The sequence below is a fragment of the Marmota flaviventris genome, chromosome X (genome assembly GCF_047511675.1).
Source record: "Marmota flaviventris isolate mMarFla1 chromosome X, mMarFla1.hap1, whole genome shotgun sequence".
NCBI lineage: Eukaryota > Metazoa > Chordata > Mammalia > Rodentia > Sciuridae > Marmota > Marmota flaviventris.
In genome coordinates, this window is record NC_092518.1 from 116,959,579 (window position 1) to 117,031,667 (window position 72,089).

The following is a 72,089-nucleotide window of genomic DNA, read 5'->3' on the forward strand; positions in this document are numbered from 1 at the left end:
CCTAAGGGACTTTGGTGTGAAAGTGTGATGGATCTTAGGGGTTCAAGGAAATCCACCCTTCCTGTTCCCTCATCTGTGGGGCAGCCTGGCTCAGTGCACATTGCTGAGTGTGAGCAATATGAGAGGTCATGGTCCTCGGCAAATTGAAACATTTAGGATGGTGGTGGTGGGGGGTTCTTATGTCCCATTTACCCCAAGGATGCTGGGTTTGTGTGTTGGTGAAGGCTGTGCTGGGTCAGCCTTAGACTGTGAAGATGGCCATGGAGGTAGGTGGCTCTGCACCCTCTCTTGATGTTGGGCAGGTGAGTCAGGTGAGGGAGTTGTGAGAAGGAGCTGCTCTTGCTTTTGCTGAGTGGTTGGAACCTGGATGTGCTGTGTCCCTCATCTGATTCATATTCCAGATCTTTCTTCTGTGGCTTCCTGGGCTGCCTGGGTGCTGCCTGTGACATGCATTTCCCTGTGTCTGTCACAGGAGAGCCTGGCTCAGGTTCTGGTTTTAACTGTTGTCCCCTCTTCCTCTTTCCCCAGTTCTCATACAGTCCAAATGTTTTTGCTATCAGCTCCTTGTTCATTCCTCTCATCCAGGTACTAAACAGGCATAACTCTGTTTAGCTTTCAAGGTCATAGGAGATCAGTCATGTCCAGAATGGTATGGCCATCTTTGTACATTCCTGATTGTAAAATTACCACAAGGCTTTGTTTTGCATCTTTTGCAAATAGAGAAAGAACTTACACATTTTCTAAAGGAAATGCTCTAAGAGAAAGCTAGGGATAGGCCTCTTGTCTCTTTCAACAGAGATAGTTATTTTTTTTTTCCTTATTTTACTTTGCATTCGCCTTTACAATGTGCTAGTTTGAGACATAAGATTTTCCTTTCTTCCCTAACTGATGACTCCTGAACCTTGGCCAAAGTCATTCATGTACAGTTAGCTGTACAAAGAAGGACCTCCAGGACAAGTAACAAGTAAGACATATTGCTCCTCCTCTAACCTGCTTATGCTTATACTCTTTTTTTTTTAAAAAAAGTTTTAGTTATAGATGGACACAATACCTTTATTTTACTTTATTTATTTATATGTGGTGCTGAGGATCGAACCTAGTGCCTCACACACTCTAGGCAAGTGGTCTATCACTAAGCCATAACCCCAGCCTGTGCTTTTACTCTTACTCATGTCCCCATGAAGAGTTTTGTATGATCAATTAGATTGAGGTACAAGCATTAGACTCAGTGACAGATGGTTTATGTTGATACATTGGTGTTAATGCTTTTGAAGTGTGGGCTTTACTGTTTCTCTAAGATCCTGAGTCCTTGAGTGTTCTGGATGAGCTGCAGTTTGATCTCCCCCAGGTTATAAAGATTTGAACTTTGATATTTTTTACTATTGTTTATTTATTTTTTGCAGTGCTGATGATGGAACCCAGGGCCCTCTCACATACCTGGCAAGCACTTTATCATAAGTTACATCCCCAATCCTGATCTTTGACTTTTTAAAAAATATTTTAGTTATTTTTTTATTTATATGCAGTGCTGAGAATCAAACCCAGTGCCTCAGACATGTGAGGCAAGTGCTGCACCACTGAGCCACAACTCCAGCCCTGACTTTTTTCACCAGGGCTTAAACCCAGGGGCACTTAACACTGAACCACATCCCCAACCCTTTTTATTTTATTATTTTACTTTGAGACAGGGTCTTGCTAAGTTGTTTGGGGCCTCACTACATTGCTGAGGCTGGCTTTGAACTCATGATCTTCATGCCTCAACCTCCTGAGCCACCGGGATTATAGGCCTGTGCCACCATGCCTGGCTATGTTAAGGAACTTAGATGTGTAGGCCTCTTAGAGTTCCATTGAGTTCTTCTGTATAATGTGCAGTATCTCCTAAATCCCTTTGGGTTTTGATATTCTCCTCAGCCCATTGTATTCACTCCAAAACCACAATCTATAGATTACTCACTGCTGTAGCTCTTGTCAATTTACACTTTAGATTTGGATTTGCCTTCTGAACATTCCTTGTGTCTTGTTATTCATATGCTGACCTGTGCTGCTTTTGATTTTCCTGAGAAAGAAATAGCAGTGTCTGTGTTTATCAGTGTCCCCATCTATCCAATGTTGCTGGCTTCACAGAATGCTGGAAAGGCCTATTGTAGAATCCAGTCTACTGTGAGCTTGGAAACTATAGCTGGTTTTTTTAGGGTGCTAACCCACAGGGTGTGCAGTGTCGTTTTAGGTAAGAACAGACACCTGTGTTTTTCTCTAGAGTACAGAAGAAATGGTTGTGGGAACTGGAGGTCATAGTCAAGCACTGAACCTCCTGTGCTTTCAAATGAGTCCTCCCTGCTCAAATGTTTTTAGATTTTGGAGTTCAAGGGGAAAGATACTATTAAGGACACTGAGCAAATGTATATTATGGCTTCTATAATATTTTTTTGATTCTGCAGTTGGTGTTTGATGTTTTGTATTTGTGGTGTTTTCATTTAACATTTTGTCCATGGGTTTCTGAATCTCAAATAATCATATCAGTTCTGCAGAAACTATGAACTCCAGGTGTAAGATCTCAACTCAATTAGTGGCCACAAGACATTAATTATTTTATTGTATTTTATTTTAGTACCGGGGACTGAACTCAGGGGCACTTGACCACTGAGCTCCATCTCTAGCCCTATTTTGTATTTTATTTAGAGACAGGGTCTCATTGAGTTACTTAGGGCCTCACAGTTGCTGAGGCTGGCTTTGAACTCACAATTCTCCTGTCTCAGCCTCCCAAACTGCTGGGATTACAGGCGTGCACCACCGTGTCCAGCTAAGACATTAGTTATTTATTGCTATGAATAAATTTTCCTTTGGGGCTGTGAATTTGGGATTAGTTTTATTTTGAAGCTTAGTTTCTTTACTTTGTTTGCAATATCTGCATTTGTGCTTACTCTTACACAAGTGATCTTGTAATATTATGTACTGGGGCATGTCACATGTATATGTACTGTGTAAGTGTCCTATATGTGGAAGGCAGCAGTTTCAGGCCAATTGGACTGTCCCATAGGGACCTCTTCAGTGAAACATTTCCCCATCCTTCTGGTTGTTCTGTAACTGAGTCCTCTGGCCAGAGCTATTTGGTTTTACCCTCCCACATTGCCATAATTGAACCAATGAGTTTTTCTCCTACTAATTTTTAATTTTGAAGATAGAGACCAAGACAGGATGATTGTCTAATAAGTCTCCTTAATGTCATTATTTTTGCAGATAATGTATTTAACAGCCTATCTGTTGAGTTTTACTGAGAAGTTATCATTTCTTTGCATAGAAATGTGTCTGTGGATTTGTTCCTGGATTTTGCACAATACTGTGTTTTCTCAATAAAATTTGTTTGTTGAAAAAATTCCTACATGAATGTTTGATTATTGAGAATGAATAAAAACTTTATCAAGCAGGGCATAGTAGTGCACACCTGCAGTCCCCAAAACTTGGGATGCTGAGGCAGGAGGATTATAAGTTTGAGGCTAGCCTTTGCAACTTAGGGAGATCCTGTCTTAAAATAAAAGAATAAATCATAAAAAGGGCTACAAATATGGTTCAGTGGTAAAGCACCCCTGGGTTCAATTCCCACTACTGCAATAAATAAATAAATAGTATTGTATTATCTAATACCATCATATGAGAAGTGATTTTTTGCCCTTTACATGAGGACACTTATTTGGATATTGAGGGGTGGCATAATAATCTAATTCTGCTAAAGATGAGTCAGACATGGAGGGACTAGCAAGAGTCCAGCAGAAGGGTCAGTTCAGAAGTCTTAACACCAAAACTGGAAACAGTGATCAGAAAGTTGATTTCTGGTCCAGCCTGCATTATATTCTTGTTTCTTGAGTCTTAGAAATTTTCATTATACCACACTACCTGCCATTGAATGGATTTAATGAAGAGTTAAGATTCTTCTTGTCATCATCTGTTCCTTAAAAATATCAATACTTAGTGTATGTGGAGGCACATGCTTGTAGTCCCAGCTAATCTGAAGACTGAGGCAGGTGGATTACAGGTTTGAGTCTAGCCTGGGTAACTTAACGAGACCTGTATCTCAAAATAAAAAAAAAAATAAAATAAAAAGACTGGGGTATAGCTCAGTGTTAAAGCACCACTGGGTTCAATCCCAGTACAAAAAACAAGTGTGTGTGTGTGTGTGTGTGTGTGTGAATACTTTTCTGACTATGTAAAATTTCCAATTAACTACAATTACATATCTATTGGACAGCTGAACATTGCTTAAACATTACGTAAATTAGCAGTTTTATTTGGTAACTAGGTGCTGGAGCCTCCATCCCCTCAAAATTTCAAGATATGTGTTATTGTCCTAAGGAACTTTTAGTTTTATAGTCATTAGAATATCTCCTCAGGGCAAAAGATAATAAGACTTTTATGGTCAGTCCTGTCTGTAGATTTGCCATGTTGGATGGTTGGGCTTAGGTCTGTCCCTGGGGTTTCATAGACATCTTGTCTGCAGAGGTCTTTGAATCTATACTTGCCATTCATTCTAGAGGTTCTTTCCGAGACATCTCAAGTCCTACTTCAGAGTTCAAAGATCTTTCTCTCTTGGTTCCTCATTGCGGCTGGAACTTTATTTCTATCCTCATTGTGACCTTCTGGGTATTAAGGAATGAGTCACCCATCAAGTCACTTCCACTTCCCTATGATTACCCATGCCCACATGGTATTCTACCCACATAGTGGGTGCCCCTTTCCTCAGGAATTCTTGGGAATGCTGGTCCAGGTAGTAGCTCCATTTCAGCAACGATATAGCCACTTGTGGGCATAGATGGCCTTTTCACACTTGTGATGGTGGTCTAATAATGAATCCTTGTCATTGTTCAGCTGAGGCTTGCAATGCTGAACTCTACTATTATTGCTGTTTTCCCTGTCTCCAGTCACACAAATCATTGAATACTGATGAAATGCCTAGGGGTTATGATAACTTCTAGCTTCAGTTTTTGAGAATCATACAAATGACTGAGTCTCCTATTCAGTTAAAGGGCCCCAGCTGCTTGCCCTATAAATAAACTTTTAAAAGAGTTGTAATTAGACCAAGCTGAATCCTTTTTGACATCAAGACAGGCTCAGGTAGCTTGAGTAGTGGCCAAACTTAGCAGGCATTATCCTCAGAGAGAAAACCCAATAAGGAGATTCAGAGCTTGACCAGTCAAGGGTCAACAAACACCTGACCACACTCCCAATATAGGAAGGGTGTGTAGTCCTTGTTATGTATGACGTATATCTCAACCATTGTGAGAACCTGTCCCCTGACTTGGTATAGTCAATAGAAACATTTGGGTTTCTGAGGCTCTTGAGAGTAGAGAGAAAAGAAGTCAGTATCCTGGGAAACCACCCAGAAATCAGCAAAAGATTGTTATAAGGTGTATTTTTCCTCAAGGTCCTGGCTGAGATGCCATAAACAGTTCAGGTCAGCCAACATAATGACCCTCAGAGCCTAACAGTAGTTCCTATTGGCTATGTGAATGTTACCTCGAACAAAATGAACCAGACAAAGTAGAGGGCAACATGAAGAGACCGGGTCACTCAGCAATTGGCAGAGAATCAAGAGTCTTGCCCTTTGCAGAGAGACATTTCTCCATCTAGTTCAGAAAAAGATAAATAGTTACTGAGTTTTGTCTCTGTGTTATAATTTGCCCAAGAGGTATCCTCTAAAAGATCCTATTAATGCAGGGATATCAGGGATATTCAGAGGTAAAATGATTAGATCATGGGAGCTGTAACCTCATTGGTCCATCCTGGTTTGAATGGACTGGTTGGGTGGTAACTGAGGCAGGTGGGGCATGGCTGGAGGAGGGAGATCTTTGGGGGCATGCTCTTGAAGGGTGCATCTTCTTTGTGCTTCATTGTGGTTCGTTCTCTCTCTCTTTTTCTCTCTCCCCCATCAGCAGAGCAGCTTTCCTCCACCACAATTTCCCCATGATGTGCTTCTTTACCTTGGGCCCAGAGTGATGGACTGGCCATATATGGATTGAGGCCTCTGAAACTGTGAGCCAAAAATAAACTTTCCTTCCTTTAAGTTGTTCTTGTCAGGTATTTTGGTCATAGTGTTGCAAAACGGACTAAATCACTTTGGTTGGAATATTCCATAAAAGATGTTCTCCCTAGGAGATTTTGACAGTAAGGATCCTCAAGGATTATGTGTTTCCTTGCTGAGAGTATTTTTGCATGCTATTAAATATCTCAAGGATGCATGAAAGTATGAATCTTCATTGAAGGCCTTTGCCTTTACCTTGAGTTTTGATCTGTTTTTGTCTGCCTTAATTAAAGGACCTAATTTTCTTTGTGGTCTCAATAAGTTAGTCAGAAAGCTTCTAAGCTCGGCATGGTGACAGATACCTGTAATCCCAGCAATTTAGGAGGCTAAGGCAGGAGGATTGCAAGTTCATAGGCCAGACTCAGCAACTTAGCAAGATCCTGTCAGAAAATAAAAATAAATAAAAAGGACTCACTAGGAATGTAGCACAGTGGTAGAGTAACCCTGGGTTTAGTCCCCAGTACCATATGCACTACACAAACAAACAAAAAAAAGGAGAAGGAAAAGGAGGTAAAAGGAGGAGGGAAAGAAGATGAAGAGGAGGAAGAGCTTCTAACAAAGGCTGAGGCAGTGTGTATGGGTTTGGAGCACTACATAGTAGCACAGTTTCAAGCACAGTAACTGTTCAGTGTGATGTTGTCATGAGGGTTCTTCTATTTTCTCTACTTTCCATCTCCCAGTCTTTCCTCTTCCTCTTTGTTTAGAACAGTTACTTTATTGTGAACTAGACGAAAGGCAGTTGTTTTTTTTTTTTAATAAAGACAGAATATTTTGCTTTTCCAAATGGTCCCCAGGAAGGAAGCCATGATCCCCCTAACTAACTTAACATGGTGGGAAGATGGGAAAATTGTATTCTGAGATATTGAGGAAAGCACAACATTTTAGAGTGGGGAATTGGGAATAAGAATTAAGAGTATGCATCTGTGGGAAAGAGATAGAACACTAGTGTATTAGTCATCTGTGTGTCACTGTGACCAAAATATCTGACAAGAAAAACTTAGAAGAGGAAAAGTTTACTTTGGCTCATGTTTCATAGGTTTAGTCCATGGTGGGCCAACTCTATTGTTCTGGGCTTAAGGTGAGGCAGAACATCATGGCAGAAGGGTGTGGTGGAAGAGATCTTAAATATTCTTTTGAGACAGGGTCTTAATAAGTTGCCAAGGCTGGCCTCGAACTCTCTATCCTCCTGCTTCAGTCTCCCAAGTAGCTGGGATTAGAGGCATGTACCACCCAGCTCTAAAGATTTTTACTGCTCTAATAAAATAATGTATGGGTCTTAACATCATAATTGGAAATTTGAGATTTTAGGCTCAGCACCCTTTCCAGAAGTGTTCAGAAGCTTCCTGTTGAATTGCTGTCTTGTTCACAACAGGGACTGGGATGACCAGGTGAGGGAGAGGGGTGAGGTTTAGAGAGAGATTGATAAAGAATCACCAGTGATGAGAACAGGACCAAAGTCAGAGCAGGGCAGGGCTGAATGTGTTTTTTTGATACCATGAAATGTAGGGGTGGAGTAAAGTTAATGTTATTACTAAGCATTTTCTCTGGCCATGGCGGCAATTTATATAGTGTGTAAATCTCATAAGATTGCAACCCTTTCCACCACTGTGACAAATGTAATATGCTTCATGTTGACCTCATGTAAGATGTTATCAGATTGATATTGTTCCTACTTGAGGCCTCATGCCTTGAAGCTGGAATTGTGAGGCGTCCTAGATGATTTTCCCTAGGCTAAAAATACTTTTTTTTTTGGTATCAGGGATTGAATTCAGCAGCACTCAACCACTGGGCTACATCCCCAGATGTATTTTGTATTTTATTTAGAGACAGGGTCTCTCTGAGTTGCTTAGCACCTTGCTTTTGCTGAGCTGGTTTTGAACTTGCAATCCTCCTGTCTCAGCTTCCTGAGCTGCTGGGATTACAGGTGTGTGCCACTGTGCCCAGCATTAAAAATGCTTTCTAATAGAAAACTTCACCTAATCTTTAATCTAGCTCCCCTTCTTCTAAACTTCACATGGATTGCTGATCTCCATTTTAATAAGATAATATTATACAAAACATCACATTTAAAACAGCACAGTGACTGGTGCATACCTGTATTTGTGCCAGTTGTAGGCAAATAAAACCGGCTGAAGATTTCTCTTCAGTGCTAGGGTCACTGTGAAACAACTCTGGCAGGGATTTCGGTGAGTAATCTGCTATTGAATGGAAGGATTGATGACTTCCAGTGTCTTGTAGTCTTATTTCAAATATCAGGTTCAAGCTCCTTATTGCAGGGTCCCATGAGGCTGCTGCAAGAGATGAATAAGTTCAGTTTTTTAAATTTCTATTTTTACATCATATACATACTTTAACAATTATGCTTTTTTCCTCCCATAAAAGAAACAAGAACATATTTCAATTGGCTTTTACATGAAAGGGAGAGATCAGCACTGGGGAAATAAGGATTCCTGGCCCCTAAGTCTAAGTAAGTGCAAAAGGAAACCTGGAAGATGTGAATTGACTCTGCGCAGTAGCCACACCTCCTTGAAGCAAAGGTAGCATGGGAAAATGGCAAAAAGACAACTGGACAGAGAATCAGCAGGACACTTAAGTTAGGTAAAATGCAATGGCAAATGCAAAGCAAAGGTGAAATGGCATCCCAAGCATGACAATGAGAACAAAGTCTGTAGTCAGTGCCAAGGGTGGGACAGGGAATGTGGAAGGAGTTTTATAACACAAAATCACTGATTTTTTAGAACTCTTTTACAAATCACTATCTAGATGCAGCCCTCCTTTCAGAAGCATTTAACTTCATTTTGAATCACTATGTCGATGTATACGATTTTGCAATGTCAAAATCACCACCCTGCCTTAAGAGTTGCAATTTATCTAATATTTCAAAAATGGTTGAAACAACTATCTTGATAGATATTATCAGAAAAACCAGTTAGGCCAGGCATGATGGGGTATGCCTATAATTCCATCTACTTGGGAGGCTGAGGCAGGATGATTGCAAGTTTGAGGCCAGCTTCAGCAACTTAGGGATACCCTATCTCAAAATAAAATTTTAAAAAAGGGCCGAAGAAGCCAGGTATGGTGGCGCATACCTGTAATCCCAGCGGCTCAGAGGCTGAGACAGGAAAATGGTGAGTTCAAAGCCAGCCTCAGCAATGGCAAGGCACTAAGCAACTCAGCAAGACCCTGTCTCTAAATAAAATACAAAATAGGGCTGGAGATGTGGCTTAGTGGCAGAGTGCCCCTGGGTTCAATCCCTGGTTACCACCCCCCTCAAATAAAAGGGCTGAGGATATAGCTCAGTAGTAAAGTACCCTTAGGTTCAGTCTCTAGTACCAAAAAAAAAAAAAAAAAAAAAAAAAGAAAGAAAGAAAAAAAAGGAAAAAGAAAACCCATTATCAAGTTTATTAGCAATAAAAGACTTAACTTCTCTTTCTTCCCAGGAGCTCACCAATAGCAAGATCAGTGAAAATGTTGTTTGTTTTAAAGCTTTTTTAGGCAGTAATGGGGATGGAACTGAGGGTCTCACACATACTAAGCAAGTACTGTATAGTACCACTGAGCTACATCCCCAACCCTTTAAGCATTTTTTTCAGCCTTCAATCTAACTTTCAGGCACTTTTTGTGGGGTACTGGGGATTGAACCCAGGGGCACTTTACCATTGACCTACATCCCAAGCCCTTTTTATTTCTTATTTTAAGACTGGGTTTTGCCAAGTTGTTGAATCTGGCCATGAATTTAAGATCCTTCTGCCTTAGCCTCATCAGTTGCTGGGGTTATAGGTGTGCATAAGATGTTTGTGTCTCTTCATGCATACACCAAAAAAAAAAAAAAAAAAAAAAAAGCCATGTGAGGAAGAAGATACCCAGCAAGCACCAAGAACACAATTATGTCAAGCCTTTCATCCTCCAGAACCATAAGAAATGAATATTTGTTGGTTAAGCCATTGAGTTGATGGTATTTTTATAACAACACAAAGTGATTAAAAAAATACACCTTCAAGAGCATATTCAGGTTCCTTTCAGTAGAGATTCTTATACATTTGCTAGAATTATTGGTTTAGTTTATTCTGACTCTGCTTAGTTAAACATTACAACATTCTTGTATTGTAGATTTTAATTTTGGAAATTGCTTTTTCTCATTTTGCTCATCATGATCTTATTCAAAATTACAATATTCCCTTCAAGTTACTTCCACCTATAAAGTTGTTTGCAGCTCAAGATCACACTTTGATTGATTGGGTGATCCAAGGTCGACGTATTTAGAGGAAAGAAAATATCTGTGTGTGTGGTTTTCTGGGGACCAAACCAAAGATATTGCACATGTTAAAGGTGTTCTATCACTGAGCTATATCACCAAGCCCAGAAAATGCCTTTTATTTGATCATCCTCACTGGCTAGTGATTTAGTCAAAGGGTTGTGTGGGAATTATCCAGAATAAAAGTGTCCTAACTTCCTCTTTACTGAGTAATGAAACATTGTAATGAAAATGCATGTTGTGGGGCTGGTTGAGGCTCAGCGATAGAGTGCTCGCCTCACACGTGTCAGACCCTGGGTTCTATCCTCAGCACCACATAAAAATAAACAAGTGAAATATAGGTGTTGTGTCCAACTACAACTAAAACATAAAATATAAAAAAAAAGAAAATGCATGATGTAGGAACATAGTTTTTGTTGTATTTAATATAGATAGTTTCACTCAGTTGTATGTGATATTTATGCAAGGGCCATGTTGATCTTTTGTGTATCATTCCAATTTTTGTAAATGTGCTGCTGAAGCAAGCACAAGAACATAGTTTTGAAAGACCCATTCTAAAAAATGATTTTCTTGTGAGCCCTACTTCTTTATTAACTTTATATTTCACAGATGACAGTGTTCACTTGCACACTTTTGGGCAACATTTTTTTTTTTTTGTACTGGAGTTTGAACCTAGGGTCATGTAACCACTGAGCCATATCCCCAGCCCTTTTAATTTCTTAAATTTTGAGACAGGGTCTCACTAAGTTGCTTGGGGCCACCCTCAATGGCTGAGGCTGGCTTTAAGCTCTGGATCCTCTTGCCTCAGCCTCTGGAGCCACTAGGATTAGAGGAGAGTGCCACCACACCTGGCAGGCAGCTTCTTTTTTCAAAGGACCATTGATTTTAAGTTACTTAGTCTCATCTTCATTTGCATGTAAAAAGCCAAAGAGGTGCTCTTTGTTTCTTTTTCTCCTGGGCTGGTATCTTTTGTCTGTCTGAGTAGTTTCTCACAATGACTTCCTAAAGATGTCAGTTTCATCCCCTTTTGTACTACTGACTTAACACACAGTAGTACAAAAAATGGTCACAGGGACCATTTCTGGGCAAATGGCTCAACACTTGGTAAACACTGAGAATTTAGAGAATACTGATGATCTGATATAATCAGGTTCTTAGGAAGAGGACTCAGTAAATATTTATAGAATACCTCTCTTACCCAGAGGACTCTGCTAAGCACTGCTAGAGATAACAATTTACGGAGAGATACTAGATGAAAATAAGACCCCTGTCCTTCAGGGAAGCATAACAAGTAGAAAATGCATAGGATATGGCAACAGGTGACCTAAACTCCTGTCTTAAATCTGCCACTAGTAATCCCTGCAATCCTTAGGAAGTAATGTCATACTTTTCATTTTCTTTATTCCTTCTTTTGTCTTTTTTTTTTGTGGCACTGGGGATTAAAACCAGAGCCTCATGCAAAAAGTCTACCACTGAGCTACAACCCAAGCTTCTTAATTTCTTTATATGTAAAAGAGAAATGTAAATAAAACCTACTTCAAAAGGTTAAAATGTACCTAATAAGAATAAAGCAAGATAATTGTGGGTAAGGACTTGCTAACAAACCAGAAAACTGTTTTAAAAATGTAAGGAAATGTTGTTCCGGATCTAGTGAGGGGCCCTACAAGGACCAAACTGCTTTACTCTTGGAGGCGGCTGACAAGTTTAGTGAGGACAGCTCTAACTCTCCGGGACTCAGGAAGGCCCACGGCAAGGTGCTTGTAGCAGAGTGTACAGGTGTCCCCGCCTATGTGAGCTTTACGTGGTCCCTTGTAGAAAGGGCTACCTGTCGCTGGGAAGCCAGCAGAAACAACGTGGATTCGCAACACTGCAAATTGGGGACAGGAAACCTTGGCACCAGAAGTCAGTAGGCTACTTCGCTTCAAGGTGACTGACGGTTTGCGGGGCTATTGTAGACTTGCAGTAGACCTGGAGACTCGGTGGCATTAATCCCAGTGCAAAATTGGAGCTGGAAGCAGGATCCTTCGGGATGGCAAGGACTCGCGGGACAGTTCCTGAGTTGGCTAGGAAGACACTTCACAGGTAGAGGTGGGAAGATGACTGGGCGTGGCTGTCAACGCAGCTACCGGAAGCGCATATTTCCTTTTCCGGTTGGGGTTCGGACCACAGACCCGAGACCCAAGAAATAGGAAGTTGGGGTGCGGTGTTGGGGAGGTGGAGAGACCGGGTGGGTGTCTGCTTTTTCAAGGCCCCTGCTCCCCAGAGGCCTTGGAGCTTCTCTCGCCAGGCGTTTTCTTTACCTGGCCTCCCTGAGTGGCGCGCGAGTGGAGTTCCGCTCTATAGAGCGGCGGGGAGGCGTGGAGACTTTATAGTGGAACTGAGGAAAAGGAAAGTGGTCGCCACCCAAGCCCAGAGTTGACTGGAGGTAACGGAGAAACTAATCTACCCTTTGGATTCGGTTGGCGAGCCCCCGAGAGACAGCGGTCGCTCCTGCCTTTTGCAGCCTTTGGGGTTGCTGCATGGCGGCGAGTGGGGGCGGGGATGGGACTCGGCGTCATTCAGTACGCGGTGGCTTCGTTGCCAGGCGGCAGATCCGCGGGAGAGCGGGCGGGACTTGTCATCTGCACGGCCACTTTTAATCTCCAGAAGCAACCTCTTTATACCCAATGTACAAATATAACCCAGAGATGCTGGTGAAACACACTCAGACTACTCACATGCAGAGTGCCTACCGGCATCCCTGTGGCCTATCCAGAAGGTGCAGCAAATTGGTGGTGGGGACTGGGACAGTTGTGTCCACCACTGTACCTAGCGAAATTTCCCGATTTCCACTAGCTTATGAACATAACGCTAGAGAAGGGGCCATTTCAGCCCTAAAGACACTGGATTCTGTTGACACAAAAATCTAGGAAGTGTCCCTGTACCTCCTGAGCCTGCCTGGACAGCAAGGAACCAACCATTTCTTTGAATACCCATGACATTCTGAAAAGAATTTTTTCACTGTCACTGCTGATCAGATTGTCAATTCTATCCTCAGACTTGAGGATAGGGAAAGTCATTTCCTGAGGAACTGCAAAGTCAGGAGAAAGGTTACTCTTACTCAGATCCTCCCTGTCTATAAGAACCTTAATGCGTTCATCCTTCCTTCCCTCCCTTCCTTCCAGGTCTCCCTTCTTTCCCCCTCTTTCTCTCCCTTCCATCCTCCCTCCCTCTCTCTCTTCCTACCCCCCTTTCTGTCTCTTTCTGTCTTCTACCTGGCATTTGGATATATTGTAAACAAAGGCCAGATGTAAGTTTTTTTTTTCCAGTTAAAGTAAGCACAAGAAATAAAAGACGGTACAAATCTCCACATACCCTTTGTAAATCTTCCAAAGAAGTGCAGCTGTCCCCAAATTTAATCTGGTTGCTTAGTGGGAGAACATTTGCTGAGCAGAATAAGGTTACTTTTTTCCTAATCATACCTCCAATCTCTGTTTTTCTTTCAGTATTAATACAGTGGAATGAGAATAGCAAATGGTCCATGAAGTAAAGGCTTCAGTCTTCACAAAAAGATGAAGCAGCATAGAAGTTATTTTTGTACTGACTAGAGCCAAAAGACTGGGATGATCTGTTAAAATTTGGAAAAGCTCAAATATGCTCTAATTGAGAAGGTGTAACAGGAAGCACACAGATTAAGTATTGGATAATTTCAAAGCTGCTTTTGGCCCAAGGGTGCCTGTTTTCTTACCCACCAACCTTTCTCAAATGGAAAGAAAAAATTAAAAAGAACAACCAAAAAGCAGGAATGGGGGAGGAAGACATTGACATTTTTCTTCTATGAACTGTGCTTAGTTTCAAAGTTGAGTAACAAAGAAAAAAAACATACCTCTTAAAGTAACCTGTGATCATGAATGTTCTAATACTTGGCAGTTGATTTTAAAGGAGAAGGAGGGTAGGGACTTTTCATTTTTCTCTGATAATAGCGAATATGTGTCATGTGGCTTTCTTTTTGACATGTACTTTTTTTCTGCTCTCCCTCAAGTGCTCTTAGGAAGAAGATCTGTACATTGGTTTTGTATCAAGCCTGATGGGGCCTCAGTTGTCAGAGATGGCACCAGGGAACTGTTAGTGCCACACACAGGAATAAAACTGTTTCTAGAGCAAATGATGATGAGTGAGCTGAATATAGATGCGTGCTTGAACCCCCACATGGGGGCTATGTTCTGGGAGACTGAAGAAGCTGTGCAAGAAGGCTCCAGTCAGAGGGAGAAATACAGCCCACAAATAGAAAGCCTTCATCCTGAGAGTGCCCGCCAGCACTTCAGGAGCTTTTGTTATCTTGAAGCACCTGGGCCACTAGAAGCTGTTAACCAACTTCAGAAATTATGCAATCAGTGGCTGAGGCCAGAGACCCATTCAAAAGAGCAGATCCTGGAACTGCTGGTGCTAGAACAGTTCCTGACCATTCTTCCCAGGGACATCCAGAACTGGGTGCAGAAGCATCATCCACAGAATGTTAGACAGGCTGTGGTCCTGGTAGAACGCTTTCAGAGAGAACCTGGTGGAACAAAGAATGAGGTGAGAAGAAAGATTCCTTATATGTGCATTAAAATAGGATAAAGGTGGATATGTGTGGGTGGGCGTTATCAGGGAATGAGATGGATGAAGTCACACTTCTCTTGCGTGGAACTGAAGTCACAGTCATGCAGCAATAGTCAATAGGTTTCAGAGTTCCTGGCAGAGTCTTTTCTGGCCTTAGAGGGGAAAATGCACTTTTCCTTCTTTAGGGCCAGGATGAATTGGGGGATGGTGAGCCTAGTTTGGCATGGCCAAGGAGATAAGACTCAAGTGCTTAGAAATCAAAATAAAAGACAAGAAATAGTTGGGAAAGGGGAAACATTCCAAAAAGTGGATAGCACTTATAGAAATCAAAGGAGAGAAAGGGTAGCAAACAAAAATCAAAATCAAGTAACTCTGGGGAGATATCAAATTGAGGGAAGAAATGGAAAGCAAAAAAGGAAACAAAAATGGAAAGAAGAAAATGCCAATAGAGAAGTGGAGGGAATTGGGATGATGAGGGGGCAGTGTCTTCTACTGGGAACACATACCTCTGTGCTGGGAAAAAGAATCCTCTCTTAGTGGGACCACGTGTGTTTGACCTGCTTGAGAGTGGAGAACCAAGATATGTCTTTGGGAGATGACAGCACACTTCCTATACATAGCAATGTACCTTGAGGGATATAGGTAGGGCAGAGTGTATTTTTGGTATCTTACTGCAACCAAATCATGTGGAGGGAGGTTGGAGCCAATCTCTTCCCTCGTTTTCCCTATCATCTGATCTCCTTTCACCATGAAATCCTTCCTTGTCTATAGGAAGATTGAAAGATCTGGCTGACAAGATAAATACTTGTTAATTCAACTCTTTATCTTTGGGAAAAAAATTTGAAGATTGAAATCCACTAAGGCAGGGATCCAAGTCAAAAAAGCAAGCCAATGAAGGCAGTGTGAGAACAGCCACCCCACCTAACCCCGCTAATGGCTTGAACTGTGTCTGGGTACACAGGGTAGGGACTCTTGGCATGAAGGAGGGGAAACTGGAAGTAGGTACAGCTTTTTTCATTTTATCTTAATTTTCTTAGATTCTGTGTATACTTCTTCATAAGAGCATAGCAACACATTTTCTCTTCATCCTCTGTATTACTTCCTTTAATATCACACACTCCCCAAATCTGTGCTCTCTCTATTCTAGTGCCTCCCTCCTCCTGTACCACCAAACTCAAAGTGAGTTCTGTGCTAATAAGGATGGGGATTATTTCTAGGTCACAGCCCATGAGCTGGGAAAGGAGACAGTGCTCTTGGGAGGAACAGCAGTGGCCCCAGGCTTCAGGTGGAAGCCAGCAGAGCCCCAAGCAATGGGTGTGTTCCAGAAAGAATTTTGCAATATATACCAGGTACTTCAAGAACTGCTGGGCTGGCATACTCACAAAGAAACCCAGCCTGTATATAAAAGAGGTGAGGTGCTTCAAAATAATTATTTTCTTCTGGGAGCTGTGATAGTAATTGGTTTAGCTAGAATTTGTGGGAATTTTCCAGGTGCCCAGCTGTGCCTTGCCAGTTATGATGTTTCCCAGGTGGGAGTGCAAAAGGTGGGTGAAGGTGGGAATTGGCCTGAGGTGCAGAAATTTCCAAACCACAGAGCTCTCATATTCACACCACAGTCTATACTCTTTAGAAATCTGAGAAGAAAGAAGATGATGAAACAGGGACAAGTGGGACCATTATACCCTTATAAGTTGCAGGAGAAATTGGGATCTAAAATGGGCTGTCAAGGGTTAGAATGTGAAGAAAATGACACACCAAGAAAGAAATAAAAATCTCCAACGTTTCCTACTGTACACCAGGGGACCTGAGTACTTTGTATTCAAATGCCTCTAATTCTTGCTCAGTTAGGTGAACAATTTGTTTTATAAGATTTAATCTAGGGCTGGGGTTGTGGCTTAGCAGTAGAGTACTTGCCTAGCATGTGTGAGGTGCTGGGTTCCATCCTCAGCACCACATAAAAATAAATAAAAAATAAAGGTATTGTGTCCAACTACAACTAAAAAATATTTTAAAAGATTTAATCTACTTACTAGATTACCTTTTATTAATTTATCCCATGAAATCTGGAGAAATAGTGATCTGAGGAACTGGTTCTATGAAGGGTGGATATCTGATTGCTATTTCCCATGAGATGACAACTCTGGACATCACAATGCTTCTCACAGTGATCCATCTTTCTTGAAAGTGTCCCAACATTCTGTATTTTAGAATCAGCTCATGATGTTTGTGAACAGGAAAGAGAGAAATTTTCTCTGGCTCTTTTCCACCCACAGCTGTGCATACTCCACAGATTTTAGCCCTTTCTGAGCAGAAAAGCACCAAAGACTGGAAGATGGCATCAGAGCTCATCTGGCCTGAGTCCCAGGTGAGCTGTACTTTCCAGCTTTCTCAGGCAGACTCATCTCACTTTTTCCTGCTGCCTACAACCCATTAACCTAAGGTATTCCCAGCAGGTATTCTGCAGTGTGTTAGCCCCAAATGTTCTCCAGGTAACTGGGCTTGGCACAATGGGAATGGGAATTGGGTATCTCCCAGGCTGTTTACGGATCTGCTTGGCTCCTTCCTTTCTGCCATCTCACTCCCACCACCCCCTAAATCTTGTACTGCTAACTTCTTCAGCACCTGCCCTACCATGTAATTCAGAGGTGGGTAGTAGGACAGCTTCTCCAGTGGCAAGTATTCAACCAAAACCTGTTCTCTTCTTTATAGAGTTTGTTGACATTTGAAGATGTGGCTGTGTATTTTTCCGAGGAAGAATGGCAATTATTGGACCCTTCTCAGAAGACCCTCTACAATGATGTCATGCAGGATAACTATGAGACTGTCATCTCTCTAGGTAAAGATTTTTTTCCCTTTGTACACAAGTTGAAAAATATGTCCTCAGTTTTTGGAAACTGCATCCCTGTGAGAGAGCCCCTGTGTTCCAGCACCTTATTGTTTGAATTTGATGGTGTGGGAGAAAAGCACTTCCGTATTCTTTTTTTGTTCTTTAGTTGTAGATGGACACAGTAAGTTTACTTTATTTTTGTGTGGTGCTGAGGATAGAACCCAGTGCCTCATGTGTGCCATTGAGCACTCTACCACTGAACCACAACCCCCAGCCCAAGGCACTTCCATATTCTAAGTAGAATTATCGATCTGTTAATGATGCCCTTACCCCATAAACCATATCATTCCCTTCTTAGTAATGGGCATCACTATTTATTCAACTGCTCAGGCCAGAAACCTCTCGGTCACACCTTTTTAAAAGTTTTTTTTATAGTTATAGATGAATAGAATGCCTTTATTTTATTTGTTTATTTTTTATGTGGTGCTGACAGTCGAACCCAGTGCCTCATGCATGCTAGGCAAGCACTCTGCCACTGAGCCACAACCCCAGTCCCTCTTAGTCATTCTTTATTCTAGTCTTTCTGTTATATTCTACAGCCAATCAAGCAGCAAGTCCTCTTTGCTCTGTCTTCAAATGTATCCTGAATCCAACCATGTCTCACACTCTTCCACTCTTACCACCCTAGTTGGAGCCACTGTCACCTCTAACCAAGTCTACCTTCAATAACACTAGATTCCTATTCCCCGCATCATTTGCCTCTGTCTCCCTTAGGTTAAGTTCCTAGTTTCCTCATTGCATTTCTACCCACATCCATAGTAGAATGTAAAGATGATATTGGATCCAAAATTCTGCCCACTTAAACATTTGAAATAAAAAAGTTATAAAAAAAAGAGTTATTCACTCTTCCTGAAAATAGTCAGGAATTAAGGTGGCAGTTCATGACCTCAAGGTTTTATTCTCAGAATATTATTGTATTTTAAAGTGATCTATTTAAAGCAAGAAGAACCATAGATCCAAATTCTCCAAGAGTACAAGGAAAGTCTTGGAGCATTTCCTACAGGTAAGTATATTCATCAGAAGAAGAGAAATATTCTTTGGTAGGAACTTTATAGGGGTTTAATATCTTAAGATTCTGCTCTTATATTTTTCATTGAAATTTTTATTGTAGTCATTTTAGATTCACATGCAGGTTTAAAATATAATATAAAAGAGAATCAGTGTACACATTACTCAGTGTCTGCAATGATAACTTTTGCAAAAGTATATCACAATCAGACTATTGCTACTGATGTGACCTACTGATCTTAAGCAGATTTCCCAAATTTTACTCGAATTGTTGTATGTGTCTATTATTTCTGTACAGTTTTATCACGTGTAGATTTATGTATTCACCACTATAGTCTTGACCATACTGGATAGTTCCCTTACCATAAACATCCCTCCTATTGCCCTTGCATAATCACATATACTTCCATCCCATTCCCCACTAATCCATTCCAACTGTTAATCTGCGAACATTCCTAACATTTTGGCCATTTGAAAAATCTTATATGAATGGAATCATCATGAAGTATGTGGTTTTGGGGGATTAGATTTTTTCATTTACAATAATTCCCTAGAAATTTGTCTAAGTTATTAACATGTCTCAATGGCTCATTTCTCTTTAACCACTGAGTAGCATTCCACACAACTATCTTATATAGGTTTTTCTGCAGAGTGTTCATTTATCTAGGACACATGCTTCAAGGGTAGAATCACTGTTTCATATGGTAATTGCATGTTTAAATTTATAAGAAACTGCCAAACTGTTTTCCTCAGTGTCTGTACCATTTTACATTTCTACCAACAATATATGAGTAATCCAGTTTCTCTCTACATCCTTGCCAGTGTTTAGTCTCAATATTTTTTTAAAATTTTAGTCATTCTGATATATGTAGTGGTATCTCACAGTGGTTTTGATTTGTGTTTCCCTAATGGCTGATGATGTTTGTTTGATATCTTCTCATGTGCTTATTTGTCATCTGTTTATGTACTCTTCAGTGCAATGTCTTTTGGCCATATTTTAGATGGGTTGTTTATTAACTGTTGACTTTGGGGAGTTCTTTATGTAGTGTAGATTCTAAAGTTTGTCAGATCAATGATTTGCAATTATTTTATCTCAATCTATATATTGTCTTTATCCTCTCCCATGGGTTTCCACTCAGTAAAATTTTTAATTTTGATGAGGACCAATTTTTCCTATTATAGATTGTTTTTGGTATCAAGTCTAGAATTCTGACTAGCTTATCCCTAGATCCCCATGATTTCCTCCTAAAACTTTAATAATGTTATATTTTACATTTAACTCCATGATCTATTTTTGAGTTAGTTCTTCTTGGTTTTTTTTTTGGTACTGGGGATTGAACCCAGAGGTGCTTAACCACTGAGCCACATCACCAGCCCTTTTATATTTTATTTAGAGACAGGGTCTCTCTGAGTTACTTAGGGCCTCATTAAGTTGCTAAGGCTGGCTGTGAACTCTCGATCCTCCTGCCTCAGCCTCCCTAGACACTGGGATTACAGATGTGTGCACCACCACATCTGGCCTTGAGTTAGTTTTGTATGAAGTGTGAGCTTTAGGTTGAGGCTCATTTTTATTTTTCTTCTTGCCAATGGAGGTCTAATTACTTCAGCATCATTTGTCGAAAATGCTGTCCTTCCTCCATTGAATTGCCTGGCATGTTTATGTTCATTTTGTTCCACTGAGCTCTGTATCTGTCCTTCTGCAAATATTGCACTCTCTTGATTACTGTAGCTGTATTGTAAGCCTTAATATCTATCCGGCAAAGTGATTTGTCCTACTTACTTCTTCATCAAGATTCTCTTACCTATTGTAGGACCTTTGCCTTTACATGCAAATTACAGAGTAAGTTGAACTGTGTCTGAAGTAAATTGTGTTTTGCCAGAAATTACATTAAATGTAATATTAGTTTGAAAGGGATTGTCATGTTTATTGTGTTGATTCTCCCAATCCATGAACACAGTATATCTCTATTTATTTAAGTCTTTGATTTCTTTCCTCACTTTTTTATAATTTTCAGTGTATAGATATTCTACATGTTAAGTGCATGCATAAGTTTTTCATTTTCATGGAACAATTCCTTTTATTTTCTTGCTTATTGCATTAGCTTTAACTTCTGGTACTATGTTGAATTAGAATGGCAAGAGAAACATCTTTGACTTGTTTCCAATTTAGCATGAAAACATTCAGTCTTTCACCATTACCTAAGATATTAGCACTGTTTTTTTGTTGTTGATATTCTTTATCAAGTTGATATAATTCCTAATTTTACCACTGTTTTCATCATGAATGGATGTGGCATTTTGTCAGATGCTTTTTCTGTGTCAGTTGATAGGTACATATGATCTTTCTTCTTTAGTTTGTTGAAATGGTGGATTATGTGGATTGATTTTCATATGTTGAACCAGATTTGCATACCTGCAATAAATCCGGCTTTGTCATGGTATATAAATCTCATAACTTAACTGCAATCTCATTGACTTACTGCATTCAGTTAGTCAATATTTGCTGACAATTTTTGTGTTTAAGTTCATGGGAAATGCGACTCTATAGTTTCCTTTTTTACTACTGTCTTTGTATGTTTATAGTATCAATGTGATACTCGTCTTATAAAATGAGTTGGGTAGTATTTCCTCCTTTTTTGGAAGAGATCACATAAAATAGTTAATTCTTTGAGTGTTTGGTAGAATCCTCCAGTGACACCATTTGTACTTGGAGATTTTTTGAGGGGAGGACTTTTAAATTGTGAGCTCCATTTTTCTTTAATGGTCAGAGTACCATTCGGGATCTATTTCATATTGTTTGAATCCTGGTATTTGTAGTTTTTTAGGAATTAGTCCATTATAACTAACTTAAAATTCATGAATGTAAAATTCATAGAATTCCCTTACCTTCTTATTTACAGAGTATGTAGTAATACACTATTTCATTCAAGATATTGGTGATTTGTGTCTTCTCTTTCTTTTTGTCAGTCTTGATAGAGGTTTACCAGCTTTTTTTTTTTTTTTTTTTAAGAATGGGCTTGCTTTTTGTTTTATTTTGGTTTCTGTCCTTTATTATTTTCCCTTTCATCCTGCTTTGAGTTTATCTTACTTTTAGTTCTTTGAGGTAGGAACTTAGATTATTGATTTGAGATACTTTTTTTTGTACCCAGGAGTACTTTACCACTGAGTTACAATCCCAACCTTTTTTATTCTGAGACAGGGTCTTACTAAGTTGCCCAGACTGGCCTCAAATTTGCAGTCTTCCTGCCTCATCCTTTCGAGTAACTGGGATCACAGGCATGTACCACTGTGCTTGGCCACCTTTCCTTTTTTCTATTATGAGCACTTACGGATACAACTTTCTTCTAATCATTTCTTTAACTAAAATTAATATATTTTGATATATTTTAATTTCATTTTTATTTAACTTTCAGTATTCAAAAATTTCCTTTGAGACTTTCTCTTTGGACCATGGATTGTTTAGAAGTGTATTTCATTTCCATATGTTTTAAATTTTCCTATTGCTTTTCTAGTTTGATGACATTTTTGTCATGTTTCCCTTTCTTATAGGTTGTGATTTTTTTTGTTCTTGGCCTGATGTGTGATTATTTATTGTATACAGATAATTTTGTGTGTTAGGATAGAAGAGTCTGGTTCCTATTTAAATATTTTATTTTAGCAGGCAGTCACTGGGTTTTACTTTAGCACACAGGTTCTTTCTTACTTTTATGAGGTATTTCCACCATGCGACCAGTGCACTGTTTTCATTAATGAGGTTCTTGGCATAAAAGTTAGCTAGCGAGATTGAAATAAAACACACAGACTCAGTTACCTTTTTCTATGACCAGGTCCGAGACGGCTCCCCTCTCTGGTTCCCACCTCGAACCACCCGGTAGGGCAGCAAGGATTACTCAGGGCTAGCAGGAGAGAGAGAGATGGAGCACGCCAGGGAGTAGCCTTTTATTGGGGAACAAGAAATTCAGGGGAGAATTCCATCCAATGAAGGTTGAGGGGGGCCGCACTCCAAGGTCAGGGTCAGTGATTGGCCCCCAGGGTCAGTGGTCAGTCACACCCCCACACGGACGGGCTCTCTCATCAGGAGAGGGCCAGGAAAGCTCCGACACAGATTAGCCAGAGCGCCTCAGACCCAAACCGGGAGTTGCCCAGTCACGTGTGAGAATGGCTTCCCACATATTCTCCCTTTCTTTTCTTAAAAATGGGGCGGCAGTTCACTCTTTGGAGTTTCTGTATTCTTGTTCCGAAGACTCGCCATCCTATAATTACAACACAAAAGAGAATTAACAGCAAGGAGAATAATCCAATAATGTACCAGGCTGAGTGTTTAAGAATATTACCAGGGTTGAATCCATTCAACTCCTTCAATATTTGGTTAGCCAAAGAAGAAGGATCTGAAAAATCAGCTCTATTATTTTGAATGTCTTGGATATGGTGATGAAGTTCCAGAATATCCAAGCTATTATTACTATTTTGCCAAATACCTAACAAATTGTTTTTAACCTTCTCCCAATCCCAGAGAGAAGCATTGTACTTGGCAGCTGTAACACACACATATTTATAATTTGCATGGCATTTAAGCCTTTCTTTAAATTTTAAGGCTGAAAGTTCATTACCTATGTCTATAACAGTCACCTCTAAGGCGTTTAATTTAGTCTCAATCCTTTCATCAATATTTACTTGATTACGCAGAGCCTTGGAAGCATTTTGAGCTAAATTATTAAGAAATTTTGCATGCTGAATATTCTGAGACAATGTCAGACGCAGACACAGTGGAGGCAATAAAAGAGACTAGCGCCAAAACACCAATGATTATAACTCCAATAGCACGTTTAGGTCTTGCTAGCTGGGCATGAATTTGCTGCAAGACTTGTAAACCAGTATCAGCATACCATGGCTCTGAAATATTAGCAGGTAATAAAACGAAAGAGGGCTGATGAAGTATCAGCACTCCTTTTCCTCCATTATACCTAGTAATACAATTGGTTAGGTTACATTTATTACAAGTAACAATATATCGGTCATCTATCCATTTAACTTTTACATTCCCAATAATTAAAACATAAGGAGATTGGACACAGGCTCGTAAGCCATAGCAAGATCCCTCTTTACAGTTCTTGCCAACAAATTTTGGTAAAGGCTCGTCTGTAAAATGTAAGAATTCTGAGGCAGCAATTAAACGCCAAACATCCTTTTGAACACCACCTTCACTATAAGTCAAAATATTACTAACAAATCCTGCAGGTGTCATAGCAGAATTTCTTTGTAATTGTCTCTTATCAATTTTTGGAGACCAGTCTAAAATATACCCACTATCTTTAGACACCTTATGTTGTACAGGAAAGGTATTTACACAATCCATCCATCTAGGAAAGGTGCCAATCTCAATTGTAGAACTATTTGGACAGTGGGGTATCCGTGGGGGTTTTGCAGAAATGACTGGCTTGTTATGGGAAAGTCCCATCTTAATTACTGATCTAGTATAAGGTTTTAAGTCCCCATAAATAGAATTATTTGTCAGTCTATGTCTACCAATCGCTGTCTTTTCTTCGAATGATACTTTCAGACAGCCAGCATGTTTATCATGGGACCAACACAAAGGTAATTGGGCACTGTAGCCAGAATAATTAAATCTAGTCACACGATTGGGAGTAATATGAGTATCTGTAAATCCTCCCATCATGAATGAGTCATTAGTAAATACTGGAATGGATTCTCCAGTCCACACAGCTGGGTGTACCAGGGGTGGATCTGGGAAATATGTCCAGTAAGTGTCTACTTGATTCCCCTTTACCTGACAGCCCAGCAGGGCAATTACTGTTGCTACCATCATCACTGGGGTCCTGTTCTCTCCTAGGTGTCGAAGTATTCAGGAAGCCTGGGTTGTTAGCTTCTTCACATCTTCTCATGAAATCAGCTTTTCGGCTGGGTCAATCTGGTCTTTCTTCATCTTTTTCCGATATCTCTTCCTTTTGGATAGGGGCTCCTCCAGGTCGATCCTCAGTCGCTTGAATCTGGGTTCTATCTCTTCCATGTCTGATTGCGCATTCAGGCACCCAAATAGGACGAAAAGCACCTTCTGGGAAAATACAAGCATGACCTGTCCCCCACATAATCACTGGATCTGGGCCTTTCCACTGACCGGTCTGTAAATCTTTCCACAAAACTCTGCCTAAAGGGCCTGTTACTGAGGGAGACATTTGTCTCTCAGCAGCAGTGTGACCTTCAGCGTCACAGTTTAAAAAATTTAAAACAAACAAAGCATGATTAAGGCTATTTTGGGGAGTCATAACCCTATTCCCCCCCTTTAATTTTTGTAATTGAAGCTTAATAGATAAATGAACTCATTCCACAATGGCTTGACCTTGGGGGTTATAAGGAATTCCTGTTTTATGATCAATTTGAAACTCTTGGCAAAATTGTTGAAAAGAAGAGCTTACGTAAGCTGGAGCATTATCTGTTTTAATCTGCATAGGGCACCCTAACACAGAAAAAGCTGCTAGGCAATGAGAAATTACATTCTGAGTATTTTCCTTAGTACGTGCTGTGGCAAAAATAAATCTAGAATAAGTATCCACTATGACATGCACATAACATTGCTTACCAAATTGAGGAATATGAGTTACATCCATTTGCCATATTTGATTTGGTTTTAATCCATGGGGATTTACCCCTGATGGTAAAGATGGAGTGTGAATAACACACTTAGGGCATTGGCTTACAATCTGACGAGCTTGTTCTCTAGTAATATTAAATTGTTTACGTAAGCTAGAAGCATTTTGATTATGTAAGGAATGGGAAGCTAGTGCACAGTCATATGAAGACATCTGTTGACAAAAAGTTACTAATTTATCAATTTTGTCATTACCTGAAACTAAGGGTCCTGGAAGATTAGTATGAGCTCGTATGTGTCCTATGAAACATGGGTACTTTCGCATTAGCACTGCCTTCTGTAAATTATGAAATAATTTAAATAACTCTTGTGATGAAGTATACCCAATAACTGAAGTTTCAATATTTTTAGTAACTCTGACTGCATATAAGCTGTCAGAATAAATATTAATAGGCTCATTTGAAAAGTAATTTAAGGCACAAATCAGAGCTTGAAGCTCTGCTCTTTGGGCAGAAGTATAAGAAGTTTGTATTACCTCTGTGTGAACACGACTATAAAAACCTGCTTTACCTGAGCTCGAACCATCAGTGAACACTGATAAAGCTTCATCTATAGGATGTGCACGTACAATCTTTGGAAAAATAAGTGACGTTAATGATGCAAATTGTATAATCTTATCACGAGGGTAATGGCTATCTATCTGGCCAGGAAAATCAGCAAAGGCTATCTGCCATAAGCTAGAAGTTTGAAAAAGCCAATTAGTCTGTTGAACAGAAAATGGAATGATTATGATATCAGGCTCAGATCCAATTAATTGTAAAATCCTAGTTCTACCTTTAATTACTAATTGAGCTATGGAATCATGAAAAGGAATTAATGTTTTTTGAGGGGAGTGGGATAAATAAATCCACTCAATAACTCCTAATAGCTTTTGAAAATCATTAAGGGTTTGTACGGAAACTATTTGTTCCGCTCCGGTAAAATTAAAGATGGCGGCCCCCATGGTCGGTGCGATGACGTCACATTGCGTGACCATCACCTACTTCCTCATTCTCGGCCGGGGGAGGGGCCGACCGGAAGTTTGTGTTTCGGCCAGGCGGGAAATGATGACAAGAAGGCGGGCTCATCCGCGCCATCTTGATCTGCCACGTGGGATTGAGTCCTGCAATATCTATTATCACCAGTAGATGGAGCCCTGAACTTAAAATTGCGCATGTGACACTCGCGCACAAAATGATTACTTTTCCCGCAAACATAGCATCTCCCGCGGGGCTTTTGTACTAAATCTTGTGGCCTTAAGGTTTCTTTTAGTGCCGCAGCTAGGGGTACTGTCTGCAAATGGGTAGAGTCTATGTCAGAACATAAGCAGATAAACTCAGAAACTGTCCCTTTTTTACGGTGTGGCCTAAGAACGTCCTGACAATAGTTATTTGCATTTTCAAATGCCAATTGTTTAACAATAAACTCACAAGCCCCCGGGTCCCTGAGCGACCTGTTTGCGGCCTGGTACAATCAGGCTACGAAATCTGAGTAAGGTTCATTCGCACCCTGCCTGATTTTGGTAAGACCTAAATTGGATTGGTCTTTAGAGACAATCTGTTTCCAGGCACGTTTCGCAAATCAGTTATTTGATTGTATACTACAAATTCATAATTTAACTGTCTTTCTAAATCAGTAAATTCACCTGTTCCTTAAAACATTTCTACCGGCGTCTCTAAATTTCGTCTTCTATTTCTTTCTGCCTGTTCAGTACAAAAATCAGTCCAATAAGTACGCCAGAGCAAGAAATCTCCCCCAGTCAGGCAAGATCTAGCTAAAGAAATCCAATCACTAGGAGGAAGGGGCTGCGAGCAAATATTTTCTATCAGGCTCTGTACAAAAGGCGAATTTGGACCATACGTCTCACATGCACTTTTTAGTTCCTTAATGGTTTTAAATGGGATTACAGTATGAACTCTAACTCTCTGATCTTGCTCATTAACTTGCTCAAAAACTGGAAAAAGTTGAAAACCGCTAGTATCCTCTCCAGCTTCTTGAGCCTTCTTAATACCTCGCTGGAACGGGGTAAGAAAAGTCATTGTTAATCCAGAGTACCTGTTAAATTTTGTCCTTTTAACAGGTAATGGCCGAATTCGAATAGCCTGGGCAGGCGGTGTTAAGCGCAGCCTGTTAAAATTTCTCTGTAAGTCCTGAATTTCAATGTGTGATTCTTCTCCCTCGGACTGCGAGTCATGGGTAGACTCTGCGCTGTCGCCATTTTGAAATTGGGCTTCTAAGCCACGTGGCGGAGAAGAACTCTGTGCCCCTCTAAGAACCTCTTCCGGATTTTCCTCCCCAGGACGATCCTCTACCTCTTCCAGAGGACTTTCTAGGACTGTGGAGGTTTCTTGTCTATGATGTTCCTCTCTATAATCTCCCTGCTGGCTAGCCTGATCCTGCAAGTTTAAAGTCACATTCTTTTTTTTTTTTTAAGAGAGAGTGAGAGAGGGAGAGAGCGTGCGAGAGAGAATTTTTTTAATATTTATTTTTTAGTTCTCGGTGGACACAACATCTTTGTTTGTATGTGGTGCTGAGGATTGAACCCAGGCCGCACGCATGCCAGGTGAGCGCGGTACCCCTTGAGCCACATCCCCAGCCCTAAAGTCACATTCTTAACCTTCGGTTTGGCCCCTAGCGCCTTTGTTTTTAAAGGGCTCAAGGGAAAGGGAATTAACTTAGCCTCAGGCGGATTTTCCATTTGAATAGACCTAATAGCTCTCTGAATGCCTTTTAACAGGTCTTCAGGGGGCCACGAACTTTGGCCCATATATTCAAAAAGACAAACTTCCAGAGCCGTCCAAGTCTTCTGAATATTATCTATGCCTCCAGGTAATTCATTAGAAAGACAAACTTTTTGTAACTTCCTTCCTAATTTCTCCCAAGTAAGTAAATTTGGAGACTCTTCACCTACAATCTTTAAGAATTGTAATAACTGAGTTTTCTTTATCTGTTTTCCTTTCTGATTAATTATACTGTCTAAAATAGTCAGATACATTTCCTTATCCGTAGAAGTTGAATTTCCCATTTTAATTAATTTAACGTCTCTTTCCTTCAATATCTCCAGGTACTTTTGTGACCCAAATTGTCACCACTTCCTTTATCTTTATCTTTATAGCGCGCTCCCACTCAATCTAGCTAATCTAGAATGCCCCCCTCGTAGGCGCCAATTGCACCATGCGACCAGTGCACTGGTTTCATTAATGAGGTTCTTGGCATAAAAGTTAGCTAGCAAGATTGAAATAAAACACACAGACTCAGTTACCTTTTTCTATGACCAGGTCCGAGACGGCTCCCCTCTCTGGTTCCCACCTCGAACCACCCGGTAGGGCAGCAAGGATTACTCAGGGCTTGCAGGAGAGAGAGAGATGGAGCACGCCAGGGAGTAGCCTTTTATTGGGGAACAAGAAATTCAGGGGAGAATTCCATCCAATGAAGGTTGAGGGGGGCCGCACTCCAAGGTCAGGGTCAGTGATTGGCCCCCAGGGTTAGTGGTCAGTCACACCCCCACACGGATGGGCTCTCTCATCAGGAGAGGGCCAGGAAAGCTCCGACACAGATTAGCCAGAGCTCCTCAGACCCAAACCGGGAGTTGCCCAGTCACGTGTGAGAATGGCTTCCCACAAGGTATGTTTCCAATAACAGTTTAATTTTCTGAGCCTTTATGATGTTAATTGGTCTCATTGGTTTATGTGGTACTGTTGGGGCTCCCATGGATCCTAGCTATTGCTGACTGAGGGTGTGGAAGACATTTTCCTTGAGCAGGATATCTCCTAGTGGGGAAGGGGAGACTCAGACTCATGGGGATGAAGAGGCTTCCTAGGCTAGGTGGCTGGTGGCTTGGTCCCTTTTGCCAGTTCTGCCTCTTCACATATCTTCTGTTAAAGGGAGGGAGTCTCATGTGTATGAAATTAAAAAAGCTTCTGTTCCTTTCCCTTGATGGGGCTGGGTCTCTTTTGCCAATCCTGTCCATTCACCTTGGAATCTCTCACTGAGGTTGGGGAAAGTCTCTACCCCAGCATGGAAGGCAGGTATCTGTCTTGGCTGCTTACTATGGATAAATACCAGGCTAATCCTCTTGGCCAATTTTGTCTTGTTTCTCTGATGTTGTAAGAAGGATTTCCATTCAGGCAACTTTCTATTGATATTATGGGGATTGGAAAGCCCTGGATCTGAGTAACTTTCTTCTGCTGGGATATAAGACACCCTACTATGCTATTCTTCTATCCCTGGACTCCAAACCAGTTTGCCTTCTTCTTAACACGTTTTTAAATTGGTGTATTATAATTATACATGATAGTGGGATTCATTATGCCATATGTGTACATACACATAACATAATTTGATCAGTCTCATTCCTCATTGCCATCCCTTCCCACCTTTTCCTTCCCTGGATCCATTTGCTCTACTCTACTTATTATTATTTTAATTTGTGTGCTATAATTATATTATTATGTTATCTATAAGTGAGGAATTCATTGTGATATATTCATACATGGACACAGCATAATTTGGTAGATTTTATTCCCCAGTATTTCCCTGTTCCCTTTTTAATACTTTTTAGAATTCTCTTTTGGTTGTTTCTTGCATTATTTAATGGGTTTGTGTTTGCAGGGAGGATTGGGGAGAAATCGATCTGTATAATTTTGTTCAGACTGGACCAGAAATCACTTGTTTCTGTACATCTTAATAGCAATCATCATTGACTTTTCTCTCCAATCCTGTAGTTTTTGCTCTGGGAAGCAGATGGCTGATTCTCCTATTTATTCTAACAGGGTTAAAGCTCAAAAATGGCACTGGAAATGAACATCTTAAATCTGTTTCTCCATCAGAAATACAAGCACCAGGATGCAAAGTATCAAAGAAGACCAGAGTGAAAGTTGTCCAGATAACAATGGGCAAGGAAAATCATGATGATATATACAGGGTACAGAAACAGGGTCGAGCTTTACCAAGGAAGAAAAGAAAGAATCTTTCAACTTGCAAACAAGAGCTTCCAAAACATATGGATCTTCACAGGAAAGGATACACAGGAGAGAAACCTTTTAAATGTCAGGAATGTGGGAAAAGCTTCAGAGTTAGCTCTGATCTTATTAGGCACCAGAGAATTCACACTGAAGAGAAGCCCTATAAATGTCAACAATGTGATAGGAGGTTTAGATGGAGTTCAGATCTCAATAAGCACTTCATGGCACATCAAGGAATAAAACCATATAGATGTTCATGGTGTGGGAAAAGCTTCAGTCACAACACAAATCTACACACACACCAACGAATTCACACAGGAGAGAAGCCTTTTAAGTGTCAAGAATGTGGAAAAAGATTTAATCAGAACTCTCACCTTATTAAACACCAGAGAACTCACACAGGTGAGCAGCCTTATACTTGTAGCATGTGCAGGAGAAACTTTAGCAGACGTTCCAGCCTTCTTAGACACCAAAAACTCCATAGGAGTAGTGAAGCATGTTCAGTGTCTCCAGTCTGAAAAAAAGTGACTATATGGAATAACAGAAATGATAAAGGAATACAAAATTATGAGACATCCAATGATAGGAAACTGATTATCAACAGAAAGTTTGGAAGAGGTTTATGTTCTGCATCACAGAAAGGAATCTAAGCTATCTCTATTATTCAGCATTGTATCTTCAGTGCCTAGCACAAGACTGGTACATAATGAGTACATTATAAATAAAAGATTGAAAATATAGGTATCAGATACATCAATAGCTATACATTTATCTAATTATTCAGAGCTTATTCACTCTCAATGACAAAGTCTTTAGGTATCAAGTGTTCAGCAAATGCATGCTGGTCACAAGTCCTACTGTCATTCTTCATTCTTTCTCAGGAGAAATGGAAAATAAGAGTATTCTAGGCCTCCTGAAGGTAACTCAGAGAGGAATTCTGAACTATGGATAGTTTATAGTTGTGATTCTGTCTCCATGGACAACCAAGCCTAGGGTTCAGGAGAACTTCAATAGATTTTTATTTTAAGGAGAACTTTGTAACAGCAAGAGAGGATTCAGTGCTTGTCCTGGGTAAAGTGCTTCTGTTCTAATTGGCTTTTTCCAGAGTCTCCACCACTGCAATGTCTTTTGTTATTGAATTCCAAGCAACAAGGAAAGGCCTGAAGGCCAAAACAGACCTAGGGTCCTTACAAGCACTTGAACTCTACCTTTGCCTTTCAACACAGTCATATAGACTGAAGTGATGATAGAGGCATCCTGGGCCCTTATCCAAATATCTGTCTATTTGTATAAAGAATAGAGCAGTGGTTAATTGATTTTTTGGGTTTTGATCATGTACTCTGGAGGTTTTCAAGTCAGTGCCATATTGTTCTAGGGCCTAATTGAAGTTTCATTTTTATAGCTTACGCAGCCTTAACTCTATACACTAGAATGCTCTACAGGAAGGTCTGAGCATTATTTTACTGATAATGGCAAGGAGAGTCTGTAGCCTCTCTACCTTGGTGCACATCTGACACCAGGAGGGAACATCCAGAAATATCCAAGAAAAGTGAGGTGTGTGGCTTAGAGTTATGGTACTAGTCAGAGCCAGGCTAGATGCAAACTGTTTTCTGATGTAATTTTTCCTTTTTCTCCACTGGTTTAAGTGATTATCTCATAACGGAATATAATGTGAAGGCTGAGGATATAGATGAGTAAGTAGTACAGAGTTGCCTAGTATGCACAAGGCCCTGGATTTAATATCCAGTACTTCCCCCCACAAAATAACAAAAAAGAAAATGTGATATCAAAGGAAATGGAATACATGGATTTTTATCTGTGTCAGAGCCTGGTTTGTGATGTTGGCCAAGGCTTCAGTTTATTTAGTATTTCTCCCCTTCTCCAGTACTGGGGATTGGACACAGGGACAGTATACCACTGGGGTACATCCACAGTACTTTCTGTTTTCTTCTTGAGACATCATCCCACTAAGTTACCCACACTGGCCTCAAACTTGGCACTCTACCACTGAGCTACATCCCCAGCCCTCCACTCTCTGTGTGAATTCATGTCTGCATCCTGGATAGCTGTTATCACATCACCATTCAAAGGACTGGGTCACACTAAGTTGCCCAGACTGGCCTCCTGCCTTAGCATCCTGTGTTTTGTTTGCCACCATGTCCAACCTTTATTTAGAATTTCATGCAATTTTACTTTCTAATAAAAATGAAATGTTTCATATGAAATTTAAGCATTAAAAAAAGCTCCTTTTATATCAAACTACCCAGAAATGGCCAACATTGACTTCTTTGAAATAGATGCTTTCACATTTTTTTCCTCCAAGAGACCTTTCTGAGTCTTTTTGCAGATTACAAAATAGGGATGAAAATTTATACTCCTCAGGGTTCCTGTGAGGATTAAATGAGACACACATGAAAGCATGCCTAATGAACACAACAGATGTTCCGTAAACATTTGGAACATTCTTCATTCATCTCTCATTTAGTTATTTAGAAAAGAAAATAAACTTGGTCTGCTTTTCCAGCTTTTAAGTGTGCTTAATAAGTGTTCCATTGTTTTCAGTTTTTTAGGTCTGTTAGTGATAGAAGGGCATTTCTATCAGATTTCTGGCACATGGCATTCCCTTCTAGAGATGTTCTTCTCTAGTTAACATTAAACAATAAGCTAATGTCTCATTTCAGCTAGATACACTGCTCATGAGTAACAGAACCAAAATGTAATAGAAACTCTCAACTTGAGATGCCTGAAAATGGAGGGGAGGTGATTGATGGTAAGGGGTGGAAATTTTGTGGACAGTATTTATGCCATTAGGTGCATCCTCAAACTAATTGTACTTGAAATGAAAAAGGAAAGAGGTGACTTCATAAAATGACCACTAAAAAGAATGAAAGAGCTAAACCAAGAGGAGGAAGTGATCTGAAAGGGAAGGATCCCATTATATTTCTAAAAGCTTGGAGACTGTCCCTTGTAGAACTAACTGAACTTATACCCTTTGAACCAAGAAGGGGAAATTCAACTTCCTGCAGAGGGCTCCACTCTCTGTGTGAACCCATGTCTGCATCCTGGATAGCTGTTACCACATCACCATTCAAAGGGCATTCATTTATCAATGTAGCTTTTAGAAAAAGGATTGACTCAAAAATTCAAGGAAGCACTGAGTCAGTGGAGCCAGCAGGTAACAAGTCCCCAAAAGTGGGTCAGCAAGAGGGCACTCTGTTTCCACTAAGCTGCTGGCCCCAGTTATAATACTTATTAGCTTCAAAGTTCATCTTACAGATCCTATGTACACTGGCACCATTCCCAGGAGGGGGGTCACAAGCAAGTAACATGTGAGTCCTGTTTGAGAGATCAGTTATTTAAGGAAAGTGATAGAAAATGATTGCCTTTAGATGTGTCTGGGGAGAAACAGAGAAATGAGGTCATCATCATTTGAATACAAGGGCTGCAGGAAGAAGCACATTCTCATCCCAAATTTGTGAAACACAATTTAGAAGTCAGAGATCCTAGCCAACTCATCAATATCCATTATTCCCTTTCAGCCCTTTGACAGTCTTCCAGGCCCCATTTCCCACTCATCCCTCACTCTCTCATGCAGCTTTCACCATCTCAGCAAAAGAAGGAAAGTCCCATATCTGTGGAGAAATGGACAATAAGGAATGAAATGGCAGGATGGGATAAAGGGAGAGATGTCATTCTACCTCATACCTGCCTACTACCTCCCCAGCATATGGCTGAGACATGAACTCCATGGCCTTTCTGAGGACACAGTGGAAAGACAGCATGAAAAAGCTCAGGGACTGGAAAAGTGCACAGTATTCATTTAGGAGACAGAATAAAGAAGTGTATGCTCCAACCCCAAATCCCACAGGAGATCCCACAGTTCATGGACCAAACTGAGGAGACAGGAGCTCACCTGAACCAGGTGTGAACCAGTCTCTGTGCTCCTGGAGAAGATGGGCTGAACAAAGAGAGGATGGGAAAGCAGAGAACAGCAATTCTTTTCCACTCAGGTGTACATTTGTAAGGCCTGAGATTGGAAGTCAAGGGTTTAGGAAGCAAAATGTCAGTGTGTGCTGTGGCTGGCACATAAGAACATATCTGTGGGTTGAGGCCAGCTCATACCAGATCCAGGTCTTCACCTTCCCCTTCCCCACCGATAGTGACATGACTTCTGCCCATGGGCTTGTTTGGGTCACTTCCAGCACCCCCCCCCCCCCCCGCCTCCTCCTCTTCTTCCTTCACTTCTCAGTTCCCTCTGCCATAGTCCAAGCCTACTCCTGCCATTTTGCCAATACCATTTCCATTAAACAGGAAAGGATGAGGTGCCAGGGACAGGGCCCAGTGAGTGCTACTGTGTTCTGCTGTTTTTCCCAGGGGAATTGGCATAAGAAATGACAGTGGATAGACATAGCTGGGGAGAGAAGAAGGAACAAGATGGAGTCATGATCTAGTTTTTCCTCAACAGATTTAAATGCATTCCTTGCTACCTCCTCTCTTTATTCCTTGAAAACCAAGAAATGGCAGGTAGGTGGGCATGATGTGACTTGGGGAGGAAGTTGCTTCTAATTTGAAGGCTCCCTATAAAAGTCCTATCCCTGGATCAGCAGTGGTTCATAGTCACTCCTCCTGAGCACTCTCCTTCTTTGCCTTCCTTTTCTTTCTCTGTGCCCCCTGTTCCTTAAAACCATGGTGGGTTCAGACTAGGGACATAGCTGTGGAAGAAGGAACAATGGGATAACTCTCCCAAGATCAATGATCATGAGTATATGAGGGGAGAGGGAAGGATCCGTGGTTGAAAGCTGCATAGGGACCATGTTTTCTGATTTTAGCAGGGAAAGGAGAGAGGGAAGGAGGCAAGACCAGCTTCTGGAAGTGAGTTGTGCTCCAGGGCTGGGATTTAGGGAGGTAGTGGAGATGAAGATCTAGGCAACACCAAGAAGGGTTTTCTTATGTTTCTTCTCAGGCTCTAGGTATCTCCGTATGAGACTTGGAATGGCATGAAGGAACCGACTCTAACATGAGGGCTGCAGCAGACACTTCAGAGAAAGTTCATAGTCAGAGCATAAACTTTCATACATGGGGGTTTGTCTCTTCAGGTTGTACCCAGGAATCTATTCATCTACAAGCTTTCCTTAGGGAGGCCCTCAATTTCCATAAGGGAGTGATTCTGGTTTTCCTTCTTTACCTCATGCCCCATTCTAATGTAAATGACAGGAGTATAGGAGTATAAGGATCCTATTTTGGTGACATTCCCGATGTTAGAGGCTGGTGCAAGTGGTCTCTTGGTTGCCTCTTATAAATCCATTCTTAGGGTGGTATGGGTTTTTGTTCTTAGAGGATGCCAAACCTGTCTTTCTCTCAGGATGTCTCCTCATCAGGGGCTCCATTTCCAAGCTCTTGAAGAAAGAACTGCTCTTTTAACAGGGAGTGTCATGTCCTCTCAAAGTACTTCTTGTCCCTGTGCCCTGTATGATTGAGAAATCATCCTCTTTCTACCCATTTTCAGGTGAGAAAGCATAGGGTAGCAAGCCAAATGCTGGATGAGCCTAATGACTTTAGGGTTAAGTATTAACTTAATTTTCACCTTGTTTTCATCCATTTCACAAATATGCACATTTTTAAGTGCAGGTACAAAATCTCCACATGTTCCCTTAATTTTGAGGTTCTCTATGCCTCTTTCTAATCTCTCCTGTTTCTGTCTCTAGGACTGCCAACGTTCTTGGTGCCCTTCACATACTCTGGTAGATGGGCCTGCACTAGTTCTGGGGTTTCCCTAGGTAGGCAGCCCTGGAAATGTTCTTGACCCAGCACCTTTACCATCTGGCACATCAGTCACCAATCACAAAGTTGGCTGCATTGACTCTGGCAGCATCTGGGGGTGTTACTGAATCAAATACCTAGGATGCAACTCTTGTGCCTCCCCAACCATCATATATGCCTGATGGCCCTTTGTCACTCAGTCTGCCCAGCACACTCTCTCTCTAAGAACTTCCCTGGCAGAAGTCACACAGAAGCCTGAAAAGATATAGCAGGGAAACAAAAGCTCTTCCTTCTCTTCAGGGAGATTTGCCTTGCTCTGAGCACTCTTATCTTTTGCCTCATTCTGGAGCCTGGCAGGAGCAGGATCCATCCAGCAACCTAGAGATAAACTTCACAATGGACACTATGAAGGAGACTCAGCATGATTTCTTAGGCCTGCCCAAAGTTCTCACAGGAGTTGAGGACTGCCTCCAACAGTACGGGTGGGTCCTCATCTCTCATATTTGCAGCTCCTCAACCCCTGTAGGTCAGCAGCAGCCTTGGCACTGGAGGCCCAGAGAGGCCTCTAGAGATGTCTGAAGAGCAATTCTTTGGGAGTCTTTCATCAGCTAGGTCTTTAGAACAAGGGTTACTTGTGCCTGGGAGTACACAAAGACTGAAGGAATTCAGCATGGGAGTTGTAAAGGAATCCATTTCCAAATCCTCACTTCCATATATTCAGAAGAAAATGTTAAAGGAGGTTCTCTTTTCCTACCTACTCATTACTACCCAACTTTCATCACTCTCCTCTGTCCTTAATGCTGCATTGCCTTAGAGTTTAGCATCTGCCATGAGGCAAAGTAGATTTCAAATGAACACTAGGTGTACAATTTTCCTCTTGACCTGCAAGACTTTGAGCAAATAACAATGCTCCAATGAGCCCTGGTTTCTGCCTCCCTGAAGTAAGATAGTCAAAGTTGTCCCACTCACTTCATAGAATGGCTTTTAGGACCAAATTAGAGGCTGTAAAGTCATACTTAATAACTTTATAAATGTTGGAGTTATTTACATCATTACTATTATTATATACAAGGAGTTTGCATTCTTATCTACTTTCACAATTTATTGAGTATAATGAAGAAAGTGTAGATGTTAGTGTATCCTATTTGGAGAGAATCCAATATATTAAACTCAGTAACTTCTTTTATATAATTCAACAATGCCATAGAAGAATTCAACCCATGGCCCTGTGGAAAATGGGGGTAACCTGCAGTTTTCCCCCTTATAAGGAAGGAGAAAGGGAATAGAGATGTGGAAAATAGCAACAGTGTTTGATTTTTCTTTTACTCATAGCTTGACTTCATGGATTTAGTTTAATGGAGAAAGGCTCTCTCTACTGAAAAATCAACATTTTTTTTTGGTACCAGGAATTGAACCCAGGGATGCTTTACTACTGAGTCACATTCCCAGCCCTTTTTTTATTTTTTATTTTGAGACAGGGTCTCAATAAGTTGCTTAGGGTCTTGCTAAGTTGCAGAGGCTGGCTTTGAACTTGAGATTCTCCTGCCTCAGCCTCTTGAGCTGCTGGGATTACAGGCGTGTACCACTGTACCTGGTGAAAATCAGCATTTGGGTAGGTATCCATCTGTGTTAGAAAGTTCTCAAAATCTCTCCATCCATAATTATTGCTGAGTACCTACCATGTGTATCAGGCACTAGAAATACAATATGAGCAGAACACACAAGGTCCTTGACTTTACAAAGTTTACTGTATATTGGAGAAGTAAAAGTATTAAAGAATTAGAAAAAATTCAATTGTATAATTCCAATATTGTAAAATTCTAGTAGTGCTCACATTTCCAACTTGGAAAGATGGTGCTTCCTATTTTCAGGATTCAGTTGGACAATGCTATGCTGAGTAGGAATGGAGAGATACCCATCATCAGTCAGGGTTTTGGAGTTGGAGGAAGCAAACAGTGGGTGAATTAGTGTCTCCTCTAAAGAGGGGCCAATTTGGTAGGAATGATTGGCATTACTCTTCCTAATGTTGTTAAGTGATAGTTATATTTACATATTAAGCTATACTAAGCAAAGATGGTTCCAGACGGACAGAAGGAAGGCCTTACGTTTCCCTGCTATATCTTTTCAGGCTTCCCTTTGACATCTGCCAGGGTCAGTTCTTAGAGCAATGTGTTATGAGAAAAAAACTGCTGAGATGAATCTGAAAGAAGGTTACTGAATCTGAGGAAATGGGAAGAACTAAATAATCCAAAGCAGAGCTGGCTTCCATGAAGGTGCAACCTGGTTCTCCCTATGCATAGTCTGGCCCCTGCTTTGTGGCCTTGTAAGGCTGTGTGTTGCAGGTCAGAGTGGGGGGGCAACACTAAAGGCTGTGGTTTGTATGCACACTTACATGCACACTATTTCCTTTTGTGCAGATTTCATCAGGGAATGGCTGTGAAACTTACTGTTTGAGGCCTGTTACTTCATAGCTTCTAAAACAAACCCATCATTTAAAACCCATCATTTAAAACAACATAGAAAAAGAAATCTAAAAAATCCTACACTTGTGCAAGGTAGATGTTTAGAGGGAAAACCTATCATCACCAGAATATGATTCTGTTGAGGCAGACTCACCAAAGGAGCCTGAGCTCTTAGTGACTTGGATCACTTTGCACATACGACCTGTGTTCAAGAAAGACCACAACAGAGGATCGCTGCAGTTAGACTGCCTAAACCTGAGCCCCCAGGGTGCTTGGGGAGCATCACATTAGCTTCAGCCAGAGATCTTCACCTCACAGGCCTACACATACAAACTAACACAGACCAGAGTACCTGGATGTGACACATGTAGACTTTTTCAGATTTTTGGTATTTGCATCCTAAGTGTTTTTGCATAATTGGCAACAATCTCATTTTATCTCTTCATTAATTTTGTTACCTTTTAAAACAAAACCCTGTTTTAGTTCTTTGTTGAAACATAGTATACATAGTTTTTACATAAAATGGAATTTAACTTTATGAGTAGGGTCTGCTAGGTTACAACCAATAGGGATTTTCATTTCTTTATTCAATCATTGATTGATATTATTTAATATTTATTTAATATATTTTAATGTATATACTTATTATTTACTTTTTAAAAAAGAATGAGATTATATTCATCTTCTCATTTTAAAAATAGTATTTAGGCAGCCTGAGGTGACATTTTTCACTCAGATCTCTTTGTCACCCTCCTAGAACGCCAACCTGTAGGCCACACTGGACCATCAACTATAAAGCATGAATGACTGGAATGTCTAGCAGCAAGGATGTGTCTGGATAAATTGTGGGGAATCCACGATGGATTACACAGAAGCCGCTGGAGCCATGTGCTGGGTTTAGTTGTGCCAGGGGGCAAAGATAGACACATAGGTTATCGCAAGACAGCGGCAAGCAACATTGCAGGTCAGAGTACATATCATGACCCAATGTCTGTAAAAACTGGCAGTTTTGAAATATTAAAGTATTAGGGTGGGTACACAGTAACACGCTGGATACAGCATAACTGGGGGAGGGGCATGGGATTTTTGCCTCGTGGGCTATACATTTGATTTGTTTTCAATTTGCATTAAATGTTTTATATCACATGATGTGTGTCCAGTGCATATATGGGAGTGTAAGCTAATATGGTAAAACAGAAAATAAGTCGGGTTAAACATCAGGACATCAGGAGGGGCCTTTCAGGGTTTTTTTTTTTACACAAGTGTAAACAAAAAATGTTTAAAAATCTCATTAATCAAGTTTCATGTGTATCTGAGTTTCCATTTTCAACACTCCAAGTTTGGGAAAACTATTCATCCTGGCTCTGGTGTGGTTTACTTTCCTCAGCTAAACACAAGCAAACTGTGTTCAGCTGTCCCTTTTGAAGTGCCTTCACAGCAGTGCAAGGTGGCACTTGTATGCTCAGATCACTGCCATCCTCCTGCTACAGTGTCTGGCCTGCCTCACTTGCCAGTGAGTTCTAAAAAGGATCAGCATAATGCCGCAGTCTGGCTGGGCACAATCAGGAGCCACTTGTCAAAAGAAACTAACTTTATTTTTAGAACCACACATGCCAAACAAAACAGCCTCTCAGGAAAAACCCTCAGAGCCTCAACTGCCACCACCGGCTTTCCACAAGCCTCTCTCTCCCCCACAAGCTTCTCCCCACCTCTCCCACAATCCTCCTGCTCTTGAGGCCAATTGGCTGGGTCACGTGGGCGGAGCCAAAAAAGTCCCCCAATGAGCAGCTCCGTGGTCTGAAAGGGCAGGGAAACAGCCCAATGAGCATCACCACAGAGGAGCCAATCAGCTAGATGTTGCTGGGGCCGCTGTGAGCCAATCATCAGCCGGCAGCTGGAAGTTTGCTGGCAGCTGGAAGTTTGCTGGGGCCCCTTCGGCTGTGGCTCTCAACATCTACCCCTCTCTGTTTAAACAACAAGCATGTGGCTTAGGGACCGTGCCTGCCTTAGGTTGTCCAATAGTACATATGGTCCTTAGGTTGGTACCATTGCAATTGGATCTTACCCGTCACTGACTACCGGTCCAGTATACAGCCACACCTGTGGAGAGGTCTTTGTACCAGCGGGGGGGTGAGGTTCTTTGCCTCACCTCTGTTGGCCCCCAAATTTTAGCTGGACGATCATGACAAGCAGAAGGGAGGAAGATACACCAAGCCAATTGACGGCTCCTTTTGGAAAAATTGTACCACTGATGACATCATCAGCAAAAATACGCCAGCACTACCACAATTCGCTGCACCAACAGATAGTTCACAATGCATACAAGTGATACATAGTCCAGGCAAGTTCTGCAAGCAGTTCAGTGATGGCTATTGTAGAAGCTGTAGATTGGTTTTATCTTTGACTTCACCAGCACTGGGATGAAGATAGGAATTCTGGCAATAATGGCTAAAGAAAAAATTATGTAACATTCCAGAAGGCACTAAAAGAAAACAATTTTCTTAACAATTTACATTGTCTTCACCGGCACTGGGATGAAGATAGGAATTCTGGCAATAATGGCTAAAGAAAAAATTATGTAACATTACAGAAGGCACTAAAAGAAAACAATTTTCTTAACAATTTACATTGTCTTCACCGGCACTGGGATGAAGATAGGAATTCTGGCAATAATGGCTAAAGAAAAAAATTATGTAACATTACAGAAGGCACTAAAAGAAAACAATTTTCTTAGCAATTTACATTATCTTTAAGAGAATTATTAAATATAATGAAAAGGAAAGGTGAAAGTAAACAAACAGATCTGTTAACCTTCTTTTTTGTTTACATATTAAAACAATCCTCAACAGTTGTTTACCCAATTTAAATTAAACCATATAAATCACGTGAAAAAAATATTTGGATCCATTTTATCATGAGCGCTCATCATATATGATATATGGACATACGTACATTCAAACATATAACACAAAACACAAGTGTGCACACATAATATAATACATACAACACATAACATTATAGTAAAGGCCTTATAACTTTTTACAGGTGAAATCTCCATTGCAATGTTTAAAAACTCTATAGTCAAAAAATAGAACTGATCAGCAAAACATTAACCTAGGTCTGTATGAGCTCAAAAAACAAAATAGAACTTCATGATATGGCAAAGGGCAATAATAAAATAGATATTGAAAAAAGCATCCTGGTTCTGTTGCAGATGTAAGAATAGCCAAACTGGAGTTTTGGATATCAGTTGTTATGGATTTGAGCCAAATCATCTTCTTTTTGGTCTGTAGAAATCGCTTTAGTTAATCTTTCTGGAATCCAAATCGGCTGCTGTTCTCCCTGTGGAAACACATAAACAGACCCCCGACTCCAGACAATCACTGGGTCAGGACCTTGGTTAATCTCTCTGGAATCCAAATCGGCTGCTGTTCTCCCTGTGGAAACACACAAACAGACCCCCGACTCCAGACAATTACTGGGTCAGGACCTTTCCATTGTCCTGTTAGAATATCCTTCCAAAGTACCTTGGGCTTATGCACATTTTTTGGACACATATGCCTTTCCGCAGCACTAAGTCCTGATGAATCCAAATTTAAAAAGTTTAGAGTAAAAAGGGTTATTTTAAGTTTATCTTTGGGGAATATATACCCCTTCCCAGCATAACCCTCTACCAACAGGGGGCCCACACTCTGAATGAACTCTGTGGTGGGTGCAGTCAACAGACTACCCTGCATTTATTGAAAACTTCATCAGGTTCTGTGTGCTGATGTCCAAAGAAGCACATGCATACATGAAGTGAGGAAAGCAAGTTCACAGTAGAGTGTGTCTACCAGGTCCCCATTTTCAAATGGGGGAAAAATCTCTGGTAAAATATCTGGAAGGAGACATAAGACCTAGCCTGGCCACCTCTAGAGTCCAGAAGTAGAGAAGGAGAGTTTGTGCCATCCACTCCATGTCCTCCATATACGTTGGTAATTTTCAATGAGCATGTAAATCTCCATCACAATAAAGAGAATCCCTGGAAATATTCTCTGTGTAAAACAATATAGAAACACACAAAAATGCAGCAGTCTCACTGTTCCAGGGACCTGTGGTGTTTGGTCCACAATTCACATAGGTAAAATTTGTTAGAATCTCATCTTGGAGAAGGTGGATTCTCTGGGATGCAGAGGATTCAGAAAATGATTTGTAAAAGCGGGTTGTGTCCCTTGAGAAACAAATAGGTGAGGTTTTTGAACCAGGCAGGGTTTAATTTCCCAAGTCAAAAAAGGATCCTTGAACCAATGAGGGAGGAAAGAGCACAGCCCTACCTCTGAAGTACACACAAACACAGGTACGCAGAGTGGGCATCAGCATAATGGAGATGCAGACTCTAAGCGGGCCACAGAAACTGCCTCCTTGACTAGCAAAGTGAACAAAGTGGCAGCCCCGTGAACTGCTAGGACCTCTCCTTGGAATTCACACAGCATCACTTCTGCTGTGATAGATTATTGCTGAGGGCCTACCCTTCAGCATCGACTGTGGGGAGCTTGACGGTGGAGACACACTCCTCTGGAGATGGTTTCAGAGAACTGCGTCTGCTTTATTGCGCAGCAAAAAGAGCTTTCATAGTGGGTATGTGTCAATTTACACAGAACAGTCACAATAGGCCAGAGGAGACACATAACCTATCATCTTACAGGAATCCAGACACCAAGAGTTCAGAAACTGCCACGCAGGGTGACCTTGTACCAATGGGGAATAACTTCTTGTCAAAGGAGCAAGGAAATGGAGCTTCCCAGTGTTCTGACAGCGCTTTGTAGCAAATCATAGCTTTCTTTGTTAGGACTTCCCTGCTGCACAATGAGCAAGATGAGCATTCCTCCATGAGGGTCCAAGGTCAGCCCCTGCAACAGATTATAGGTGACTTCCCTCAGATGAGCACATCATTCAGCGTGAGAGCGGACATTCTGCAGTAAGAACCACAGGGGTTTCAAATGCATCCTTCAACCTTCACGCACTGAGGGTCTCTAGCACCTGCAGTGTTGTCCTGAGAGGAACATCTTGGAAGGCCCAGGTAGTCAGAAGAGTCTCAGGGGATGTAACATGGAGGAGCTCCCCTGCACCCACACACAAGGAGGGGACCTTCTGCACCCACTGTCTGCCCTCCACACTCCCTGCTTCTTAGTCAGGGAACCTTGGTGGGAAGCAATGGAGGAAGAACAGTCTACAAAGCCCAAGGCTGATTAGACTCAGGAGGCCACTGTCAGTTAACGTCTACTCTTCTAGAAGGGTCTCACATTTTAGGGTTTGAAGTTACCTTCAGGATGGCATCCATTCCACTTCCCGTGTGTAGCATTAGAGACATGATGGAAGGTATTTACAATCTATCATATGTATGTGTGTGTCATATCTGAAATGTCAGCGTCCTTCACAAACGGGTTAGATGCCTGAGAAGTCCCGTCTGACCACATCAGCTGGAAACAACCAGTTGGGAATAAGAAAGCCCCCAGCTACCCAAACTCAGTTGCTAACACCCAAGACATGGGGGCTGGCCAAGTTCAGCATGAATGCACAAGAGAGGCTCAGGATGAGCTCACCCTGTCCATCCAATGCACACCTGCTGTCTGCACTGCACAGGACTCAGGGCTGGGCCTGGCCTTAAGAGTGAGATTTGGTAAGTTTTGAGAAGATTCTGCCCATGTCAGAGGCTAGAACAGAGAGAGGGTTGAGGACCAAGGCTCACACAGTTTCCTGGAGGTGCAAGAGACTGTCCTTTCAGAAGGCCTGGGGACCTCAGGTGTAGGAGGCAAAGAGCAACGACTCTCCTCTGCCACCTAGTGGTGAGACTCTTGGGCACCCACTCCCATGTATGTTCCTATTGTCCTGGATTAACCTCCTTGGCACACTGTGAAACAACCCCTGCTGATTCATGAGGTTCACAGCCACAAAACCCACCCAGGGTCCCCTGCAGGGACTCTCTGCTGACAGGAGGACCAAGAGCTATGCCATGGCTGCATAGCCTTAGGAGAGCTGCTGCGGGATCTGTCTGTTCTTCGGAAAAAGACAGCGATGGATCCCTGAAGGTGAGCCTTCTCAGAGGCCAGGGCTCCCCTACATCCTCAATATAGCCTTCTGTATTGACTGCCAGCCTCAAAAACTAGGCACCTGTTATAAACTGTGCTTTAGCTTCCTGAAAATTGGCCCAAAAGAACTTGTCCAAAGGAACACAGGGAACAAAGCTGCAGGCCATCTGAATGCCACTCCACATTGCTGTTCCGGCCCGAGTGCCAGGGATGCTGCCAAAGACTCGAAATTAGAGTCCCCAGACTTCTCTCCAGGAGTGTGCCCTACAAACCCAACCCTTATTTCCTGTGATGCATGTGAAAGAATTCACAAATATCTAAATGATTATTCCAAAGCAGAAATAGAAGGGATGTCATTTATTAATCAAAATGCAATACAACCAAAATGGACAGGGATACATCAACATTGGGAGCAAAGAGGAAGTGACATGAAAACTTCACTATAAGTAGTTGTAAAAGCACAAGCAAGAACATTATCTCAAAGTCACGGAAGGTGAGCAAAGCTAGACTCCAAGTCAAACCGGAGGCCCTACTTGCTTTCATCGTTTTCAAACAACAGGCAAAATCAAGGCAGCTGACACTTATTGGAAGCTTCTGCAGGGCAGAGCCTGCAGGTTAACAGGTTCTGTATTCTCACCATAGTATTTGTGTGGGCTTTGTGTGGTGGGGACCCTCTGCTGTGCTTCACTGGCTGCTGTCCCCATGAGTTGGCCTTATCTCTTTGAAATGGTCCACATGTCAAAAGTGGACCATGCCATCAACAAATTTCTAGAGGCATATGATTTGCCCAAATTGGATCAGGTTGATCTACACAACTTAAACAGATCAATTTCAAGCGATGAAATAGAAGACGCCATCAGAAGCCTACCAAGCAAGAAAAGCCCAGGACCAGATGCATACACAGCTGAGTTATACGAGACCTTTAAAGAAGAACTAATACCAATATTCTTCAAATTATTTCATGAAATAGAAAACACGGGAGCACTTCCAAACTCATTCTATGAGGCCAATATCACCCTGATTCCAAAACCAGGCAAAGACACAAAGAAGAAAGAAAACACCAGATGAATACTTCTAATGAACATAGATGCAAAAATTCTCAATAAAATTCTGGCAAATCAGATACAAAAACATATCTAAAAGATCGTGCACCACGATCAAGTGGGGTTCATCCCAGGGATGTAAGGTTGGTTCAACATTCGGAAATCAATAAATGTAATTCATTACATCAACACACTTAAAGATAAGAATCATATGATCATCTCAATAGATGCAGAAAAAGCATTTGATAAAATACAGCACCCCCTCATGTTCAAAACACTAGAAACACCAGGGATAACGAACATATCTCAATATTGTAAAAGCTATCTATGCTAAGCCCCAGGCCAACATCATCCTAAATGGAGAAAAACTGAAAGCATTCCCTCTAAAATCTGGAACAGGACAGGGATACCCTCTCTCCCTCTCTCACCACTTCTATTTAACACAGTTGTTGAATCACTGGCCAGAGCAATTAGACGAAAGAAAATAAAGGGATGCATATAGGAAAAGAAGAACTCAAACTAGCACCATTTGCCAATGATATGATTCTATACCTAGAAGACCCAAAAAATTCCACCAGAAAACTTCTAGAACTAGTAAATGAATTCAGCAAAGTAGCAGGATATAAAACCAACACCCATAAATCAAAGGCATTTCTGTATATCAGTGACAAATCCTCTAAGGAAATGAGGAAAACTACCACATTTACAATAGCCTCAAAAAAAAAAAAAAAAAAAAAAAAAAGACTTGGGAATCAACAAAAGAGGTAAAAGATCTCTACAACAAAAACTACAGAATGCTGAAGAAAGATATTAAAGAACACCTTAGACTGGGGATATAGCTCAGTTGCTAGAGCACCTGCCTTGCATGCACAAAGCCCTGGGTTCAGACCATAGCACCACCAAAACAACAACAACAAAAGAAGACCATAGAAGATGGAAAGATCTACCTTGCTGTTGGATAGACAGAATTAAATTTGGGAAAATGACCATAATACCAAAAGCACTATAAACATTTAATGTAATTCCAATCAAAGTCCAAATGACATTCCTCATAGAAACAGGAAAAGCAGTCAAAAATTCATCTGGAAAAATAAGAGACCCAGAATAGCTAAAGCTATCCTGAGCAAGAAGAGTAAAGCAGGTGGCATCACTATACCAGATCTTGAACTATCTACTACAGTGCAATAGTAATAAAAACAGCATGGTATTGGCGAGAAAATAGACTGGTAGACCAATGGTACAGAATATAGGACACAGAGACTAAACCACATAATTACAGTTACCTTATAGCAGACAAAGGCACCAAAAACGTACATTGGAGAAAAGGCAGCCTCTTCAACAAACGGTGCCCGGAAAACTGGAAATCCCTATGCAACAAAATGAAATTAAACTGCTATCTCTCACCATGCAGAAAACTCAACTCAAAGTGGATCAAGGACCTAGGAATTCAACCAGAGACACTGCGCCTGTTAGAAGAAAAAGTAGGCCAAGTCTCCATCATGTCGGATTAGGCCCCAAATTCCTTATAGAGCAAGAATTAAAATCAAGAATCAATAAATGGGATGGATTCAAACTAAACGGCTTCTTCTCAGCAAAAGAAACAATCAGTGAGGTGAATAGAGAGCCTACAGTTTGGGAACATTTTTTTTTCCTACATGTACATCCGATAGAGCACGAATCTCTATCAACAAATGGGCCAAAGAACTGAACAGACACTTCTCAGAAGACATACAATCAGTCAACAGATATATGGAAAAATGTTCAACATCCCTAGCAATTAGAGAAATGCAAACCAAAACTACTCTAAGATTTCACCTCACTCCAGTCAGAATGGCAGCTATTAGGCATAGAAACAACAATAAGTGTTGGCGAGGATGCAGGGGACAAGGCACACTCATACATTGGTGGTGGGACTGCAAAATTGGTGCAACCAATATGGAAAGCAGTATGGAGACTCCTTGGAAAACTGGGAATGGAAACACCATTGGACCCAGCTGTCCCACTCCTCAGTCTATACCCAAAGTACTTAAAAGCAGCATAGTACAGGGACACAGCCACATCAATGTTTATTGCAGCACAGTTCACAATAGCTAAACTGTGGAACCAACCTAGATGCCCTTCAGTAGATGAATGGATAAAGAAAATGTGGTATAGAAGCTGGGGTTGTGGCTCAGTAGTAGAGTGTTGGCCTAGCACGTGCAAGGCCCTGGGTTGGATCCTCAGCACCACATAAAAATAAATAAATAAATAAATAAATAAATAAATAAAGGCATTGTGTCCAACTACAAGTAAAAAAATAAAAAGAAAAAAGAAAAAGTGGTCTATATACACAATAGGGTGTTATTCAGCATTAAAAGAGAATAAAACCATGACATTTGCAGGTAAACGGATGGAGTTGGAGAATATGATGCTAGGGGAAATTATCCAATCCCCAAAACCCAAATGCTGAACGTTTTCTCTGATTTAAGGAGGCTGATTCATAATGCAGATGGGGCACATGGGAGGATTGGATGAGCTGTAGATAGGGGAAAGGGAGGGAGGAGGAGGGAGGGGGCATGGGGGTACGAAATGAGATGGACATCATCACCCTAAGTACGTGTATGAAGACACAGATGGTGTGACTTGACTTTGTGTACAACCAGAGATATGAAAAATTGCTCTATGTGTGTAATATGAATTGTAATGCATTCTGCTTGCTCTCATATATAACAAATTAAAATTTCTTTTAAAAAGGGGGGGAAAGAAGTGGACCATGCGAAAGACCCAAAGGACACAGAAACAGCGCCAGGGCTGCACAAAAGCAGTGCTCCTGGCCTGGCCTCTTGCAGGAGTGGAGAACAGTGCTTGCCCCCATGTTTTAAATATATGTTATATTTTTAGTTGTAGATGGACACAGTATCTTTATTTGTTAATTTTAATGTGGTGCTGAGAATGGAACCCAGTGCCTCACATGTGCTAGCTAGGCAAGCGCTCTACCACTGAGCCAGGACCCCAGCCCCCTGCCCACATGTTTGAGAACAGCATCTCCAGGAGGTTCAGACCTTGAACTGCAAGGTCCAAACCGAAAGAGGGCGAGCCTTGCACTTCCTCCACGGGTCAGACCTTCACGCTTGAAAATACTGCATACCTGCAGAAGGATGGGTCACATCCGCCTTGAGGGTAGGGGCCCCAGGTCCCACAGGAATGCCAGCCTTTCCAGGCCTCTTACTTATGCAAAATTGTGGCGACTTGGGACAAGAACCCAGCGATTAAACCCGATGTTATGCACCTCGCCAGGCAGCAAATGGCAAGAGCAGGAGAACACTCTAGAATGTGCACGCCTGGGAAGGTGCGTTCACACTGGAGCTGAACGCAAAGCTGTTCTGGGAAAGGAGGTCAAACCAAAGCATTGTCCCGCCACAGCCGACCGACCGCAGGCACAGCCCCTTAGGGGTTACAACTGTCACATGGCTCGGGACCCATTTCCTGCACCGGGTTCCCGGGGAACTCTTCTCTGAAGTGCGCGGCCTGGTGCGCGATGAGGCCTGCTTTCTTTATGAAGCTCTTGGAGCAGTGGCTGCAGGTGTAGGGCTTCTCCCCGGTGTGGATTCTCAGGTGGATCATGAGGCTGGATCGCTGCCTGTAGCTTTTCTCACAGTGTTGGCAGGAGAACGGCCTCTCCTGGTGTGAGTCCTCTGGTGCAGAGTAAGAGCTGTCCGCCGGTTGAAGCGCTTCCCACAGCTGACGTTTCTCCTGCGTGTGAGTTTTCAGGTGTCCCATCAGGTTGGCCCTGCTGGCAAACCTTTTGCCGCACTTGTGGCACTGGGAGGTGTCTTTGCCACAGTGCCCCCTCTGGTGCATGGTGAGGTGCGCGCCCTGAGTGAAGCGCTTGTGGCACAGGGAGCACTCGTAGGGCCTCTCCCCGGTGTGGATGCGCACGTGCCGGTCCAGGTCTGAGCGGTGCAGGAAGCCTTTTCCGCAGCCGGGGCACTGGTAACCCAGCTCCCCCGTGTGGATTTTCAGGTGAGCAGAGAGGCGCTTCTTGCAAGCGAAGCACTGTCCACACTGGCCGCAGCGATGGGGTTTCTCTCGCGGCTTCCTCGGCTTGTGGGCTGCCAGGGGCAGGGGCTTTCCCGCCGCACAGGGCCTCAGAAGGTGCAGGCGCTTCCCGGAGGAGCTCAGCAGCTCCACTGAGGGGCCAGCCCTCAGAGGTTCCTGCTTCTGACAGCCCACGCATGGACCAGCACGAAGTGCTTTCGCGTCTAAACAAACGAGACATGGACGTTGCACCCCAGGTTTCTCTGCTCTGGCGCACTTCCTTTGCCTCCCGTCCCAAGAAATGGCAGGTGCAGGAGTCCCCGTGTTCCAGGGAAAACAGGGACACGGAGCCAAAGAAGAGCTCTACTCCCAGCCTCCAGGAAAGGTGGGAACCCCCAGGCACCCTCCCCACCCCCTCCCCCGGAGGAAGGCTGCAGGTTTCTCTTCTTTGTTCCCGGGCGCTGGGGCGCTGGCGCGCTGGCTGAGCCCTAGCCTACCTCTCCTGGACTCAGGTGATTGCTCCATGCGCTGGGCGCCCAGCAGCTCCACCATCCCTGGCTTTCTCCTGCGGTCCAGCCGGCAGCTCCAGCGACACTCTGGGGTGGCATGTCCTGGCCACAGGGAAGATTGGGGAGGAAGGAGAGTGTGAATCACCCCAGGTTTTCCTCTGCCTTGGACAGGCGCCCTCTCCACATCTGCTTCCTCCTCAGTCAGGCTTCCTTTGCCCAGAGCCTCTGCCACACAGTGTTGGTGTGTGTGTTTTAATTCCAAGAAAACAAAAGCAAGTGAGGGGACAAGCCCAATGTGCCTACTTGGAGGCCTTCTCCTCTGATGGGTGGAAGGGTCAGGGCTCCATCCAGGGTAAAGTCACTGAACTGAAAGAGCTTCACGGGAACTTTGGGACTGAGAGTATTTAGCTGAGGGGCAAAATGCAAAGTAAATCTTCCTGTTGTGTGTTGGCATATGGAAGCTGAGGGATGTCCTCTTACTACTGCAAGGGGCAGAGAGAGGCAGGGGCAGGGGCCAACACAAGCTGGAAAACCGCTTACTAGTCTCACTTCTGTAACAATGAAAATGACAACTGAATTGGATTGGAAACCAGCCAGGAGCACCTCTGTATGTGTGTCTCAGCTGAAACCTAGAAGCGGATTCCTCTTCCAATACCCCAAGAAAATACAAACAGTGTCCATCTAGAACAACCAGATAACCTCTCTACCACTCGACGTTCCCGTGCCCAACCGTCCCTGCCCTCACTGACAATCCCTGTGGCTGACTACCTCTCTTTCCTCATCTCTGGCCACGTTGCTACTGCAACATGAATTGTCGGTAGAAATGTTAAAGTGGGATCCAAACAGAGGCTGGTATTGAAATTCGAGCATCACTGAACCACAGTGGCAAGGTAGCTAGCTGCACCAGGCTAACCCCAAGAGAAATCTAAGCTTCAGAACATCATATCAAGACACAGGATACACACACACACACACACACACGTGCGCGCGCGTGCACCTGAAGTTGAGTTTTTCTTGAGAGACGACTGTATACTCCAGATTCCGAAAAATGACATGCATTTCAAATAAAAATCTGCTTGAATTCACAGTTTCGGTTATGCTCACATGGGATCAGAGGATAAGGAGGCACAGCTCAAATAACGCCAGAGGGCAGAGGTCAAAGGGAAGCTGCCATCAAGTGAATTGGGAGGAAACTGCAACATGGGAGTGGGAGGAAGCGGGAAGGCAGTGGAAGAAACATGGGGGCTGGGAATATCCCCAATGGGTGAGAAGCCAAACAGTATGCGAAGGCAGGAAATGCACCTAGGTCTGCTTCCACACCATTCCCCTAGGACCTGAACCTGTCAAAGTCTGCAGAGTTCATCAAATGTCCCTTTGAAACCAGGCCACACACCAGTCCCTTGGTTGGAATGGAAGCTAAAGACCTAGTCAGGGACCGAGAGCAGCCCTCTAGCAGCATCTAGTAGCCACGAGTTGTGCCACAGGGCAGCCCTGCGTCCCGGGCTTTCCCCTTGGCTCCCATATCCCACTGCTGCTTCCTGTAAGCACCACATACAGAGCAAAGGGAACTGCGGCCCCAGCAGCACGCTCTTGGTGCCAGCTTTCAGAGAGGTTGGCTCAAACTGGAGCCTCTTCCTGGGTATTAACCCAATGCATTTTTGGAGTGAGCACCAATTCAGCCCTTCCTGCCAGTCATGATGGTCCTGAGCAGCGCTGGGATCCAGGGGCCTCCATTCCCTGGCCTATGGAAGCCCTACTCCTGTCACTCTCAGTGGTTTGCATTTCCCGACCTTCCGCTCCCAGTACATGGCACCTAGACCCATTCCCCGCCCCCATCTAACCTGGGTCCACATCTGCCACTCTTTTTAGACACTGTTTTTTTTTTATTGGGGGGATTTATGTATCTATCTATTTATTTATTTATTGGTATCAGGGATTGAACCCAGGGGAGCTTAACCATTGAACTACATCCCCAGCCCTTTTTTGAAAAAAAAAAAAATTCTTTAGATACAGGGTCTCACTAAGTTGTTTAGGGCCTCACTAGGTTACTGAGGTTGGCTTTGAGCCTGTGATCCTCCTGCCTCAGCTTCCTGAGCCTTCGGGATTACAGCGGCGTGCCACTGTGTCCGGCCGCCACTCTTGTTACATGGAATAAATTACCATCAATAATACTGAATGAACCTGACACTCATCCACCATATTTTCACAGATCTTGGCACCATTTCTGTGTGCCAAGATGGTGAGGACAGCCGTGGCTCCTGTTACAGGCCAAGAACAAACCATCAGAGGAGACCCAATGTAGGTTAATGCCACAGTCTGGCTGGGCACAAATGCCGCAGTCTGGCTGGGCACACAATCACGAGCCACCACACAGCTTGTAGATTCAAACAGCAACTCTTTATTCCCGAACTCACACCAGCCGTCTACAAACACGTTCTGGGGAAATCCACGTTCTCTGCCCGAATCCACCTCCACTGGGCTTCTATCTCCCCAAAAAATACTGTCTGAATCCCGTGAGAACTCAAGGGGAACTCAGGCAGCAGGATACGCCCTATTCCCAGGAGGAATAATCTTAAACCTTAAACCTGGAACCTAAACTGGGAACGCCCTAAACACGATTATCATAAAACCGGGAACACCCTAATCTGCCTTGGTCCTTGAGCAAGGTCACCTACATTCAATGTCGCTGCAACATGTCAGCAACATGGGGTACGCTGGCAAGGAAATTGTCATACCTACTTGGCTAATGGCTCCCAGCATCTCCCCCCTTCTGATTAATTAAACAACAAGCAATGTGGCTTAAGGACCGTGCCTGGTAGGTTGTCCAATTCAACATATGGTTCTTACCCGTCATCGGAAAACTGACCTTTAGGCGTCAGCCTCCTGTCTTAGGTTGATACCACTGCAATTGAATCATACCCGTCACTGACTACCGGTCCAGCATACAGCCATACTTGTGGATAGGTCTATGCACCAGTGGGGGGGTGAGGTTCTTTGCCTCACCTCTGTTGGCCCCCAAATTTGGCCTTGGTGCCAGTGGGGGAGTGAGGTTAATGTGGCTTATGGACCGTGCCTGGTAGGTTGTCCAATTCAACATATGGTTCTTACCCGTCATCGGAAAACTGACCTTTAGGCGTCAGCCTCCTGTCTTAGGTTGATACCACTGCAATTGAATCATACCCGTCACTGACTACCGGTCCAGCATAAGCCATTGGCCCCCAAATTTTAGACCATCATTAGCAGAAGGGAGGAGGATACAGAAATGCCATGACACCAAGCCAATTGATGGCTCCTTGGGAAAAATTGCATCACTGGTGACACCATCAGCAAAGATATGCCAGCATTACCACAATTCGCTGCACCAAACGATAGTTACATAGTCCAGGCAAGTTCTGCAAGCAGTTCAAAGCAGAGGAATCTATCAATATGTCCATTTCCTCCCAAAATCAGTTTCCTCCCAAAGTAAGTTGACTCTTTGATTGAACATTACTTGTTGAGTTCTTCACTGGCACTGGGATGGAGATAGGAATTCTGGCAATGATGCTAAAGAGACATTATCCTGAAAAGAATTATTAAATATAATGAAAAGGAAAGGTGAAAGTAAACAAACAGATCTGTTAACCTACTTTAAAAACAATCCTTAACAGCCTTTTACCTAATTTAAACTAGTAAACAAACAGATCTGTTAACCACCTTTAAAAACAATCCTTAACAGCTGTTTACCTAATTTAAATTAAACCATTTAAATCACGTGAATAAAAAAAAATAATAATAATAATTCGGATCCATTTTTTCATGAGCGCTCCTCATATAAGAAATATTGACATACGCACATACAGACATACAACACAAAACACAAGAGTGTACAGAAACGTACAACACATAAGAAAATAGTAAAGGCCTTGTAGCTTTACCTGGGTGAAATCTCCATTGCAATGTTTAAAAACTCCACAGTCAAAAAATAAAACTGATCAGAAAAACATTAACCTAGGTTTGTATGAGCTCAAAAAATAAAAATAGAACCTTATGATGTGGAAAAATGCAATAATAAAATAGCTATTGAAAAAAGCATCCTGGTTAATCACTGTCGCAGATGTAAGAATGGCCAAGCTGGAGTTCTGGATATCAGCTGTTATGGATTTGAGTCAAATCATCTTCTTTTCGATCTGTAGAGACTGTTTTAGTTAATCTCTCTGGAATCCAAATGGGCTGCTGTTCTCCCTGTGGAAAAACACAAACAGACCCCCGACTCCAGACAATCACTGGGTCAGGACCTTTCCATTGTCCTGTTAGAATATCTTTCCAAAGTACTTTAGGCTTATGTACATTTTTTGGATACATATGCCTTTCCGCAGCACTAAGTCCTGATGAATCCAAATTTAAAAAGTTTAGAGTAAAAAGCGTTATTTTAAGTTTATCTTTGGGGGATATATACCCCTTTCCAATTCCCTCTTTTTGCTTTAATAAGTATGTTTTAATAGTTTGATGAGCTCTTTCAACTATGCCTTGTCCCTGTGGATTGTATGGGATTCCTGTTATATGAGTAATACCAAATGATGAGCAAAATTGTTTAAAAGAGGTAGAGGTATAGCCAGGACCATTATCAGTTTTTAACTGTTTAGGAACGCCCACAGTGGCAAAATTTTGTAAGCAATGAGCTATAACATCTTTAGTTTTTTCTCCGGCATGAAGGGAGCCCATCAAAAATCCAGAAGAAGTATCGACTGTAACGTGTAAATATTTTAATTTTCCAAATTCTGGCAAGTGTGTGACGTCCATCTGCCAAATATGGTTAGGTATCAGTCCTCTAGGATTGACTCCAAGATTAACTTGTGGTAAAAATGTCACACAATTTTGACATTGTTTTATTATATGTCTGGCTTGTTCCTTAGTTATTTTAAAACGCTTTTGTAAAGTATTAGCATTAACATGAAACCTTTTATGAAAATTTGTAGCTTCTTCAAATGTAGAGAAAATATGTATGTCATGTGTAGTTTTATCTGCTAAATCATTGCCTAAACTAAGGGCTCCAGGCAATCCTGTATGTGCCCTAATATGTCCTATGAAGAATGGATCTTTTCTGTCCCAGATTAGACTTTGTATAGTGGAAAACAAAGAGAAAACAGTAGAAGAAGGGGAAATCCTACCAGCATCTTCAAGAGATACTATAGCATTAACTACATACTGACTATCAGAAAATAAATTAAATACAGAATCTTTAAACATCAAAAAAGCTTGTAAAACTGCATTAAGCTCTACCTTTTGAGCTGATTGTTTCGGTACTAAAAATGTAAAAGTTCGATCTGGGGTAACTACTGCTGCTGTACCATTATTTGACCCATCAGTGAATATATTTGGAGCATTCATGATAGATGTTTTTCTTGTCATTTTAGGAAAAACTACAGGATGCTTAGACCAAAAAGACAACAAAGGATTAGATGGTAAATGATTATCAAATGAAATATTAGATTTACACATGATTATTGCCCAAGTATTTAACTCATTAGCTAACTCATCAATTTGATCCATAGTATATGGAGTAATAATTTTATTGGGAGAAATTCCAAACACTCCCTTCGCTGCTTTTATTCCTTTGAGTATTAATTGTCCTACAGCCTCAGGATACCTAGTAAGAATAGTGTTAGGAGAATAAGATAAATGTATCCATAATAATGGACCTTCTTGCCAAAATACTCCTGTAGGAATATTTTTTGTTGGTAGTACAATAAATAATAAAGGCAAACTTATATCAATTCTATCCAAATGCATATTTTCCATATATGTTTCAATAATTTTTAATGCCTTTCTTGCTTTAGGAGTTAACATGCGGGGTGAATTTGGATCTGATGGACCTTTTAGAATATCAAATAAAGGTCCCAACTCTCCTGTTGGTATACCTAGATAAGGCCTTATCCAATTTATGTCTCCCAATAACTTTTGAAAGTCGTTAAGTGATTTGAGTTGATCTACTCGTATTTGAATTTTTGGTGGACGGACCATGGTTGAGGATAATAGAACTCCTAAATAATTAATTGGAAAATTTAATTGTACTTTATCTATTGCTATCTCTAGATTATAATTTTTTAATAAGTTTGTAAGTGTGGCATAACATTCCAGCAATATGTTTTTATCTTTATGTGCCAATAATACATCATCCATATAGTGAAATATTTGTAGTTCAGGATTTTGATTTCTAAGTGGCTGGATTGCTTTGTTAACATATATTTGGCACATAGTTGGACTGTTAGCCATCCCTTGAGGGAGTACTTTCCATTCATATCTCTGATCAGGACCTTCATGATTTAATGCAGGGATAGTAAATGCAAAACGTGGACTATCCTCGGGATGAATTGGAATTGAAAAAAAACAATCTTTAATATCTATAGCTAAAACATGCCAGGGTTTTGGCAAAGCAGACAATTGAGGAATCCCTGATTGAGCAGGTCCCATAATAACCATCTCATTATTAATGGCTCTTAAATCTTGCAATAATCTCCATTTACCAGATTTCTTTTTGATGACAAAAATGGGAGTATTATGGGGAGATATGGAAGGTTGTATATGTCCTTCCGCTAATTGTTTTTTGACCAGATCATGGGCTACTTGTGTCTTTTCTTTAGTCAGGGGCCACTGAGGAACCCACACTGGTCTTTCTGATTTCCAAGTAATTTTGATTGTCTCAGTGGCCCTTTTTGAAAATCCAACCCATGTCTGTCTGTTCCTTGATCTATTTGTACTGGTGCTGCTATACCTTGCCCTTGTTTTCCTAATCTTTTTTCTTTCCTAAAGCCTTGTCTAGCCCTAGTAGTGGGCGCATTAGGATTGATGTTATTTGTTAACGTCAAACCTAATTGATCTAGGACATCTCGTCCCCATAAATTTATAGGAAGATGATCCAATACATATGGCTGTATAGTTCCTTCACATCCTTCAGGATCCTTCCAATCTAATATCATAGAACTTCTATGGGGATTAGTCGCCACTCCTAGGCCTCGAAGCGTTTGAGTGGCTTGTTGTAATGGCCAATGTTTTGGCCATTCTTGACTAGATATGATGCTAAGGTCAGCTCCTGTGTCCAGTAGCCCATTAAACTCATGACCTTGAATATTTAGTTTTAGCATTGGGCGAGAATCTAAATTTAAAGACAACATAGCCCAATCTACACCTGTGGAGCCTAATCCCCTGGAACCTCTTTCTACACTATGACTAGGAAATTTATTATGTAGGCTGGGTATTATTAACAACTGTGCTATTCTATCTCCTGGTGAAATTACTGATATACCTCTTGGAGAACTAGCTATAATTTTTATTTCACCTACATAATCGGGATCAATTACCCCAGGACTTATCATAAGTCCTTTTAATGTAGATGAACTACGTCCCAGTAATAAGCCTACTGTTCCTTGGGGAAGAGGTCCTTTTACTCCTGTGGGAATGATTTGAACTCCCATCTCTGGAGTTAATACTGCTCTGGCAGAGGCGCAGATATCCAACCCTGCGCTCCCTCGGGTTTGTCTGATGAGGGATTTAATGGACAATGTGTCCTGGGCACTACCCTGATGGTGTTGCTGGGATCCTCCACTGCCCCGTATATTTGTGGTTGTGGGCCCCGGAGCATTGGGCCCCCCTGTCCGTTTTTTGGCAATGGAGCCTGATGCCTTTCTCCACGATATCTTGGATAAATACCTGGTCTTTGTCCGTTTTTTGATAAGGGAGTACCTTCTATGGTGGTTTGAGAACGGCATTCATTAGCCCAATGTCTCCCTCTACGGCATCGTGGGCAAATACCCGGTATTCTATTCCTTTGATACCTACTTTTGTTAAACCCTCCTCCTATGGGGCAATTCCTTTTAAAATGTCCTGTTTGTTCACAATCATAGCATGTTTTTGGCCTGGCATCTAAAGCCTGTTGTACTGCAGCTGCCAAGACTTGCCCTTGTTCATTAATATCTCTACATAATTTAATATATGTGTTTAAATCTTCATGTCTCCATGGTCTAATAACCTCTCTGCAGCAACGATTTGCTTGGTCATAAGCCAGTTGTTTTATTAATGGCATTGCTTGTTCTGTATCCCCAAAAATTTTGGCAGCCGTTTGAATTAGCCTATCTACAAAGTCAGCGTAAGGTTCATTAGCTCTCTGTATTACCTTAGATAGCTGACCTTGTAAATCTCCATGTCCTTGTAAAGTCTTCCATGCCCTAACTGCGTCTGCAGCAATTTGTGCATATATAGCAGGATCATATTCAATTTGTTGCCGTTGACCCTCATAAGGTCCTTTTCCTAACAACATATCTAGATTTCTTTGAGGGTAACCGGCTGCTGCATTTCGCCTAGCTGTCTCCGTGCAAAATTCCTCATTGGCAACCTTCCATAACAAATATTGTCCTCCATTTAGTACAGATTTACACATGCTAGCCCAATCTGCTGGCGTCATGTCCAAGTTAGTAATGGACTCAACCATGCTTACCGTGAAGGGAGCTTGGGGACCATAGGTTGTTACAGCCTCCTTTAACTGCTTCACTGTTTTAAAATCTAATGCACGGTGAATTCGCTGCCCTCCTGCCTGTTCAAGTACAGGGCATGCTAATCTTTGAGGTCCTGTCTCAGGATCCCATTTATCAACTACGGGGTTTGAGGGCCACTCAGCTGTCTCCATCGGTGGGGCTGTTGGTTGAATTACGCCCTCTTGTGATAAAACGGAGTTAGTAACAGCCTCCTGTTGTGGCCTTTTTCCTAACAACCCCTTTTCCTTTAAATTTTCTTCCTCTGTCTGACTAGCTCGAGAGACCTTCTCTTTTGCTTGATCTAAAATGTCTTTCTCCATGGTCTGAACCTCTAACAATTTACTTAACATCTTTTCGGTTTGTTTTTTACTAATTTCTAATCTACTATAAAGATAACGCAACCCAATAAGATAGCACAAAACAAAGCCGAAACTGAATGAAACAAAAACGGAATAAAAAATCGTTGTATCAATTTTCTCTTCCTCAGGGCTGACAAACTTCAAACCTTTAGCCAACCATTTTTCCCAGTTTGCCTGAGAAATTTCTAGGGATAGGCAGCTTGAAACAAAAACAAGATAAATCAAAACAATAACACATTGTTTTTTGAATTGGTCACCCATTCTTTCGCTCTTCCTCAGGGGCGAGCAATTTCACTTACCTCCAAGCTTTAGACGTCCCCGCACGGACCACCAAATGCCACAGTCTGGCTGGGCACAAATGCCGCAGTCTGGCTGGGCACACAATCACGAGCCACCACACAGCTTGTAGATTCAAACAGCAACTCTTTATTCCCGAACTCACACCAGCCGTCTACAAACACGTTCTGGGGAAATCCACGTTCTCTGCCCGAATCCACCTCCACTGGGCTTCTATCTCCCCAAAAAATACTGTCTGAATCCCGTGAGAACTCAAGGGGAACTCAGGCAGCAGGATACGCCCTATTCCCAGGAGGAATAATCTTAAACCTTAAACCTGGAACCTAAACTGGGAACGCCCTAAACACGATTATCATAAAACCGGGAACACCCTAATCTGCCTTGGTCCTTGAGCAAGGTCACCTACATTCAATGTCGCTGCAACATGTCAGCAACATGGGGTACGCTGGCAAGGAAATTGTCATACCTACTTGGCTAATGGCTCCCAGCAGGTTAACAGAAGGAAACTGACACTCACACAAGCTTCAGCAGGAGGGTGCCGGCACACAATTGTTTGTGAGGACATTTGACCATGTCTATTTATATCTTAAAAGGTCTCCATCCACTGAACAAATGACCCTTTTTTGAGAAATGTCTCCTGTGGACACATGGCCCAAGAAGGATGCTCATTGTGGTTTACGGCGTAGCTCCAGGGTGCTGCTGTCAACATCCAGTGCTACTGACAAGCAAAAGGCGAGTCCCTGGGCCATCTTCTGCTGCAGGGTGGGTGGCTCTTGGCTTGAGCCCTGAGGCCAGCCACTCTGGGTTGTGAAGGAAACTACCTGAGCAGTAGTCATACAACGAACATGACCTGCCCTTTTTGCCCTGGTCCCTCTGTCTCAAACCCTGGTGTCCCTTCTTAGCTCCCATTCCACACTGGCCATTTCCACCTGGAAACCCAGGACTGCCCCAAGTTCCACATGTTCAAAGGTCAACTCATCTAGACCTACAAAACCTGATCCTGCCCAGTGTTGTCTGTGTCGGTGATTAATACTGTCGTCTAACCAGTTCACTGGCCAGCAACCAGGATGCCACCTTTTAACCTTTCGTGTCAATCACGTGACACCCCATCAATCCATGAGTCCTCTATTTCAAAACTGCTCATTATCTTTTGAGTCACCCCTTTTCAATCTATCCTCAATGAAACAGCACCCCTACTCCTGCCCACCCCTCAGAGTGTAGCAGCAGGTCTTCTCTCTGCCCCGGGGCCTCTGTACTTGCAGCCCTTCTGCCAAGGCTCCCCCTCCTCACTCCCAACACTCAATGGCTGACTCCAATCCATCCTAGAGCTACTACCCCAGATCCCCCTCCTCCAGAGGTCTTCCCTCTCAGCCTAATGATGGCAAGGGCCCCTGCTGTGTGCTCTGCCAGCATCCTAAGCCCTCCAACACACGTTCCCATCACATATCCAACATATCTGGACTGTCCACCAGAAGTGGGTGCCGGGACAGCTGGGGCTGCTTTCCTGCCTCGTGGACTGTCTAGTCACAGGGTCCAGCAAGATGCCTGGCTCTTCACGGTGCTCAGAACGTTGACTGTGGGAATAAATGTGGAGAAGTGGAAGGGGACACAGTTGCTAAGCCCTGGCCGTGTGCTAGTGATGGGGGCATCCCACATTTCTGTTTTGCAACATGGACCGTTCTCCACCTATTTTCATCTGCAGGGCTCTTTGGTGCTCTCAGGACTACACAGTGTCTTGGTGTGCCAACATGGTGACGCTGAGCTGCTGGGGAAAGGGAGAGGACTCCCACCACACTTGGGCCCAAGCTTCAGTGGGGGAGGGGAGGGCTGGGACAGGGCGTGGGTAGCGATGTAAGGAAATGGCAAAGGGAAGGGAAACAGGAACACCCAGGCATCCAGTCCGGCTGCCTTTCTCCACCTGGCCTTTTCTCCTGCTAGCACGCACCCATTTGTGTCCAGGGCTGTGGTTCTCAAAGGGTGGTGTGTGCAGCACTTTGCTCAGAGACCTTGTTAAACCTGTACCCCAGGTGGTGCTGGGGCTGAGTGACTGCTTACTCATGAGAAGGGTGGTTACTTTCACCTGTTCCCCATGACGCTGTACCCAAAATGCATTTTCCCCTGCTGTTCCCAGAGAGACATCTCCTCTTCCTCCCGCTCCTTTCCATCCAAGAGGTCCATTTCCACTAGGGAATCCATGTTTCCCAGCAACCCCAACCTTTGAGAGCTCTTGTGCGCTCAGTCAGACACAAAAGAGCAGAAAGAAAACCCCGCCTTACCAGGATCCAGAAAGGGCTGGCATTCCCCAGCAGCACCATAGTTCAGCTCCGGAGGCCCTGCCTGTGGGATCCAGGCCCCTGTCACGGGAGCCTCCTGGACAGGTCCCAGTCCCTGGAGTGCAGATGTCTCCAGGTGCATGTTTGGAGACATGGGTACAGTTCCTGAAGGCGCCTGTTCTTCAAAGAGCAAGTCATGCACGTCAACCTGGGGGAAATGCCAGAGTCCATTGCTCAAGAGTCTAGACCCATTGGGAGAAAATCCACCTTGCCCTCACACCAAAGGAAACCTTGCTGCCTTAGCAGTCAAAATAGAGCCACGTGTGTAGTTTAACATTTTCCAGTATTCGCAGGACACAGTGTAAAAAAGGAACTGGGGAGTCCCCAATCTTAATAGCATGTTGTATTTAACACGACATATGGAAACCATCAGGATTGCAGCATGCAATCAATCCAAACAATTACCAAGTACTACCTCCTCTTCCCCTCACAGCTTCTGCATGGGCTATGCAGTTTACACCCACAGCAGGTCTTAACCAGCACTGGCCACATTTCAAGTGCTCAAAAGCCACACGTGGCCCGTGGCTCTTGTGCTGGGCAGGAGCACTTCAAGTGCCAGTCTAGAGCACTTGAAGACGAAATCTTGTATGGTAAACAAAACTAATAAGACAGGAGGGAAGGGAAACCACTAACGCATTCCACTCCGGGGAGGCAGGATCCTTTAGAAGCCTCCTGGTCAGACCTCTCTGTGCCCTGAAGCCAACAGCTCCTGCAGAGCCCTGCCCAACAGGACACCCAGCACTCCAACACCCTGCTAGAAGCACATGCTCCCCTCTCCCGGACACACCGCCCTCCCCTCAGCCCTGCGTTCCCCAAACACAGGCATCCTGTGGTAGGTACTTCTGAACCCAGGGCAGTTCCAATGCCCCTGTGGAGTCTCCAACATATGCTGGCTGGTGCCGGCTACGGGGATTCGGTGGACCAGAGATGGGAGCATCGCTCACCAACCAGAGTTGTTCCGGGTCCCTACCAACTGTGCAGTTCCCCCCTCAGGCATTCATGTAGTTAAAGTACCTCATCGTGGTGACCAGATACCGAGAGACTAATTTTGCATATTTTAGCATGACTTGGATTTCCTAGGAATGCACTGTGCAAATCAAAGGATGGTTACTCTACTTGTTCTGATTTACTAAGACAGTTTTTCAGTTGGGGAGATCATGCGGCAAGTAGCAACAGCGCATAGTGCTTGAGTCTTACTCAACGTCTGACTGTCCCATCCCAGTGACTCTAAGCAGAGATGTAGGCATCTGACAACTTCATGATGTCTTCCAGTGAAGTCCAGCCCCAGCATGTTTATGCAGAAATGCACATTCGTTAAGAACCAACTATGTTCATTCTCCTTTACATCCTCTCTGGACTCGACTTGACCCACAGTTGACAAACTTTCTCTGAAGAGCCAAAATAGTACATATTTTAGAGTGTGGGCTACATTTACTCTGTCATTTCTTTTCTGTCTTCCTCCTCACTTAAATTTACTTGTTGAGATCTTATATGATTGGTAGGTACTAGGGTTGGAAGCCAGGGAGGTTTTAGCACTTAGCTGCACCTCCGGCCTTTTATGTTTTATCGGAGACAGGTTCTCAGTAAGTTGTGGAGCCTGGCCTCAAGCTCGCCATCTTCCTGCCTCAGCCTCCCAAGCGGATGGGATGACAGGCCTGTGACACCCCTCCGGCTCCTCTTTTGGGGAACCGATTCACGAAGACGGTAAAAATCACCAGGGGCTTGCAGGGCACATACAAACAGACTGTGGCCAGATGAGGCCTGCAGGCCATAGAGCAAATTATTGAAGCTCATGGTTGATGCACGTGGGTAGATGATGTCATTTGTGAATTTCACTTGCGGATAATTGAGGAGACATTACAGAATATGTGTTGTGGATGCGAGACAGGGTCTGATAGGGTTCGGAATCATGGACTGAGAGGCTGATTCCAGGGGAAGGGAAAATGAAAAGGGATCTGGAGAACCACTGGGGCTGTGGACTGACACACAGACAAAATGAGTGTTCCAGGCCCTGCTGCCGTAGCTCCTCTTTTGCACTAATAGCCGAAACCCCAAACTCTTTTCTCACCTGCAGCTCTGGTATGTGACGCTGTCTCTGCCAGTCTTCTATCAGGGCCAAAAGCCTTTCTTTACTCTCCGGGCCATATGCGCTCACCCAGGTCTCCATCTCCGTGGGCAGTATAGTTAGGAATTGCTCCAACACCAGCAGCTCCAGGATTTGCTCCATAGACCGCATCTTTGGCTTCAGCCACCCACAGCAAAGCTCCCAGAGCCTGCTGAAAACTTCCCGAGGCCCCACCGCCTGCGTGTACTGGAACTGCCTGAAATGCTGGCGGAACACTTCACAGTCCTTGCTGAAGTCCTGCAGCATAGGGTCCCGCATGCACAGCCAGGTGGCCTCGGTGGCAGTGCCTGGGCCAAGAGCCATCGCCCCCTCTGGGAGTTTAGTTTATCTGGAGCCTGAGGTCTCAGGTTCGATGGTCCTCCTGGAGCTGAGGGTGAAAAAACATGAGAAAGAAGACACAGCCGTGAAGACAAAAAGGCATTAGAAACTGCCCTCAAGTTTGAGAACCTGCTGCAAGCTTCAAACTCACTTCCCAGGAAAATGCACGTATGCATCCAACTCTGCATTCAGGTCCCCCAACAGCAGGAATAAATACCACGTCTCTCTGAGGCTTAGAGGGAAAAATGCTGAGACTTGAGGAGCTGTCTGCCCTAGCCGAACTATGGACTGCTTGATCACTAATCAGATATTTAAAAAAAAAAAAAAAAAACTCTCCACCAGATTTTATCAATCATCCGTGATCCTGGAGCCATCTCTGGACTGCAGCATGGCTGAGCCTAAGGAAACTGAAAGCCAGATCCCTGAGTTTGCAGCTAGTGAGCCCAGCAATCCTGTGGAAAGTCGGAAACTGGGAGCATTCCGCCTGGGGGAACACAGGTTAGAGAGCCCTGAGAAAGGTGGGCTCTCCCCAGCTCGGCAACTCCTGAAGCGTGCGGGGACTCATGGGGCTGCCGACTGCAGGTTGGAAGGTTAGAAGAGGGTGTGAGGGCATCTTGCTCTCAGCTCGCACAGCCAGCTAGTCCGCCGCCCACTGGGTTCCTGGTACCCACTCGGGCCAGCACTCACCAGATCCTCGCACTAGCCTGGACCCTGATTCCATCCCCAGTCTGGCACCCACAAATCCCCTGATCCTGCCAGGTCTGGCCTCAGTCCAGCACCCAATAGGGCTCTCCAGCTCACCAATCCCGAGTCTCCCATCCCCTCCCTAGCTCCCAGCCCAGCCCATTGCTTGCAGCTACTTGGCTGGCCCACCAATCTCAGCACCTGGTCTTGATCTGCCCCACAGGGAACAGCTCTCCACCACCAGTGCATAGGCCCTGGTGCCCAGCCCTCAGAACCACCTGGGAGAGAAGTGCCTGACCAGGAATTCAAAACGGTGGGGGCGGGAGAGATCGACTGAGAGACTAAATCAGAGACCAGCAACGACAGGGTCTGTAGGCTATGTAAGGGGCCAAGATCAGGCAGCTACATCACACGAGTGGAAACCAAAGGAGATTCCTGGGGTGCAGTCTTCCAACGTGGACCGACAATTGTCTTCATATATTTTGTCCTCACCATCCTTAGGGTGGAGCTACCATCAAACTCCAGACAACCCCACCTATAGGCTGAGAAGGGAAGCTGAGAAACTTTTGAGCTCCAACGGCAACAATTGCTCTATTTTCCAACAAGATCCTTTCTCTCTTCCTCTCCCTCTCCCTTCCCCTCTCCCTCTGCCTCTCTCTCTCTCACATCTCTACCATTTTTGAAACCAAGTATTTTCATGCATCAGTTTATTGAGGGCTTGAATGTCTGCATAGTATATTACAGTTTTGTTATGTATTCTTTTATTTTTACTTTTTTCATTTCATAATTTCTTTAAATTTTACATACATTTTCCCTTACTTGTCTATTTCCTTGGATTCTCTTTCTCTCTTTTCTCCTGCTAACAGCCAACCTCTATTAATTCCTCTTTCACTCTTCCTGTATTTCGGATGTCTGTCTTCTCTCCTCCTTCCCCATGAACATCACTTCCTACACCACCTCTCTTTGTCCAACATCTGAAACTGTAAACCCTTTTGCAAATTAAGTGTTCATATTGTAGACAGTATTGAACACACCAATTGTGTTTATTGCGGCCAAACTGTGGATGTCTTAATAGGAGTTATTGGGTGTGAGGCTGTATATTGTTTGCATTGGGTACTATTAATATTGGTCTCTCCCTTAAAGGTGAGGTACTGGAAACCTTCAGGGACACTGTAAATCTACAGGGTAGAAACTGTACAGCCTCAGATCCCCACTGCTAGATGGGAAGACACAGAAACAACATGAAAATTGAGGGAACAAAGTGCCCCAAACAAACCAAGATGCTCCGATAATGGAATCCATTGACAACACAGTAGAAGAAATGCAAGAGATGGAGTTTAGAATGTACATAATTAAACTGATCTGCCAGAACCACCTGAGAGAGAAGTGACTGACTGGGAATTCAAAAGGGCAGGGCCGGACAGACCCATGGCGGTGGGCTAAATCAGAGACCAGGAAGGATGGGGTCCGCAGGTGATGTAAGGGGCCAAGATCAGGCTCCTACACCACACAAGTGGAAACATAAAGGACAACGCAAAGAGAGAAATCAGAGATAAATTTCAGGAGGTGAAGTTCAACAAAGAGATAGACATTCTGAAAAGAAACTGAGCAGAAATCTTCAAAATGAAGGTATCAGTAAACCAAATTAAAAGTTCATCGGAAAGTATCACCAACAGACCAGACAACCTGGAAGACAGAACCTCAGGCAATGAAGACAAAAATATAATAATCTTTTTTTAAGAGAGAGAGAGAGAGAGAGAATTTTTTAATATTTATTTTTTAGTTTTTTGGCGGACACAACATCTTTGTTTGTATGTGGTGCTGAGGATCGAACCTGGGCCGCACACATGCCAGGCGAGCATGCTACTGCTTGAGCCACATCCCCAGCCCCAAAATACATAATCTTGAAAACAATGTTGACCACACAGAGAAGACTGTAAGAAACCATGAACAGAACTTCCCCTAATTATGGGATAACATGAAAAGACCAACTCTAAGCTTTATCGGGAGAGATGAAGGCACAGAGATACTAACCAAAGGAATGCACAATCTTTTTAATGAAATAATATCAGAAAATTACCAAACTTAAAGAATGAAATGGAAAATCAAATACAAGAGGCTTATAGGACCCCAAAGGTACAAGATCACAGCAGACTCACACCATGGCACATGATAATGAAAATGCCTAACACAGAGAAGAAGGATAGAATTCTAAGGGCCACAAGAGAAAAATATCAGATGGGAGAAAGCAATTTGGATCTCAGCTGAGTTCTCAACCCAGACCCTCAAAGGTCGAAGGTCCTGGAATAACATATACCAAGCTCTGAACGAAAATGGATGCCAACCAAGAAACGTATATCCAGCAAAATTAAGCTTCAGATTTGAAGATGAAATACAAACCTTCCATGAGGGAGCTGGGGTTATGGCTCAGCAGTAGAGCACTCGCCTAGCATATGCGAGGCCCTGGGTTTGAACCTCAGCACCACATAAAAATAAAGAAAGAAAATAAAGGTATTTTGTCCAACTACAACTGAAAAATGGATATTTTTGAAAAAATATTTAATAAACAACATTGTTTTCAAGATTATGTATTTGGTCTTCATTGCCTGAGGTTCTGTCTTCCAGGTTGTTTAGTCTGTCGGTGATACTTTCCTATGAATTTTTAATTTGGTTTACTGATTCCCTCATTTTGAGGATTTCTGCTTGGTTTCTTTTCAGAATCTCCATCTCTTTCTTGAAGTGATCTTCAACAGAATTCACAACTAGAAAGACTGCACTACGGAACATACCCCACAAAATATTCTATGAGGATGAAATGGAAAAAGGAAAAAGTGAAAACCAGCAAAGGGAGGAACTACACTAAAGGAACAGTCAACCAAAGGAGAGACTAAGTCAAATTAAAAACCAAAAATAAACCAAAATGACTGTCATATTTCAAAATACAAGTCATATTTCAATAATAACCTTGAATGTGAATGGCCTAAACTGATCAATCAAAAGATGTAGACTGGCAGATTCGATTACAAAAACAAGACCCAACCATATGCTGTCTTACAGGCAAACACATCCACAGGCTGAAGGTGAAAGGATGGGGGAAAAAAAAAACAAAAAAACGTTGCTCACATGGATCACGTAATCAGGCAGGGGTTTCCATCCTCGTATCAGATAAAGTGGACTTCAAGCCAAAGTTAATCAGAAGAAACAAAGAAGGACACTTCATACTGCTTAAGGGAAACATTCACCAATAAGACATAACAATTGTAAATATTTATGCCCTACACAATGGAGCCTCTGAAGAGCATCAAACAAACCCTTCTCAATTTCAAGAAGCAAACAGACCACAACACAATAATACTGGGTGACTTTAACATTCCTCTGTCACCACTGGATAGATCCTCCAAACAAAAACTAAATAAAGAAGCTATGGAAGTAAAAAATGCAATTTAGACTTAACATAGAATATTTCATCCATCAATGAGCAAACACACATTCTTCTTAGCAGCACATGGATCCTTTTCTAAAATAGACCATATCTTGTGCCACAAAGCAACTCTTAACAAATCAAAAACAAAACATAGGGATAACGTCTTGCATTCTATCAGATCATAATGGAATGATATTAGAAATCAATGATAAAATAAAAAAAAAATAGAAGCTACTCCAACACCTGGAGACTAAATAATATGCTATTGAATGAGGAATGGATAGCAGAAGGAATCAGGGATGAGATAAAATAATACTTAGAGGTAAATGAGAACACTGATACAACATATCAAAATCTCTGGGACACTACGAAGGCAGTGCTAAGAGGAAAGTGCAACGCATTGAGATCATTCATTAAAAGAATAGAGAGCTAACAAATAAATGTCCTAATAATACTACACCTCAAAGCCCTAGAAAAAGAAGAAAAAATCAACACCAAAAGCAGTAGAAGACCGGGAATAATTAAAATCAGAGCCGGAATCAATGAAACTGAAACAAAAGAAACAATTCAAAAAATTGACAAAACAAAAAGTGGGTTCTTTGAAAAAAATAAATAAAATTGATAAACCCTTAGCTACGCTAATGAAGAGAAAGAGAGAGAAAACTCAAAATACTAAAATTCGTGATGAAAAAGGAAATATCACGACAGACACTACTGATATACAGAAGATAATCAGAAACTATTTTGGAAATTTATACTCCAATGAAATAGCAGATCTTGAAGACATCAACAGAATTCTAGAGGCATATGACGCACCCAAACTGAATCAGGAGGATGTACACACTATAAACAGATCGATTTCAAGCAACAAAATAGAAGACACCATCAAAAGCCTACCAACCAAGAAAAGACCTTCTTGGGGCTGGGATTGTGGCTCAGCGGTAGAGCACTCGTCTAGCACGTGCAAGGCCCTGGGTTCGATCCTCAGCACCACATAAAAATAAAGAAATAAAATAAAGGTATTATGTCCAACTACTTCTAAAAAATAAAATGTTTTTAAAAAAAGAAAAGACTTTCAAAGAAGAATTAGCACCAACCTTCCTCAAATTATTCCATGAAATAGAAAAGGAGGGAACCCTTCCAAATTCATTCTTTGAGGGTAGTATCACCCTGGTAACCACAATCAGACAAAGACACATCAAAGAAAGAAAACTTCAGACTAATATCCTCAATGAACACAAATGCAAAAATTCTGGCAAATCACATACTAAGAAGATAGTGCACCACGATCAAGTGGGTTCATCCCAGGGATGCGAGGGTTCAATATACGGAAATCAATAAATGTCATTCATCACACCAACAGACTTAAAGACAAGAATCATATGATCATCTCAATAAATGCAGAAAACGCATTCAACAAAACACAGCATCCCTTCATGTTCAAAACACTAGAAAAACTAGGGATAGTAGGGAGATACCTCAACATTGTAAAAGCTGTATGTGCTAAACCCAAAGGCCGACATCACTCTAAATGGAGAAAAATTGAAAGCATTCCCTCTAGGAACTGGAACAAGACAAGGATGCCCTCCCGCTTTCACCACTTCTATTCCACACAGTCCTTGAAACTCCAGCCAGAGCAATCAAGCGGATGAAAGAAATTAAAGGGGTACGAATAGGAAAAGAAGAACGAACGCAAAAGATCACTATTTGCCAATGACATGATTCTATATTTAGAGGATCCAAAAAAAATTCCACCACAAAAATCAGAGAACTAATAAATGAATTCAGTGGAGCAGCAGGAAATAAAAATCAGCATCCATGAATCAAAAAGTGTTCCTATACATCAGCGATGAATCCACTGAAAGAGAAATTAGGAAAGCGAGCCCATTCACAAGAGCCTCAAAAAATAAAATAAAATACTTGGGAATCAATCTAACAAAAGAGATGAAAGGCCCCTACAGTGAAAACTACAAGACACTAAAGCGGGAAACTGAAGAGGACCTTAGAAGATGGAAAGATCTCCCATGCTCCTGGACAGGCAGAATTAATATTGTCAAAATGGCCATGCTACCAAAAGCATTCTACAGATCTAATGCAACTCTTACAGAAATCCCAATGACATTCTTCCTAGAATTAGAAAAAGCAATCATGAAATTCATTGAGAAAAATAAGAGACCCAGAATAGAAGAGTCAAAGCAATCCCAAGCAAGAGGAGGGAAGCAGGAGGCATCTCAATACCAGACCTTAACCTTACCAAGAGACACAGTAACAAAAACGGCATAGTACTGGCACCAAAACAGACATGTAGACCAATGGTACAGAACAGAGCACACAGAGACAAACCCACAAAAATACAGTTATCTCATACTAGACAAAGGTGCCCAAAACATACATTGGAGAAAAGAGAACCTCTTCAACAAATGGTGCTGGAAAACTGGGAATCCATATGCAGCAAAATTAAATTAAACCCCTATCTCTCACCATGCACGAAAGTCAACTCAAAGTGGATCAAAGACAGGCACTAGAACAGAGACTCTGCACCTGATAGAAGAGGAAACCAGGCCCAAATTTTAACCAGGCCGGCTTAGGAATTGACTTCCTTAACAAGACTCCTAAAGAGCAAGAAGTCAATTCAAGAATCAATAAACGGGATGGATTCAAACGAAAAAGCTTCTTCTCGGCTAAGGAAACAATCACTGAGGTGAAGAGAGAGCCTACCGTACAGGAGCACATTTTTTACCACACGCACATCAGATAGATGTGCCAATCCCCAGGATATATAAAGAACTCAAATGACTTAATGCCAAAAAAGCAAACAACCCAATTGATAAATGGGCTAAGGAACCGAACAGACACCTCTCAGAAGAAGATATACAAGCGATCAACAAATATATGAAAACGTGTACAACATCTCTAGTAATTAGAGAAAGGCAAATGAAAACTACTGTGAGACTTCATCCCACCCCAGACAGAATGGCAGTTATCAAGAATAAATGCAAGAATAAGTGTTGGCGAGGATGTGGGGGGAAAGGTACACTCATACATTACTGGCGGGCCTGCAAATTGGGGTAACCATTATGAAAAGCAGTATGGAGAGTCCCCAGAAAACTCGGAATGGAACCACCATTTGGCCCAGCTACCCCACTCCTCGGTCTATACCCAAAGGACTTAAAAATCAGCATACGGCAGTGGCGCAGCCACATCAATGTTTATAGCAGCTCAACTCATAACAGCTAAACCATGAAACCAACCTAAGTGCCCTTCAACAGATGAATGGGTACAGAAAATGTGGTGTATATACACAACGGAATGCTACTCAGCCATAAAGAAGAATGAAACTCTGGCATTTGCTGGTAAATGGTTGGAGCTAAGTGAAATCAGCCAATTCCCCCAAAACCAAAGGCCCAGGGTTTTCTCTGATATGCAGATGCCAATTCACAATAAGGGGGAGGGGGCGGGGTGCTAGGGAAGAACAGAAGTACTCAGAAATAGACAGAGGGGAGTGAAGGGAGCGGGAGGGGCATGGGGTTAGGAAGGATACCAGAACGAATTGGACATGATTACCCTATGTGCGTATAGGACTACACGACCGGTGAGATTCTACAACATGTACAACCAGAAGAACAAGAAGCTTCACTCCATTCATGTTTGGTGTGTCCAAATGCATTCTACTGTCATGTATTACTCGTCCGAACAAATTTTTCAAGAAGTGATGAAAATTAAAAGGTCAGCTCCTAGGCACATTTCAGCCATCCACAGCCATCACTGC

General features: G+C 42.4%; 2 protein-coding genes and 1 non-coding gene across 10 annotated transcripts; 1 reads left to right on the top strand and 2 right to left on the bottom strand.

Moving 5' to 3' along the window:
- Positions 1-10,749: 10,749 nt before the first annotated feature.
- On the bottom strand, positions 10,750-10,856 carry LOC114101871 (U6 spliceosomal RNA). Its single transcript, XR_003584417.1, has one exon. It is a non-coding gene; the product is annotated as a U6 spliceosomal RNA (small nuclear RNA).
- Positions 10,857-12,537: 1,681 nt separating this feature from the next.
- Znf75d (zinc finger protein 75D) lies at positions 12,538-32,937 on the top strand. 8 transcript variants are annotated; one of them, XM_071606290.1, is made up of 7 exons: positions 12,538-12,753; positions 13,814-14,259; positions 14,350-14,885; positions 16,127-16,319; positions 17,183-17,274; positions 17,619-17,745; positions 30,223-32,937. In XM_071606290.1, the coding sequence occupies exons 3-7, from the start codon at positions 14,472-14,474 to the stop codon at positions 30,930-30,932; spliced, it is 1,536 nt and encodes a 511-aa protein (XP_071462391.1). In that variant the 5' UTR covers positions 12,538-12,753; positions 13,814-14,259; positions 14,350-14,471; the 3' UTR covers positions 30,933-32,937. The 8 variants fall into 8 exon arrangements, with proteins under 8 accessions (XP_071462391.1, XP_071462390.1, XP_071462392.1 ...); XM_071606289.1 differs by having other exon boundaries at positions 13,814-14,885; XM_071606291.1 differs by lacking the exon at positions 13,814-14,259.
- Positions 32,938-49,173: 16,236 nt separating this feature from the next.
- Positions 49,174-64,140, bottom strand: LOC139703159 (zinc finger protein 449-like). The gene is given in 6 exon segments (XM_071606090.1): positions 49,174-49,409; positions 49,412-49,470; positions 49,472-49,988; positions 50,262-50,375; positions 61,713-61,917; positions 63,838-64,140. Coding segments are annotated over 6 exon segments (1,434 nt in total).
- Positions 64,141-72,089: the final 7,949 nt, after the last annotated feature.

What these genes read in the sequence shown, in the direction of transcription:
- Znf75d (XM_071606289.1), top strand. Translation starts at nt 14,322, where the DNA reads ATGTACTTTTTTTCTGCTCTCCCTCAAGTGCTCTTAGGAAGAAGATCT. An exon ending in CTGGTGGAACAAAGAATGAG is followed by an intron (nt 14,886 to 16,126) that starts GTGAGAAGAAAG and finishes GATTATTTCTAG; the next exon opens with GTCACAGCCCATGAGCTGGG. An exon ending in TGAGACTGTCATCTCTCTAG is followed by an intron (nt 17,746 to 30,222) that starts GTAAAGATTTTT and finishes TTATTCTAACAG; the next exon opens with GGTTAAAGCTCAAAAATGGC.